Source organism: Puma concolor, chromosome A3 (assembly GCF_028749965.1).
Source record: "Puma concolor isolate L17-30 chromosome A3, mPumCon1.1.hap2, whole genome shotgun sequence".
Lineage (NCBI taxonomy): Eukaryota > Metazoa > Chordata > Mammalia > Carnivora > Felidae > Puma > Puma concolor.
Genome location: NC_141669.1, coordinates 68,974,052 through 69,046,140, shown reverse-complemented (window position 1 = coordinate 69,046,140; position 72,089 = coordinate 68,974,052).

Below are 72,089 nucleotides of genomic sequence, written 5' to 3'. Positions count from 1 at the left end.
AAGAGCTCACCAAACTCCACACCCGAAAAGCAAATAACCCAGTGAAGAAATGGGCAGAAAACATGAATAGACACTTCTCTAAAGAAGACATCCGGATGGCCAACAGGCACATGAAAAGATGTTCAGCGTCGCTCCTTATCAGGGAAATACAAATCAAAACCACACTCAGGTATCACCTCACGCCAGTCAGAGTGGCCAAAATGAACAAATCAGGAGACTATAGATGCTGGAGAGGATGTGGAGAAACGGGAACCCTCTTGCACTGTTGGTGGGAATGCAAATTGGTGCAGCCGCTCTGGAAAGCAGTGTGGAGGTTCCTCAGAAAATTAAAAATAGACCTACCCTATGACCCAGCAATAGCACTGCTAGGAATTTATCCAAGGGACACAGGAGTACTGATGCATAGGGGCACTTGTACCCCAATGTTCATAACAGCACTCTCAACAATAGCCAAATTATGGAAAGAGCCTAAATGTCCATCAACTGATGAATGGATAAAGAAACTGTGGTTTATATACACAATGGAGTACTACGTGGCAATGAGAAAAAATGAAATATGGCCTTTTGTAGCAACGTGGATGGAACTGGAGAGTGTGATGCTAAGTGAAATAAGCCATACAGAGAAAGACAGATACCATATGGTTTCACTCTTATGTGGATCCTGAGAAACTTAACAGGAACCCAAGGGGGAGGGGAAGGAAAAAAAAGAGGTTAGAGTGGGAGAGAGCCAAAGCATAAGAGACTGTTGAGAACTGAGAGCAAACTGAGGGTTGATGGGGGGTGGGAGGGAGGAGAGGGTGGGTGATGGGTATTGAGGAGGGCACCTTTTGGGATGAGCACTGGGTGTTGTATGGAAACCAATTTGACAATAAATTTCATATATAAATAAAAAAAAAAAAAAGAAAGTTTTAATAATGCAACTTATATACAAGGCTTGTCTTGATGGCCATGAGACAAGTAGAAGTCTGCACCTGCCCACAAAAGCCTTTGTTTAGAGGTTTTAACAGGGTTCACATATACCCATCCAGATCATCTCAACAACACATTACTCTCTCAAGTCTGTGTTTTTGAAAAAGACTCCAGCTGTGGGAATGATGGGTGGAAAGGAGAACCCAAGGACAGTGGAAAGGGTGAGAAGCCTCAATGACCCAGATCCAGCACATCAGTCAACCGTAAGTCATGTCTTCTCAATATCCTACAACACTTCACCCCTTGGGATTGACTCTTTCAATCTTACAACCCCTCTCCTACAATGCACCTTAAGCAGTCAGCAAAGGGTTTCACTAGCATGAAGGTGACTCATTTGGCATCTATTTGGCTGCATTGGAGATACCTATCACAGCAAGAATATTGGCACATGGAAGAGAAAACACAGAATAAGATAACAATTCCCAAAATAATTAAAAAAAAAAAAGTTTTCTACCACGATCCCTATGATCTTAACCACTGATTTACTAAGTCCCCTAGGGTGGGGGGCCAGATCACTCAGGGCATTCACTTAAGTCCTTAAGTGATTTAATAAAGATGATACATCAGCAGACTCATCAGGTATGAATACACGTATGAGTATCTACTCAATAGTTCTTTTAAAAAATAAACTATGACTGAAGATTTTTGAGATTGAGGAATTGTGAAAGAACATAGTACATACATGGTACTTCTTACAATTGGTCAGCACATCACCTTTCCATGGTAAGTGACCAAGAAGCACAAGTCAAGAAGCCTTGTATAAATTACAATACTGTGATTAAGACCCCCTGACTTGTGGGGTAGAGACAAGGTAGTTACCTTGTCTCTAGTTCCAAAGAACTAGATTAGTTGTTTTCAGTTCATAGTCAACAGATAATATCACATTTGATGAGTGTTCTACATTTACATCCTGAGGGGTTTGGGGAGTATTTTAGAATCTCTAACAAAGGTAATTTCACTGTCTCATCAATGCAAAACTGCAAAGACAGTATAAAGTGCTAAGAATCCTGGGAAATAAGTGGCTTAAGTAGAGTGACCAACAAGTTTCACCAAGTTTCTCTTTGTTTAACCTGGCAGTGAGTATTCATCAGATCTGTCTTGCTGAATTACAAATAGAGTGATAACACTAGATTAAGAAATTCCCAAAGTCTCAGTTCACATAGTATTATGTTTTCTCAAAGTCTAGTTCAATACCTAAGAGGCACTTAATAAATGCTTCTTGAATAAATATATAAACAATGAGAGAATGGGAGACTCCCTTTATTCATCATTTCCATGCAAACACCACAAAGAAATAAAATTTTTAAAAAACACCCACAAGTACTTTGCAATGCATACATACACACACACACACACACACACACACACACACTTAAAATCTTAAAAATTCATACAGAAATGAAAGAGGATCTATCTCTTTGCCAGTTCTTTGATATATGTTACTTTTTCTGCATAATATAGCATCTCTAAAGCACAAGAAGCTGTATGAAAAAGCATTACCAATCAAGATCCAGAGTGAAGAGAGGCTTGTAAGCTGAAAAGGATATTCCTTCCCCTCTGAATTTTTAAACCCTAATGGACAAATCTTCCAAAACTACACAGAAGTGATTTTCAACTACATTGCATGAAGATTCACCAAACACTCAAATCAAAGACAAAAAGTATTGTCGCCTGATTGCCACTGTTGAAATGGAACAACACTGTAGCACAAAAAATAGCCATATATTATTTTTAATGGATTTAATGATATAATTCATATGCTAAAAACTTTACGCACTTAGAAGTGTATGGTTTTTTAGTATATACACAGCTTTGTGCAACTATGACCACAATCTAAATTTTTATCATTTTCATCACTTCAGTAGATAGCCCGTACCCATGTGCAGTCATTCTCCATGTTCTATCCCAACCCATCCCTCACCCCCTATGGCCTCAAGCAACCACTAATCTACATCTCTATACATTTGCCTACCCTGGGAATTTCATACAGATTAATCATATAATATGTAGTCTTCTGTAATAAGCTTCTTTTACTTAACATGTTTTCAAGGTTTATCTATTCTGTAGTATGTGTTAAGGAAGAAACTTCCTTGTTATGGCTGAATAATATTCTGTTACATTGATATATTTGATTTTGTTTATCCTTTCACCAGTTCTTAGAAAATTGGGATAATTCCAGTTTTTAATAATTATAAATAATACTGCCAAGGACATGTTTGTACAAGTTTTTGGATAGACATAGGTTTTAATTTGTCCTGAGAATGTACCCAGGAGTAGAATTTCTGGAACATAAGGTAACCCTATGTTTAAAATTTCAAGGAAAGAATGATTTCCAACACAGCTGTTCCACTTCAAATTTTCAACAGCAACAGAGAGAGTCCTGATTTCTCTACATGTTTGCCAACACTTAACTATTTTTTGTCTTTTTGATTACAGCCATGTTAATAGATGTGAACTGGTATCTCATTGTGGTTTTGATTTGCATATCCCTCATGACTAATGATGTTGGTCACCTTTCACATGCTTGTTAGCTATTTGTAGATCTTTTTAGGGAAGTGCCTATTTGTATCCTTTGCCCAGTTTTTAACTGGATTTTCTTATTATTGAGTTTTAAGTATTCATTATTATTCTTCATATAAACCTCTTATCAGAGACATGATGAGAAAATCTTCTCTCATTCTATGGGTCATCTTTGCACTTTCTTTTTTGTTGTTGTTTATTTATTTATTTTGAGAGAAAGACAAAGAGTGAGTGTTGGAGGGGCAGAAAAAGAAAATGAGAATCCTAGGCAGGCTCCACACAATCAGCCTGGAGCCCAACGTAGAGCTCAAACCCACAAACCATGAGATCATGACCTGAGCTGAAGTCAGACACTTAACCAACTGAGCCACCCAGGCACCCCTGTCTTTGCACTTTCTTGACGATATTTTTTATAGCACAGAAGTTTAATGTAAGGTAGGCAATTTAAATATTTTCCTTTGTTTCATGTGCTTTTGTGTTATAATTTAGAAATCATGTGTAACCAGAGGTTCTAAAGATTTATTACTATGTTTTCATCAAAGAATTTTCTAGTTTTAGCTCATGTGTTTAAGATGTTGATCTACTGAAAAAAACCTCTTTTTAAAGTTTATTTATTTTTGAGAGAGAAAAACAGACAGAGTGTGCGGTGGGGAGGAGCAGATAAAGAGAGGGAGACACAGACTCTGAAGCAGGCTCCAGGTTCTGAGCTGTCAGCACAGAGCCCAATGCGGTGCTCAAACCCACAAATTGCAAGATCATGACCTAAGCCAAAGTTGGATGCTTAACCAACTGAGCCACCCAGGTACCACTGGAAATAACTTTTATATGTGATATGAGGTAGGGATCCAACTTCATTCTTTTGCATATGGATATCCACTTGTCCAGCACCATTTGTTGAAGTCTGTTTTTTCTCCTATTTAAATGTCTTGGCACTCTTGCTGAAAATTAATTCACCATAAATATAAAAGGTTTACTTCTGGACTCTCAAGTCTACACCATTAATCCTTATATCCACCCCTATTCTAGCATCACAATCTCTTAACTTTGTGGTAGGTTTTGAATTCACAGAGGGTGAGTTTTGAAGCATAGTTTTTCCTTCTCAAGTTGCTTTGTTCTTTTCCATTCTGGACCCCTTCTATACTATATGAATTTTATGATCAGCTTGCCAGTATTTGCAAAAAAAAAAAAAAAAAAAAAAAAAAAGGTGGGGTGGGGTAACTGATATTTTTAGAAATTTTATTAAATGTGTAGAGCAATTTTGGGAGCATTCCCATTTAACAATACTAAGCCTATCAACCTACAAACCAGGAATATCTTTCCATTTATTTAGATATTTTTTAAAATTTCTTTCAACGTGTTGTGGCTTTCACTGTACAACTTTTGCCATTATTTTGTTAGATTTTTTTATGTTATTGTAAACCAATTTTACTTAATTTTTTCAGATTGTGTATCAATAGCATATAGAAATAAAAATGATTTGGCACATTGATTTTGTATTCTGCAATGTCATTGGACTTGCCAATCAGTTCAATTTTTAGTGTGTTCTCTAGGATTTTCTATATATGATATTATGTCACTTGCAAAAAGAAATAATTTTGCTTCTTCCTTTCCAATATGGATGCCTTTTATTTCCTTTGCTGCCAACTTTCCCTGGCTAGAATCTATGACACAATGTTGATTAGAAATGATGGGAGCAAACATCCTTATCTTGTTTCTGATCCTAGTGGGAAGGAATTCATGCTTTCACATGAAGTATGATGTTAATTTGGGGTTTATTGCAGATATCCTTTATCAGATTAAGAAAATTCTTTCTGTATCTACTTTACTCATTGGTTTTACTATGAAAGAATGTTATGTTTTATCAAATGCTTTTTTTCTCTATCTATTGAGATAACCATGTAGTTTCTGTCCTTTTTTCTATTTATTTGTTGATTTTATGTTAAACCAGCCTTGCATTATTGGAATAAATCTCACTTGGTCATAGTTCATAATCTTTTTAAATTCCCACTCACGATCTCATTTATCCCTACTAAAACCACAGCCTTAAGCAGCTGTGATGTTGCTAGCTATTACTATTTTCAGTAAAATTCTGGGGGCAGAGCCTTCCCACCAAACTGAACGCTAAGTTAAATCAAAAAACCATAATACCCTGAAAAAAGAGGTTTTCCAGGAAGCCACAAATTTAGAACATATATATTTACCGGGATAAAGCATTTAATAGAGCTCTAAAAGATGTCAGTCCTCAGTGGTTACAAGGTTACCAGCCACTACTATGCCACTAAGCTAAGAAAGTAGAGAGGATGCGAATAGCTTGAAGTTAAAACATCAAGGACCTGCCTATCTTACCTAAAGCCAATAGTTTCTCTTAAATATATGCTTGATGGTTTCTTCTATGTCTTTGGTTAATTTCCAGAGCTCTGAAATTGTTGTTTTTGTTGTTTTGCCACATGTTCCTTTGTTTTTGTGGGAGACTAAGTTTACTAGTTGGTTCACTCTCCACCAGTCCAGAAGTTAATCCCACCCACATACACTACTGCCTGACTTAAGGGAATGGTGTGTGCACAACTGAACACATGATCGATGTTTTGACTCATCACAATTATTTTGTATATTTGTTACAGGAATCCAAAGTTGATCCATACAAGACCATTTTTCTTAACTTATTCAACAAATACTTGTAAAGTATCTATTAAATATCAATGAATAAAATGAGGGTGGAGGGAATGGTAGAATCTCCATCTAAAAGATAATACCCGAAGTTGAGTCATGAAGGATAAATAAGACATTTCCAATTGGACCCAGTTCAAGAGAACATTCCTTGGTAAAAACAACAGGGAGTTTAAAAAATAAAAGATCACATTCAGTAAAGGATAATTATTTAAGGTCTGATAGTTTAGTGTAACTCAACACAATGTGGAATCAACATTTTTTTAAAGGCTGCATATCTACATCTCTACTTGACCAACATTTTAATCCCTAATAACAAAATCTTCAGATAATTAAAAAATAAATAAATAACTTTGTTAACATTACATAAGCTTAAAAGTTTCCTAATAATTAGGAGATGATGACTGACTGTGTTAATTATGCTATATAATCATAGTCACCTGTAGAGTTTGACAATGTATAAATCCCTGATTACCTCTGGTAAGTCAAAACTATTGCTAAAACATATCAAACTCCTTAAAATGATTAGATCCAATTTTGTTTGAAAAATAATGTGGGAGGAATAAAAATAAGAAAATCAGCTTGGTTTTGACCTTCCATCATATACAATCTGAGCTGCTCTAGTTAATGAGAACATTACCCAACTGGAAGAAGAGATTAAAGAAGCTCTTTGACCTCATAGAGCTGGAAAGACTTCATGTGGGAGTTGCAAGTAAAATTTCAAAATCCAAATGTATCTTTGTCATTATTTCCTATGGCATGGTGTGCACCTCATGGAAGGAAAGTGAATCCTGCAAACTGACATTTGCACCAAAGCTGCCTTTGGTAAAAACAAATTAGAACACATGTTTCACAAGACTGGAAATTCATGTGGTAATATTTTCAAGTGCTATCAGTGATATTATCCTCTCATCTCAAATGTATGAAACCAGTTCCAAATGAATTGAATTCCAAAGCATGCCAGTGGCTGGCAGTATAAACAACACTGAGTATAATCATGTTCAAGACAAAATTAGCATAGGTAGAGGGAAAAGATAAATTGCTCACTGTGCCAATTATAATGTCTTCAGTAACAAGCAACAATATTTATAGCCACATAAACAGATCTTAAAGAGTAATAGCAATTATCAAAACTCTATCGAAATACCAATACTATTTTTCATCGAACTAGAATAGTACTAAAATTTATATGGAAGCACAAAAGATCCTAAATAGCCAAAGCCATCTTGAGAAAGAAGAACAAAGCAGGAATTATGACAAGATATCAATTTCAAGATACAAAACTATAGTAATCAAAACAGTGTGGTACTGGCACAAAAGTTGGTCAATGGAACAGGATAGCAAGAACAGAAATAAATGCATACTTGTATGGTCAGTTAACCCACAACAAGAACCAAGAATATACAGTGAGGAAAATACAGCCTCTTCAAATAAATGGTGCTGGGAAAACTGGACAGCTACAAGCAAAAGAATGAAACTGGACCACTAACACCATTCACAAAAATAAACTCAGAACACATTAAAGACCTAAATGTGCAACCTGAAACAATAAAACTTTTAGAAAAGTAGGCAGTTATTTCTTACACATCAACCTTAGTAATATTTTTCTGGATATGTCTTCTGAGGTAAGGGAAACAAAAACAAAACAAACATTTTGGATTGCATCAAAATATAAAGCTTTTACTTAGCAAAGAAAACCATTAACAAAACAAAAAGGTAACCTACTCAATGGGAGAAGGTATTTGTAAATTACTTATTTGATAAAGGGTTGGTATCCAAAATATATAAGGAATTGAAATAACTCAACACCAAACAAACAAAAAATCTGATTAAAAAGTAGTCAGAGGATCAGGGCACCCCAGTAGGTTAAGTGTCTGACTTGAGTTAGACTCAGGTCATGATTTCATGGTCATGAGATCAAGCTCTGTATCAGGATGCAGTGTGCTTAAGATTCTGTCTCTCCCTCTCCCTCTGCTCCTCCCCCACCTCTATCTCAAAAAAAAAAAAAAAAAAAAAAAAAAGTGGTCAGAAGACCAGAATAGACATTTTTCCAAAGAAGACATACTTATGGCCAATAGACACCTGAATAGATGTTCAACATCACACATCATCAGGGAACAACAAATCAAAACCACAATGAGTTATCACCTTACACCTGTCAGAATGGTAGAATTAGAAAGACAAGAATTAACAAGGGTGAAGATGTGGAGAGAAAGGACCCTTTGCTCACTGTTGGCAGGAATGTAAATTGGTACACAGTATGGAGGTTCCTCAAAAAATTAAAAATAGAAATACAGTAAAACCTTGAATTATGAGTAACTTGTTCTGTGAGTCTTCCACAAGATGATCAAATATTTCTAATAAATTTTAACTTGATAAACAAGCGATGTCTTTAAATACAAGTATGTGACACCAAATGTCACATGATCACAACTGAACCAATGATTCTTCTCTCCCTCTCCCTCTATCTCTCTCTCTCTTTCTCAGTCTCTCCCTCCCTTCCTCCCTCCCTCCCTCTCTCACTGTTGGGATTGTGGGTGATTGTCTCCCATGCTTGGAAGCTTGGTCTCAGGCCACGGTGTTTGGCAGAAATCAGTGATTTTTCAGAATGTTGGAAGGTGCCCACAACTGGCACTAATTTTTTGTCACTTCAAAGCACCTATGGATAGTCCTTTTCCTGTAAGAGTAAGCTTAGGAATGCTCTGCTTCATTCTAGGTCAGGCTGCCTGCAAATATAGACCCTTTCCTCTGCTGCCTTATTGTCAGTTACATTAAATACAGTATATGACAAGAGTTTATTAATACTGTACTGTAGTCAACATCCATGCAAGAGTATACAATGGTCCTCATGAAGAAAAAGGTTGAAAAGAAAGGCAGTAAGAAGGAGGAAATGATCACGATGGAAGTTAAGAAGGAAATCATGGAGAAAATGAACTAGATATGCAAGTGGCCAAAATTGCAAGATTTTAAAAGAAGTCCACATCTGCATCTTGTCTGTGGAGGAAGAGGAGAAAAAGGTGGAGGAATCCCTCACTTCAAATGAGATTAGGGAGATGTGTAAAACATGGGAAACTGTACAAAATTTTGTTGAAAAGCACCACCAGATAAGGCTGTAGGGGTGCAAGCAACGAACCTGTTTAATAACTATGCAATGTCACATTTCCACGAAATCCTCAAAAGAAGGCAAAAACAAGCACCATTGGATAGGTTCCTTGTTACATGAAAAGAAAAAGATTCCATTGAGCCAATAGATAGCAGTGATTCTGTTACTGATAGTGAAAGTCATCCTTCACAATAACCCTCCTCTCTCTTGTCTCCCTCACAGCAGACATGAAGTATTTCAAAGGTAAATGCAGGTCAATTTATTTCTTTATATTTTTTATTTTATTCATTGTTTTGTATTGCACTATGGTATTGTAATCATTTTTGTATGAATATTTTTGGGTTGTGGAATGAATCATCTGAGTTTCCATTATTTCTTACGGGGAAATTTGCTTTGATATATAAGTGCTTTGGATTACAAGCATGTTTCCAGACTGAATTATGCTCACAAACCAAGGTTTTAGTATACCATAAGATCTAATAGTTCTACTCTTGGGTATTTACCCAAAGAAAAATGAAAATGCTAAATCAAAATGGTATGTATGCACCCCTATGTTTATTGTGCCAAGATATGGAAGCAAACATGTATCCATCAATAGATAAATGGATAAGAAACATACATATACACACATACATTCATACATACATACATAGAGTAGAATATTACACAGCCATAAGACAGATGTGATCTTGCTATTTGTGACAACATGAATGGACCTAGCAGATATTATGGTAAGTAAAATATATCAGACTAAGACAAATACCATATGATTTCATTCGTATGTGAAATTGAAAATGTGAAACAAATGAATAAATAAAAAAAAGCAGAATCAGACCTATAAATACATCAAGCAAATTGATGTTTGCCAGAGGAGATAGGAGTGAGTGATTGGCAAAATAGATGAGTAATATTATGAGATACAAGCTTCCGTTTATTAATAAGGCACAGAGATGAAAAATACAGCATAGGGAACATAGACAATTATAATAATGTCATATATAATGACAAATGGTAACTATACTTATCATGGTGAGGATTGTGTAATGTACAAAATTACCAAATCACCATTTTGTACTCCTACTAATATAACATTGAATGTCAATTAAAATTTTAAAAAGCTAAAACCACTTATTATGTCACAAACAAGAATCTGTAGAGCGATTGGTCCAGAGCTGGTTCATTTTGTAACACAATGAAACATCAAGGACCTGAGGGCTCTCTCTACTTTGCCTTTTCCAGAATGTTGCTTTCATCTGCAAGTGTGTCACATCAAGATCACAAGATGGCTGCCATCACCCCAGACATCAACCCAACCAACAGCCAGATCCAAAGCCTAAAAGGTGAGTGACTTCACACACATGTCTATCAGGAAAAGAAGACCAGAGCCTCCATATGTGACTGCACACGTTTCACCTCACAGTCTGAGGGCAGTCAAATTAACCATAATGAGTAGGTACCTTGTACAGACAACCATCTTTTGTAAACAGCTATAATAATGTTATAAACAGCTGCAATAATATTTGATTATCAGAGGCTAAATAAATTCTGCTTCTATGTTAAGCCTACAGGTAACTTTAAATGTCTTTCAAGGGATAAAAATAGTGTGTGCAAGTTTTAAGTAGAAATATATGGTAAGTCTATGGCCATCTCACCCTGAACGTGTCTGATCTTGTCTGATCTCAGAAGCTAAGCAGGGTCAAGCCTGGTTAGTCCCTGAAGGAGAGAAATATATGGTAATCAGTCATTTTAATTCTCACATATTAGTTCTCAGTTATTCAAACTCAACAATTCCAATACTTGCTTTTCTTTTGTCCCCAGAGAGCATCTGAAAATAAACATAATTGGTTCTATAATTTCAAGTCATTTTCTTTTCCATAACTGTAATCCTGCATAGCATAAGATTAGAGGTTCCATTTTTTCCTAAAATGGCATTAAACCACCTTTTAATTGTCATCTTTAAATCAAAACTACCCCTAAATATCAACTTATAAAAATTTGACAAGTCATTCCATTATTCAGGTTGTTCTTAAAGTGCTCAACAGTGGTCTCTGTGAGAGAATACACATTTTCTCTCATAAAAAACTAGTTTAATGGTCACAGCCACTCATTTTTTACAGAAAATATTTTCATTCCTGCTGCTATGTAATTTCAATCACAGCCAACCCCAAGTATTTAAACTCCGAGGACATGCTGAAATGAACTATTTATTAACTAAAGTGTATTATCAACCCGATCTATGCCTCCCCTAGATTACTAATTTGGTATTACTTCAGAAGGCAGAGGCACACAGTTATTGGTATCTTATTCAGGACTTAATAAGTATATAAACAGAGACAACTATGACAATTACTCTAGCTTTATAAAGTCTAATTTTTATGATTGCTATTCAAGTGCACCCAGGCCTCAGCATGGCTTGCAGATTTACTTAACAGTGGATGATAACAATCATGCAGAGTTAAAATATACCAAAATTAAGCTTAGGATCCATGCTTTATTTTTGGTAGACATTAATATCAAGGCTGGACATGTGAGTTTCTGTAATGGATACGTGACATAGGATTCCCAACCCATCCAAAAGAGAATGAGTTTGAATTCAGGTTTTGTGGCTTGCTAGTTTTAAGCAAAAAAAAAAAAAAAAAGGATATAAATGAGGGGGAGGGCTGACCCCTGTGTTCAAGTATTGGCAAAGATTTCTAACCCACAGGCAGGAAAGAGGGTTAGTACACCATTCAGTAGCAGGAAACCAGAGGAGAAAATTGGAGCAAATGACCCAACCAGCATGTTAGTTCATTTCATCTTTTAGGGCAGACCTTTTAAGAAATAATTTCTACTCAATATATGCTCCATTTCTCTCCTCACCTGCCCCTATTCTAAACATGTAATCTATCATTTTAAAAATAATGCTGCATTGAGAAACCTAAGAAAGTCTCCAGTATCTTAAAATAACTCTGTGCCAATTGCCTGATTTTGAAACGCCTTACTATATGTTATTCTGTGCCACATAATAGTCACATTGCTATATTGATAACAAGTATTTTTCAGAGATTAATGGCTTTTTCGAAAATGTCCTCCTCGTTTTTCTGAGCCATCTGGGGAGAATGTACCTTTCCCAGTACCTTCTCCTCATGCACCAAGAAGAAGCAAATAGTTTCTGTGAGGTCCCACCCAATTGAGAGCTCACCTTTCACTGGGAATGCCAGACTTAGTTCCCACCCAAACCCTAGGTTTCAGAAAGAATTACTGACAATGTGCTCACATGTAAAGATAAGGAAGTTTAAAAAGTCCTTGAAATGAGACCAAGAAGAACTGATGATCTTGGCCTTTTAACCATGCCAGCTCCATGTGTACCTCCAGATCTAAATTCCTTAACATCTTCACAAATAAAATACTCTGTATACATCTACCAATTGAATCCTAATGCTAGGCATATAGAGATTAAAGTCAGGTGTCTCAAAGTTAGGTCTCATTAACATTGATGACTCATCTTTTTTTCTTTCTTACTGATAACCAGAGTAATGTTTTCTTATGAGAGACAATTAAAAACACCAAGAAAAACCAATTACACAAAAATTAATGGTTACAAAGCAAACTAAAATCTAGTACCATTCTTGAGCAAGTGTTGTAGTATTGTAAAGAGGGAGAGAGAGGGGGAGACAGAATCCTTTGTACTTAATATCATGTTCCTTTGAGACATGAGGTTAGTATCAACAGATTGCATTTCTTTTCCTAAGAGCCCAAATATACTGGTTCTACAGTAAACCACATTCACATACTCATAATATTGTAAAACCTGCTTATTGGATTCTAGTTTTTAGACTCAACCTGTGAACAAAACATAGCATACTTAATAATAATCACATCTGAAAATAATATCTATACCTAGACCTCTAATGCCATACCCAAAACAAACTCCAAAGAAGACTTGATTTTTTAAGGTTTAAAAGACACCATTTGTGGGATACCTGGGTAGCTCAGTTGATCAAGTGTCTGACTCCTGATTTCAGCTCAGGTCATGATCTCAAGGTCATGGAATTGAGGCCCATATTGGGCTCCACGCTGAGCATGGAGGCTGCTTAAGATTCTCTCTCCCCCTCAGGGCACCTGGGCTGCTCAGTGTGTTAAGTGTCTGACTTCAGCTCAGATCATGATCTCATGATTTATGAGTTCAAGCCCCACATTGGGCTCTATGCTGACAGCTCAGAGCCTGGAATCTGCTTCAGACTTTGTGTCTCCCTCTTGCTCTCTGTCCCTTCCCCAACTCATGCTCTGTCTCTCTGTCTCTCTCTCTCTCTCTCTCTCAAAAATAATAAAATAAAAATTAAAAAAAGTTTAAAAATAGATTCTCTCTCTTCTTCTCATCTGCCCCTCCCTTGCTCACTCATTCTTTCTCTGTCTCCCAAAAAGAAAAGTTAAAAAAAATAATAAATGGAGCACCTGTGTGGCTCAGTCGGTTAAGCCTCTGACTCAGCTCAGGTCACAATCTCATGGTTCATGCGTTCAAGACCTGCATCAGGCTCTGTGCTGACAGCTCAGAGCCTGGAGCCTGCTTCAGATTCTGTGTCTTCCTTTTTCACTCTCTCTGCCCCTCCCCTGCTCATGCTCGCTCTCTCTCTCTCTTTCTCAAAAATAAATAAACATTAAAAAATAAATTTAAATAAAAGAATTTAAAAAAATTTTACAGACACCATTTGTAAAACTAAAAACAAGTAGCAAACTGATGTGAATTACATTAAGAATTTCTCTAAATCAAGAAGATTGATAATTGAATAGAAAAGATGAACAAATGTTATGAAATGACAATAAAAAAGAGATTCTCAAATTTGCTGGTAATTATGGAAAAGCAAGTTAAAACAATAATAAGGCATCATTTTTGCTGTAGCAGGTAGACAAAAATTAAGAAGACTATGATATCAAGTATAAAACGAGGATGTGGGGATCTGGCATTCTGACATGGGTATGTAAATTAGTAAAGTCCTTCTCAGAATAACACAGTGCTATCTAAACAATTTAAAATGTTCATTTCATACCCTTTGCCTTTTATTTTTACATGTGGTAATCTATACTAAGTATTATTCCATCTGATAACAAATAAGCATGTAAAAAAAAAGATTTTAAAACAATAATAATTGGAAAAACCTTAACTATCCCTTAAACAGATGAATGACTGCATCAATGATGAGGCATTCATTTTATATGCATTGACCTGAAGAGATATTCCTGAAATAGTACCTGAACAAAAACAAGTAACAGTGCAATGTAAAATGGGATTGTGTTTTTTAAGAACTGAACATGTATATGTATATTCTAAAATGGACATATTTCCAAGCCCTATTCATCATGTAAAAATGCAAGTCAGGGGGCACCTGGGTAGCTCGGGTGGTTAAGTATGCAACTCTTGATTTCAATTCAGGTCATGATCTCACAGTTACAAGATCGAGCCTCATGTCGAGTTCTGTGCTGACCGTGAGAAGCCTGTTCCGGATCCTCTCAGCCGTTCTCTCTGCCCCTCCCCCACTCACATACAGGCACATACCATCTCTCTCAAAGTAACAAAACTTTTAAAACATGCAAGTCATAATGCATGTTTTTAAAGATGTACAATTTTGTACACTCACGCATGCGCGCACACACACACGTGCACGTATGTGTATCAACTAGAGTGATATGCCCCAATTTGGGGTTATTCTAGGTCAGTAAGGAAAGCACAATGGAGGATCACAGTTTTTAACAAGAATGTTTTCGTTACTTTTTTGCATAATAAGTAAAAGCAAAGTGAATATATTCTATGCAAATATAGATTAGCTATAAAGTTATCCCAAAATAAATAAAACAAACCAAGGGCATGGGTGAAGTGGAAAATAAACCAACCTGAATCCCAGAGCCTGGGCCTGACCTCCCCATCTCCATGCCCACAGTACTTATCTGACCTACAAATTGCCACCTTACTTTTCCCATATTCTCAATGGAAAGTTTTCAATGTCTCCCATCCAAGTACTAACCAGGCCCCACCCTGCTTAGCTTCCGAGATCAGACGAGATCAGGCGCGTTCAGGGTGGTATGGCCGTAGACAAAAGTTTTCAATGTCAAGCATTATGTCTTTCAAAAATGACTTCCCCCTATTTAAATTCATCAAAATAAATGGTCATCTTTTTAATTTGTTATTCTTTTAAAAACTTTCATTCCCTGGCAATAAAAACCTGCACCAAAGGAAGCCGAAAATGAAGCAGAATGTATCATTTAAGAAAAAAGTTTATTGGAGTGTACTTGACATACAATGTTACATTAGTTTCAGGTGTACAATAGTGACACATCTGTTATGCTATGATCAAGTGTAGCTACCATACAACACTGTTACAATATAAATTACTAGATTCTTAAACTGTGCCTTTTATTTCTGCAATTTATTCATTCCACAACTGCAAGTCTGTACCTCCCAGTTCCCTTCATCCATTTTGCCCACCCCTATCTCCCTTCCCACTGGCAACCATCAGTTCTCTATACTTACAGGTCTGATTCTGCTTTTTGTTTGTTTATTCATTTGTTTTGTTTTTTAGATTCAATCTATGAGTGAAATCATATGTCATTTGTCTGTCTCTATTTGACTTATTTCACTTAGCATAATTTCCTCTAGGTCCACCCATCCTGTCACAAATGACAAGACCTCATCTTTTATAGATGCATAATATTCCATTGTATGTATGTGTCTTTGTGTGTATATATGTGTATGTATATATATATACCACATCTTCTTTTTCCATCCATCTATCACTGGATGCTTAGATTGCTTTCATATTTTAGCAATTGTAAATAATGCTGCAATAAACATAAGGGTGCAAATATCTTTTTGAATTCATGCTTTCATGTTTGGAGAGATAAATACCTATTAGAATTATTAAGTTATATAGTATTTCTATTTTTAACCTTTTTGAGGAATCTCCCTTAACTAAGAAGGTGAAAGATCTGTACTCTGAAAATGGAAAACCCTGATGAAACAAATTGAAGATGACACAAACAGATTGGAAGATGTTCTATGTTCATGGATTGGAACAATTAATACTGTTAAAATCTCCATACTATTCCAAAAAATCTACAGATTCAATGCAATCTTTATCAGAATCCCAATACTATTTTTGACAGAAATAGAACAAATACCAAGAGTGGCATGGAACCAGAAAAAAACTTAAATAGCCATCTTGACAAAGAACAAAGCTGGAGTTATCACAACTCCAGATTTCAAGATATACTACAAGCCTATACTAATAAAAACTGTATGGTATTGGCACAAAAGTAGACACATAGATGAATGGAACATGAAAGAAAGCCCAGAAATAAATGTATACTTACATGGTCAATTAATCTATAACAGAGGAAGCAAGAGTATGAAATGGAGAAATGAGTCTCTTCAATAAATTGTGCTAGGCAAACTAGACAGATACATGCAAAAGAATGAAACTAGACCACTTTATTACACCATGTACAAAAATAAACTCAAAATAGATTAAGAGCCTAAATGTGAAACTTGAACCATAAAAATCCTACAAAAGAACATCTTTGACATTGACCATAGAACATTTTTCTAAATGTGTTTCCCAAGGCAAGGAAAACAGAAGCAAAAATAAATTACTGAGACTACTTTACAAAATAAAAAGGTTTGCACAGCAAAGGAAACCATCAACAGAAAAAAAGGCAACCTACTGAATGGGAGAAGATATTTGCAAGTAATATATTTGATAAGGGATTAAATCTAAAATATATAAAGAACTTATACAACTCAACACCAAAAAAATACATATATATGATTAAAAATGGGCAAAGGAGCTAAATAGACATTTTTCCAAAGAAGACATACAGATAGCCAACAGACACATGCAAAGATGTTCAACATCACTAATCATCAGGGAAATGCAAATCAAGCCTGAGATCACTTTACACCTGTGAGAATGGCTAGAATCAAAAAGATAAGAAATAACAAGTGTTGGTGAGGATGTGAAGGAAAAAAGTCCCCTCATGGTGGGAGCATAAACTGGTCCAGCAGAATGTATCACTTAATGAGAAAAAGAAGACAAGGCTTCTGCCTCAGCTCAAAAATATCAATTGTTGGGGCGCCTGGGAGGCTCAGTCAGTTAAGCGTCCAGCTCTTGGTTTCTGCTCAGGTCATGATCTCACAGGTTTGTGAGTTCGAGCTCCACATCGGGCTCCATGCTGACAGTGTGAAGAGTGCTTAGGATTCTCTCTCTCCCTCTCTCTCTGCGTGTCTCTCTCTCTCTCTTTCTCAAATAAACTTAAAAAAACTTTTTTTGAACATCAATTGTTACCAGTAACAGAAATGATATGGCAACACTAGATCTGCAAAGGAAAATATTACAGTAAAAAGTCTAGTAACAAGGAAAAAGCTTTTACCAAATGGTTAAAATAAAACAATACGCAATTTTATTAATTTTGAGCTTGATCAAGACTTTTGAGTATTTTGTGCACAGTCCATTTAATAATGAACCAGCTAATCATGTGTTGCTCGAGTGCAGTGGGCACACTTCTAACCAAAATAGTCACCTTCTTTGTGGTTTTCTAAAGTTTCAAATAGTTTAAGGTATAACAACAAGTTATAAACAGGTGGACAAATCTATAACTGGCAGTTTTTCAAACAATGTCCAACTATATTATGTCTTAACCATATTATATGACTGGAAATTGACGTAATCTGATTCTACCCAGTATATAACGAAAGACATGTTCTGCATCTGTCAGAGAGGCTTGACGGACAAATTTAGGGCAGATGACCGTAAACTCTCAAAAGATCTACAGTCTCCTTCTAACTGAGACTAAGGACATTACTCATTTTATTCCACCTCACAGATACTGCGTTTTCCACAAGTTGCACATTTATGGGAATCACGCATCAGGCAAGTCTGTTGGCGCCATTTCTCCAACAGCAGTTAGTCCCTTCATGTCTCTGGGTCACATTTTAGTCATTCTCACAATATTTCAAACTTTTTCATGATTACTGTATTTATTATGGTCATTTGTGATCAGTCATCTTTGACTTTACCATAGTAATTGTTTCAGAGTGCCACAAACCATCTCATATAAGGCAGTGAACATTTTTGATGAATGCTTGTGTTCTGACTGCTCCACTGAAAGGCCATTCTGTCTCTCCCTCTGTCGGGCCTCCCTATTCCTTGAGACACAACAATATTGAAATTCAGCCAATTAATAACCCTACAACAGCCTGTAAGTGTTCAAGTGAAAGGAAGAGTCCATCAGTACAGCAAACTTCACAGTTGTCTGATTTGAAGAAATCGCCAACACCTTCCCAGCCTTCAGCAACCACCACCCTGATCACTCGACAGCCACCAACAATGAGCCAAGACCCTCCACCAGAAAAAAGATTGTAACTCTCTCAAAGTTCAGATGATGACTAGCATTTTTTAGCAATAAAGTATTTTTTAATTAACATATGCACCTTTTTTTAGACATAATGCTATTATGTACTTAAGAGATTACAGTACAGTGTAAATATAACTTTTATGTTCACTGGGAAACCAGAAAAATAATCTGACTCACTTTATTACAATGTTCACTTCGAAGTAGATATCTGGAACCAAACCCACAGTATCTGTGAGGTATGTCTGTATTAACTTGAGTTCTACTCCAACTGTGGTCTGGGGAAAATGTTTTAATAGATCTTATTTAATTGTAGCATAATGAAAATGGCCTTTTACTCAGATTCAAACATGAACTAGATGATACAGATGAAAGTTATAATCTTGAACACTTCTGAGGCAGGCTTCTGCATTCAGAAAAAATGTTTTCAATCCCATTTTAAAGATGAAGGAACTTGAGTTGAAAGAAGAAATTACATAGAAAAATTAGTCTGAAAACCTCACTTTCAATAAGAGCACAAATTTGTCCAGTCTACTGTATTATGTATTGTTTCCTAATTCATTCCATGGTAATACTTTGCTGTACTACTTTAGCTTAGAAAAGCATTAATAAAATTAGTCAATAATGAGGTAGCACATAAGGACAGGCATTCAGTATCATTCATTTGAATTATGACAATCAGAATTCTCCTTGACCAGTCTTCTCAAATCCTTGAACATAGGGTTCATGTAATTCATCCTGAGCCTGTATCTCCTGTGTTTATTTCTCTTAAGAGAAACCTGTAAAATGGTTAAGACTATTACAAGAACTAAAGTCAACTTTCCTTTCATCTAAAAGTGGGAGCCATTTCCTCCCCTCTCTCATGACTTGGGCTTCCATTCTTGAAAATGACCCGCTTGCCCTGCTAGATTACTTGACTTATGTTGCCCTATCAGAAGGGACAGATTGGTTGATAAAAGGATATATACAAAAATCTTTCAAACATGTTTTGAGTTTTTTGCCATTTGTCCTTTTTCAAGTTCTTGTATGTTAAAAAAAAATCTTTGCTGGGTAATTCTGCATTGTTTCAATGTGTGAAATTCTAAAGAGATTCAAAGGAAGAAAACATTGTATTTCATATCAGATCAATAAGGAACCACCTAGCTTTGGGCTATAAAAAAGCACTTTGGGTTACCTGTTCTACCCTTTCCTTGTAATGGCCAAGAATCTCTGAAGAATAATGGTCCCAACTTTTACTTCCTCATCCACCTATCTTACAGAAGTGACTTTCATCTGCAGTTTTGATTACATAACAAGGGCACCTAGAAACAATGACATAAGGGTAAGAGACTAAAGCTGCTGAAATCTTGAACACACTTACCCATGTGTCCTGAAATAGATCAGTATAGTACAGAGAGAGCTTAGCAGACACGACCACTTCCACTTTAGAATTGAACTAAGCAAAACTCGCCTGCTCTTGAGTGCTATTTACCTTTGCTTTTACAACTCACATCCTGCCAGAATAAGGTTTTTCTGGAATTAGGTTGTGGTGATCATTATCTAGGTATTGGAAATCTTTGGTTACACAGAAGATTTTGAAATGGGATCTGACCTTTATGTTCTTCAAACCACTCAAAGGTAACAGAAAGAGTATAGCTAACAAATAATAATTAAGAGTACTATACTCTATTATCTATCATTAATTTTTGGGTGCTAAAAAAATCAAGTGAGTACATTTAAAGATCAAACTGGATTTAGTCAAGGATTCTTGAATCAGGCAGCATCTCATCTAGCAAATAGAAAGGAGCTTCAAGGGGCTGTACAAAATCCAACTCCTTTATAGGCAGTAGAGGGGCAGTGACAAAGAAAAAGTAGAATTACCTCACCTCCAGAAGATGGAAAGGGTCTATCACATGGATTACCTCACTAGTGTTGACCAGAAAATCACGGACTGACTGGTCAAGATTACATTCCTAGGAGGCACTAAAACTACCATCAGGTTAGGTATTAAGTCCTGGTTTGTTGATTTGGGACTTAGTACAAATTACTCCATTTAAGGACTGTTGTTCCTTTTTCAACACATGTATCTGTATATATTATCCTTACTATAATCCCATGACATGAGTATACTAAATATGACTATCTACACTACATAGGCAGGTCTAAAGTTACATGCATGGTGTGAAGAAGTGGCAAGCCCCAGTCTTCGTATTTCTTTTCCTCTTCACTATTTCTTTTTGATTCTTGTATTACAATTTCTTGTTTTGGTTCCTATATTTCCATGGCTCAGTGCAGGCCATGTAGGGTTAAAATGCTGAATTCATTGTTTCAATAGAAAGCACTCTACCCAGTACAGATGAGTTTTGACTGAATTATTTATACAACCAACAAGATTCATTCACTTCTGTTTATTGTCTTTGTGTCCCTACAAGAATATCTGTTAGTACTTTTCTGCCTGTTATAACAGTTTCTATCTCTAACAGTGAGAATCTGTGCCTTTTTATAAAATCCCAATCCTTCCTTCAAACCAGTATCTTTCAAAACCTTTTTTGAAAATGTTATTTCTTGTCCATAGGCAATGAGATTGCACTGAAAATACATTGTTGACTTTCCAAAGCTGACTCTCCACTGAAATATAGATCAGATTTGTCCCTAAAGGGACTCCATTTCTATCTTGGGAAATAGAAATTAAAGAGAAAGTGAGAAACAAGCTTTTAAAAATCCACAGGATTAAATAATTCAAGTGAAAAAGAGATCTTATCTACTACAAATCCCAATTAAACACATCGATTTCCACTTGGAATGATTGTGTCTTCAAACAAAGCTCTTATCTGAATGAACACAAAAGGAAAATGTTTTACCTCCTCTTATACTCAGTAGCAGAAAACATTTAGCTGAGAGGATTGGGTGGAAGTGTTGGGTCTCCGAAACTAAAATACATTAAATGCATATGCACATAAAAATTGGGAATTTACATTGCAATTAATTTTATTCTCTTCTTTTTTCATAAAGAACCTAAACATTCTTCAGATTTCTTAGGCTTTATAGAGAATCAGTGCTCTTACTACATCAAAACCTACCATGGGGCACCTGGGTGGTTCAGTGTGTTAAGCATCCAGCTCTTGGTTTCAGCTCAGGTCATGAGAGAGAGTCCCATGGTGGGCTCTGTGCTGGGCATGGAACCTGCTTGAGAATCTCTCCCACTCTCTCTGCCCCTCCCCCAACTCTTTAAACAAGAAAAAAAAAAACCTATCAGATTTTTAAGATGAATTTAAATCTTTGGATCATGGAAAGTAATAGCAGGAGGAGTTGAGCCATGAGCAAACACTCAAATTTTAATGGCACTTTAATATTTTCTTTCTTAAAATCATGTATTTGCCCATTCTAACCAAGTTACCCCATAGCCATTGCATTGACCGTGGCCTTCACAGATGGCAAGACAGCAGTAGCTTTTCAAATAATGTCTTCTAATCTATGCCTTTATTAAATGTACAATTGTTCCAATACTTTTCCTTTTAGCATTGACAGTAAGCCTTTTCAGGCTTCTCTCTCTTACCTCCCCCCACCTTCATTTTCCTTCTACTCTTTACAGATTCTTATTGAAATATTTTAGTTGCCTGAAGTATCCCTATTAGGGAAGACTTTAATGCAATTAATTATAAATGGTAACTTGAAAAAAAAAAAGGCTTTTTAAAAAAATAAATAACAGGCAGCATTTTCTGTTTTACCCCGAATTTAAAGAAATCCCCTTTCTGTAACAGCATTTCAGGATTTTGGCAGTTCATCTTCCAGTTACATTTAAAATTTAAAGGGAGAAATATTCATCTTTAATAAGATAGCATGGAAGCACTTCTGTGTAATCAAAAAGGAATTCATTTGTAAATGTGGAACTTGTTTGACAGAATGGAAAATTTTAACAAAGCAGGTTTGACCTGTAAAAAAAAAAAAAACACCCAATCCTTCTGAAATATCTTCTAAAAATGCACACACTGCATTAACCATAGAGCTCAAACATGCCCTGAGCACAGAGACTGAGAATACTAACTTACAGCTATAGAGTTTATGGAAGAAGTTCCACATTTTCTGCTGGAAAATTCACTCTGGGGGTCAGGAAGACCTATTCCAATCCCTACCTTGTTAAAAATCTGACACTGGGCAACTCTCTTTAATAAAGAGCTGGCTCAGTTTCTTTACACACACACACACACACACACACACACACACACACACACACAAAGTGGCAGACATTCTGCTTTCGATGGTTGCTTCTGATTCTATCATTCTGATATTCATAAATTTGATGGATGTACAATTGCCTTCAGGTCTAATAAATCTACCAGATCTGAAAACTGAAGTTCTGGTTTAAAAAAAAAAAATGCAGTCAGTCTGTAAGAAGAGTTTGGAGCTCTAGGGACAAATTTAAAAGTAGGAAATATATGTTTAATATTGTTCCTTTCTTCCAAGTGGCCATTTTGTTTATTCAACAAGTACTCCTCCAGGTCATCTACTGAAGATACCAAGTTGAATAAAACACAATTCCTACTCTTCATGATGTCACTGTCTAGTGTAAGGGAAATAGAAATGAAAACAAATTATGGCAACAATATGATAAAGTGCTGTACCCAAAGTATGAACCAGCAACGGAGATAAAACCATTTCCCTTCCCAGAGACAACATGGAAGACTTTCTAGAAAAGTTGACAGTATTATATAATGATTAAAAGTGTGGACTCTGGAGTCAGACAACGTGGGTTCAAATCATAGCTTCACTATTTACGAGGTGGGTAACCTTGGACTAGTCATAAAACCTCTCTGTGCCTCAGTCTCCTCTTCTATAAAATGGGGGCAATAATAGTACTCACCTCATAGAGTAGTTATGACAATTAAATGAATAAAAATATGTATGAGGTCTTAGAACAATACCTTGTTCATACTAAGCACACATAAGCATTAGGCCATATTAGTATTATTTTGATAAATTATAAGCTGTTGGCTAGGAAGAAAAGTATGAGGGGCACTTTGGGCAAGGGGAGAAATATGTATAAAGTCGACTTTTATATAAAGAAAATGAAAGGAGCAGTCAGGAAATTTCAAAGAGTTCAACATAGCTGGAGTGGGGAAAGATGGGGCCAGAGGAAAGGACAGGGCCATTTCATGAAGCCTTTATCCAAGAGTTTTGAGCATTTATCATTGAAAAATTTTAAAGGTAGAAAATATTTATCTGAGGTCCTGTGACAATTCTTATAGGTGTGAAAAATGTAGGTTTTAGATTTAAGAATTCTTTTAATCTATGTTTAAAATTTAGAGGTAGATAGTAATTTCAATAGCTTGTGCTGCTAAGTGCATGATTAGATTAGCAGTTTCCATTTTCTCAAACAGTAAAACCTAAATGGTTAACTTTCTATTTTAGTATTGCTTCAAGGCTTCTGTTTTAAATCTCAGAAAATAAGGTTGCAAACAATAAATACAGCCTGTGTTTATGTGCCCCAATATTTCATTCATGTACCAACTTTATTTCCCATTCATTTCTTCAAGTTTCTTTCTGTGAGAGCATCTATGTTAGTTACAGAAACACATAGCTTGGGGGGGCACCTTGGGGGCTCAGTTGGTTAAGCGCCTGACTCCAGCTCAGGTCATGATCTCATGGTTGTTTGAGTCCCATGACAGGCTCTGTGATGACAGCTCAGAGCCTCGAGCTTGCTTCAGATTCTGTGTCTCTGTCTCTCTCTGCCCCTCTCCAACTTGTGTTCTCTCTCTCTCCCTCTCTCTCTCAAAAATAAATAAACATTATTTCTTTCTCAAAAAAATTTTTTACATAGCTTGGTATCAGGAAATCACTCAAAAATGATCATAGGAAAAATTTTAACAACACAGTTCTTAAATAATAACCCAGATACAGGCCCTAAGGAACTGTGGGTTCTGGGGTGTAATTGTGAGATTTATTCTCTAATGTGTTATCTTATCAATACTTCACATTTAGGATAGAATTAGATCACATTGAATGTTATCAGATTTTTACTTAGTCAAGAAATAAAAACACCTGGATAATACTCATGAAATAATCCAGGAATTCTTTTGACACATCTAAAAATATCTTCAAGTCATAAATAAGAATAAACCTTATTTGGAAGGTGGTTAAACACAAATCAGTATTCTAGGGAAAAGAATAAAAGGTCAGATCTGTTTCCAAGTGCTTTGGAATCTAAAAGCCAAGAACAAAGACTAAGCAAGAAGATGTTCCTGAATATTTGAGATGATGCTATCTAGTTGATTAAAGTTTAGACTCATGTTGCCAAGCAGCAAAGAAGCCCCCCCATCAAAAAATAATACTAATACTTGAAAACAGATGCTGTGTGTTTGTATAAATGTATAAAATCCTTGTTGATCTATCACTTGGAAAATGCAATGGAGTCTATTGCTCCTTCACCACATATTCTGTAAGAGAGCAAGTTCTCATTTATAAATAGGCTCCAAAAAATCCACAGTTGATAAAAGCTCTACAGTGGCCCCAATACCTGTTTCACACTGTTTTACATGTTTACTGTAGTCACACACACACACACACACACACACACACACACACACACACACACACAATTTGCTTGCTATTTATCATTCTAAATGCCCAGATTATATGTTCACACCACCTTTGTGCCGGGCTAGATATGGTTCTCAGAACTTGATATTACAGGGAGATCTCTAGAAGGAAATAAGGAACAGATATGTACTGTTTGCCCCAGACCAGAAGTTCTCAAATACGTTGGCCTCAGGACCAGTTCAGATTCTTAATAATCATTAAAGACCATAAAAAGCTGTGGTTTTGTGGGATATGTCTAGGATATGTACCATATAAGAAGTTTTAGTTGCACTTTTTAAATAACTTTTTCAGAAATAGTAGTAGACCTTAACATGCTATCAGAAATATTTTTTATGAAAAATAGCTTTATTTTCAAAACACAGAAACAGTGAGAAGAGAAGCACTCTTTTACTTTTTTGCAAATGTATTTTAATAAATAAACAACAGTAGTCTTCGGTCAAGCCTTTCAATCTATTACACCATGTTCTCTCGGTTAAAGGATATGAAGAAAACCTTATACAGATATTTAGTTGGAAAAAGGAGGAGTATTTTTAAGTGTATTCATTTATTTTGAGAAAGAGAGAGCATGAGCAGGGGAGGGGCAGAGAGAAGGAGAGAGAGAGAGAATCCAAAGCAGGCTCTGCACTGTCAGTGCGGAGCCCGATGCCAAGCTCAAACCCACATATGCAAGAGCACGACCTGAGCTGAAATCAAGAGTCAGACGCTTAACCAACTGAGCCACCCAGGCTCCCCAAAAGAAGACAGGAGTATTTTAATAGCCTTTTCAGATATCTTTGAATATTACATTTTTATACTATATCCCAACTTATCTGTAATTTCTTAAAGTTTAATTGCAATTTCAAATTTAGAATCTTATCAATGACCTTTTCAGACGCTGTTACATTAAAATTGCTAAATGGGTCTTTTACCTACACATGATTTTTGTTTACCATGTCTTGGTCATTTGAAAAATACTGTTTCACTGAGTTATACCAATCTTTCAAAAGTTGACACCTTTCATTACACACAAAAAAAATCATTTCTATTAATATTACCACAGGCTAGTAGCAATATTAATCTATATACACAATCGAATATTCAGTCATAAAAAAGAATGAAACCTTGCCATTTGCAACAACATGGATGGAGCTAGAGAGTACTATGCTAAGCAAAATAAATCAGTCAGACAAAGACAAATACCACCACATGCTTTCACTCATATGTGGAACTTAATAAGCAAAAAAAACACAAAAAAACAAAAAACCAAGCAAAGTAGGGGGATGGGTGAAATAGGTGATGGGCTAGTGGAGTGCACTAGTTGTGAGGAGCACTGGGTGATGTATGGAATTGTTGATCACTATACTGTACATCTGAAACTAACATAACACTATATGTTAACTAACTGGTATTAAAATAAAAACTTTAGAATTATATATTACCAGCGATCTCATCAGAAAAGCTTTTCAAGTATTGGGAAACTTTGAAGCTCACACTGGCAAATACAAGCTTTCCAAAATTCTATTTTTCACTTGAAAGTTCGAATTTTATCATTGGCATGAGTTGTTTACTGAGGAAACATACTTCATTCATTTTCGTGAAAATGGCTGTCCACCAAAAGCATGCGTATGAATAACCATACTTTGTCCTTCTTTCAAGTAAGATGGTGATCCTTAATAAGTGGGCAGTTCAGCATGCAGCTTAAATAATCACAAGTGTGTTTTTTTTTTCTCAGACAACCATCATACTTCGGTATGCAACAGGAGTGCTTCACATATTCATTCCATTTTTACCACAAAATATTAAAAGAAAAAACATGTACTCATGGATCAAAATTTAATAAAGTAATTAATTTTTACTGCTTTATTTTTCCTTTTAATAACCCATGTGTGGTAGCATAAAAATATAGTTTAATACCAGCAGTTTTATTGTTCCTTTTGCGACACAGGTGCACAGTGAAAATGGCAAATAATTAGTATCATTCATAGTAAGTAAGCTTAACCTCACGAACCTTTGACAAGGGTCTCAGTGACCCCAAAGGGTGTGCAGACTGCATTTTAAGAATAGCTGTCCTAGCCCTCCTATTCTTTGCATGATTCCTGTGACCTCAAATCTCCCCTAGTCTTTCCTTGTATGTCTCCTGTCTATTTACAAACTCTACCAAGCTTGAAAATGATAGCAGCCAATCCTAGCTATCTCTTCTACCTGAAATCCAGCTAATAAGCTGGCTATGTCCTACTCTAATTGCTAGCAAGTAGATCATCAAATTGATCAATAGATTAATGGTCAGGGCTATTTTGACATCTAACACACTTAGTTTTGCAGAAAGTATAAAACTAACCCATGCCAAGAAAAAGATTAAAGTTTCCATTTCTGGTATATATCTGAAAGAAGAGAAGGCAGAATCTCAAAGAAGTATTTGCACGCCCATGTTCATAGCAGCACTATTCAGAATGGCCAGAAGGTGAAAGTAATCCACATGTCCATGTGCTGAAGAATGGATAAACATAATGTGCTATATACATACAATGAAATAATTAAAAAGCCTTTATGAGGAAAGAAATTCTGTCATATGCTACAACATGGATTAACCTTGAGGACACTATGCTAAGTAAAATGAAAAAGAGAATACTGATGCATACACATAAAAAACAAATACTGTATGATTCCATTTATATGAGGCATCTAAAAGTAGTCCAATTCACTAAAATAGAAAGTGGAATGGTGGTTACCGGGAGCCAGGGGAAAGAGAAGTGGGAAGTTGTTTGGTGCATCTAAAATTTCAGATTTGCAAGATGAAAAAGTTCTAGTGATCTGTTTCATCACTACATTGTAAGAATACTTAACGGCATTAAATTTTACACTAAAAAATGGTTTAGATGATAACTTTTATGTATTTTTACCACTATAAAAAAATCATGTCTATTTCTGTATACCAGCCTATGTATATAATGTGCAGCCTATGTTTCCATTTGTATAAAGTACTGAAGGAGGCAAAACTGATCTAAAGTCTTTTAAAATGTATACTTAGACAATAGAAGTATAAAGAAAAGTACAGAAGTGATTATCTATAAGGTCAGAATCAAGGTTACTTTTAGTGTGAGGAGAGGGGCTTACTGGTTCACAAACTCAGGAGTTTCTCTGGTAAAATTTGAAAGTGACCCCATACACAGAGGGCAAGGAGAGACCAAAGAAACATACTCAATAAGCAAGAGAACTTATACAGAACATACTCAATAAGCAAGAAAACTTATAAGAGGCTTGTCATGTGTAGCTGTTGAGTTTATATAGAGCTCTTACTGGGGTTCAGTCATGTAATCCACTGTTCTCTCAAGGTCATGTCCTTCAAAATGGCTCCCACTGTGGGAATGGTGAGCATAGCATGCATTCCAAGGACAGAAGAAAGGAGTAAGGAGCCTCTGACTGCCCAGGTTTAGCTCGAAGGACAACCAGTGGTCATGTCCTCCTGATGATGTCTTCATAAGGACCGTGATCAGGACAGGACAGAAGAGTACCTTCTGGTGATGTTCTATTTCCCAATGTTTGTAGTAGAGACAGAAGTATTTATATTACGCCAATTTGATAAGGGTAAATCTATGTGTCAATACATTTTTCTGTATGTATGTTATTTTTTTACCATAACAAAAATAATTTAAGAAAGAAGAAAATTGATATACTAAGATGATTTATGTTTTCTGTATTCACATAATTTCAAGTAGCCAAGCTGGAGAACTCAGGTCTCTAGACTAGAAGTCCCATTTTAGTAGCTACTTGTAGAAATAAAACTTGAGTCATGGGCAATAGGGTCTGAAAGTATTAGACTTGGGAAAGATCATAACAACATGTAAGTAAAGATAATCCAAAATACAATTCACACAAGTCAAACAATAGCTCAGACCAACAAGCACTGGCTAGATATATAAAAATGTGCAGACCCTACACTAGGTACTGAAAATAGAGAAATAAATGAGACATAATCCCAGTACTCAAGAGTTTTATAGTATAAGGAGACAGACAGACATGTCGACGTATCATTGTTATACAGTGTGGTCAGAATTATGACACAAGCATGATGTGAAAGCACAGCTGGCAGATCTTGGCATATGTTGGGGTGGGAGGTGGGAACTGGATTGTGGGGGGCCTCAAGGTCTCCTACTCTGTGATCCACAATTATAAATGATAAGCCAAAAAGGAAAAGAGTCGGAAGGGTCTTTAAGGCAAAGAAGATAACCTCACTAGAGCTGAAATAAAGAAAACCTGCAGGTTATTCATACTGAAGAATTCATGAAATGTGAGATGGCAATTGGAGAAGACGAATCCAGAGGTAAGTAGAGGCCATAATGTGCAGGACCTCACAGGACATTTGAGATGATCTATTTCTCCCTACCAGGTCACAGGTTACCATCTCATAAGCAACAGGCAACATCATGCCAAGAACTAGTTATGAAGTCTTGGATATGTCATTTCCACTGTCAGGGCCTTGGATTCTTTATTTGTCCAAAGGGAAATTTGAACTGGATGGACTCTGACATTAGTTACTCCCAGATCTGCTTCTGAAGTTTTACCAAGCAGTGTCAAAGTTAGGATTAAGCTCATCATTAAAACACTTCTGTTGAAAAAAGAAAATAAAGAAATTAAGAGATCCATTCTGTACATCTCACAGAAAAATGAAAATGTCTTATCAACTTTAGAATTACTAAAAGCAAATCAAAATATGTAACGTTCAAAATGCCTCAGATGTAGTGACAGTATTTCTTGAGCTCTTACTTTTTGCCAAATACTTGACATATATTACCTCACTAATCGTCAACAATTTCTACAATTGGCCTTACGGTCTTCATTTTAAATATGAGTAATCAAAGGTTTGATACATTTTAAAAATATGCAAACTCCACGGCAAGCAGGTGGCAGAACTGATGTTCAGCAGATCTGTCTGCCCTAAAGCTAATTTTTTCCTTGAGTTTCTAATACATTAACATTCCCATCTAAGTAAATGAAAAGAACATGCTATTTCTCAAGAATTCATATATAAGATTTATGTAAAATCCAGTATTTCACTTCTCAAGTCTGTATAATGTTTATGGTTCACTTTGCGTGCTTAGAAAAACAGGAAACATGACAAGGGTAGCTTTCGGCAACTGAATTACTGTTTATCCAGCAATTATCTGTTCAGAATAAATGAAATTGTATTTACAACTGCCCAGGCTGTATCCAAAATGCTTTCAAGCAGTCACTCTAAGTTTATTCATATGTTGAAATAAGCACTGAAATACTAACAAAGAAAGAGAGGAAGATAATACTAAGATTAAATTAAGAGGCTCCTTAAAATGACAATCCACAAGGAAGTCACAGACATTAACAGATCCTGATTTCTCAAGGAGTATTTCAGAGAAAGTAAAACACACATCTTCATGCCTTGGTTGTTTCTATTGAACAGAAAAACAGATAATAAAATAATCAAGATCATTCCAATGATTATTCGCAGGAAATGTGACTGTTTGGTCCATTCATTCATTTACCCCACCTTTAAATCTTTCTTCCTATAAGGAAAACCTACAAATTTTTTTTCCACCCAAATCTAACAAATACTTAATTCTATGGTGAGCTTTTTCGTTTCCTAACCAGCTAAAGGCATAGGATGAGCATGACAGCAGGAAGAACAGTAAATGATGGAACAAGACCCAGGAGACAGGAAATGCATGAAACAGTTAAACCTTAATGTAACAGCACTTCTCGAACTTGAGTGTCATCAGAGTCCCCTGCAAGGCTTGTTGAAGCACAGGTTACTCGACCTTACTCCACAGTATTTGATTCAGTAGGTCCAGACAGAGCCCAAGAACTTGCATTTCTATTACTTTCCCTGGTAATAAACTCTAAGCACATCTTCTCAGCATGCTTGTATTTGGAAGTGCAATTCCATGTGCAACTGTAACCAATAAGCGGCTCCACTGCTGACAGAGAATTATCCTGCAGGTGTGTGGTAGACAGTTAATAAACTTTTTTAGTTATTTGCTAAATGTAAAACTAATCTTTTTTAAATGTTTATTTATTTTTAGAGAGGGAGTGTGTGATGGAGCAAGAGATGGGCAGAGAGAGAGAGAAACAGACAGAAAATCTGAAGTAGGCTCCATGCTGACAGCAGAAACCCTTTTGCATAAGTCAAACTGACAAACCATGAGATCATGACTTGAGTCGAAGTTGGACACTTAACTAACTTAGCCACCCAGACACCCCCAAATTATTCAAACTTTAATGGCTGGTATGATTAACTGATAGTGTAAGCTTAGCCAAAATTCTAAGTTTGATTTTTTGCTATAAATATATAACAAAAAACCATAGCATCTATTGAGAAATTGTTATATGCTCAGAACTCTGCTACATATTTTCCTTTATATACAGTATTTCATTTAATCTTCATTAAAAATCTAATACATGAAAGCCATTACTATTGTTATCCCCAGTTTATAGTAACTGTGCTTGGAGAGATTCTATCACTTGCCCAGGTTCATACTGTTTGGAAGTGATGAAAGCAAGCTTTGACCCAGGTATTCTGCCTCCAGAGTTGGAACTCTATTCATACTCTATGACCTCCTGAGTAAATGACACTGTGTCTTTCAGCAATGAAATTATAACCCCAAACTCTAAACCAAAATGTGAAACTCTTAACTCTAAAACCAAAATGTGAAATAATTTATGAGACAAACATAAGCCCAAGTTGGCACAGGATACCAAAAATGCTGAGCCACAAGAATGTGTCATGGTTAGGCCCCTGTAAATTTTAAAAAACAATGCATGGAACTGGTATCGTCATCTTTGAAAGATTTTCTCCATTTTGACTGAAATTTAAAATTCTACTTTATTTTTTTTTCAACGTTTTTTTTTTATTTTTTTTATTTTTTTTTATTTTTGGGACAGAGAGAGACAGAGCATGAACGGGGGAGGGGCAGAGAGAGAGGGAGACACAGAATCGGAAACAGGCTCCAGGCTCCGAGCCATCAGCCCAGAGCCTGACGCGGGGCTCGAACTCCCGGACCCGCGAGATCGTGACCTGGCTGAAGTCGGACGCTCAACCGACTGCGCCACCCAGGCGCCCCTAAAATTCTACTTTAGATAGAACTCAAGTATGAGAACAAAATGGTCCCTGAGCAATGGATTCAGGAAATGCTCCTAAGGGCATAGAAAGCTCAGCCATGTTCAAGATACTTAAAAGCCTGTGTGTAGTGTTTCAAGGGAAAAGCTAGAGTATCAGCAAGTGGATGTAGCACAAAGACATGGCATCCAGGGCTAGACATAATCAGGAATCCAGGCAAAAGACAGGTATCATCAAGAAGGTATATACACATCTATTTCATCTGCATTGTCAGGGGAGTAAAACAGGAGAGCAGGACTTAAAAAAAAAAGGAAAGGAAGAACGAAATCTTGACCTAGGAACTAGAACCCAGAGATAAACTATGACTCAGGAGGAAGTGATAGGAAATACCACTGATCATAATTAGAGGGACTGAATTCCAGGCAAAGTGAAAGAATAAGATTTATAAATATCTACCTAGGAATTTATTGGCCAGCACTACAGATGCTAATTTGGGTTAGGGAAAACAACAAAGTATTAGAGTTGAATCTTTCCAGATTAGAGACACAAAACAAAGTCAAAAACATAATTTTCATACAATCAGCTGTCAAGTAATCTACTGTGGGACTGAACTTTTACAGCCATCTGTGGAAATTTATAAGATGGCAGAACCTAGAAACATGATAGAGATATTGACACTCTAAATTTGCAAGTAAAAGGATATTGTAAATGATCCAGATCCTTCTATGGAGTTGGAGTACAAAATGATTGCTATGGCAGAAAGTGTATGTGAAGGTCATTAAGAATTAAATTGAACCCAACTTTTCAAGCTCCCAAGTTTGAAATGAAGTATTTTCTGAATCCAATGCAGGGAGAACAATATAACAAAGACAGCAATTACAAAAATCAGGTTTGCAAAGATTTTGAATCTTTTTTTTTAATGTCTATTTTGAGAGAGAGAGAGAGTGCATGAGTACGGAAGGGACAGAGAGACAGAGAGAGAATCCCAAACAGGTTCCACACTCAGCATGGAGACTGGTGCAGGGCTTGATCTAAAGACAATGAAATCATGACTTGAGCCAAAATCAAGAGCTGAACCCTTAACCTACTGAGCTGTCTGGCACCCCAAGATTTTGAATTTTTAGAAATAAGCTCCTCATGTTGGCTTTGGAGTTACAAAAAAAAGTAAGTTTCTTTTCTCTCTTCTTAGAGAGAAAGCTAGGGAAAGGCATTATAAAAATATTTCAATGATTTCTATCACACATGTAGAAGCTCAATAAAAAACCCTATGTGAAAATTATTGGGATTAATAAATGCATATTTCTAGCCACAGCAGACTTTGTTAATTATGATAAAAAATAATTCTCTAGAGTATTTAAAAAATACTCCCACTTACAGTGTTATATACCAGTACTTAGCTTTTTAAAAAATACAAGAGATTTAGTCTTCAAAAAGTGGAATTTCACAGCTTCTTACTAGACATGTCTCCTTAGGCAAAGGAAACAAAAGCAAAAATTAACTATTGGGACCTCATCAAGATAAAAAGCTTCTGAAATCATTGTTGCACTATACGCTAACTATTTTGGATATAAATTTTTAAAAGTAAAAAATAAAATTTAAAAAAAAAGCTTCTGCGCAACGAAGGAAGCAATCAACAAAACTAAAAGGCAAATGATGAAATGAGGTAAGATATTTGCAAATGACATATCAGATAAAGGGTAAGTATCTAAAATCTAAAAAGAACTTATCAAACCCAACATTTAAAGAACGAGTGAAGTGGGGCGCCTGGGTGGCGCAGTCGGTTAAGCGTCCGACTTCGGCCAGGTCACGATCTCGCGGTCCGTGAGTTCGAGCCCCGCGTCAGGCTCTGGGCTGATGGCTCGGAGCCTGGAGCCTGTTTCCGATTCTGTGTCTCCCTCTCTCTCTGCCCCTCCCCCGTTCATGCTCTGTCTCTCTCTGTCCCAAAAATAAATACAAAAACGTTGAAAAAAAAGTCCCCTAAGATGGGTACCAATGGGAACCCAACTTCTACCTTGCCTGGCAATAATGAGACAATGCACGTACTTTTCCTGTTGGAACAAGAAAGTGTGAGAAACAGGCAAACAAGACAGGTGTATATAAAATCTAGATCCTCAAAATAAAATACCTAAAAAATACAGGTTTTAATTGAAAATCACTATCACACCAAGAAGGTATCAAACTGAATGAAACAAAGAAACAAACAAGAAAGACAATGAACAGATGCTAACATCAAGGTAAAAGAGAAGTTAAATTATCTGAAACATAGTTTAAAGCAGCCATTATAAAAATGAATAATTGTGAAATATATTTAAAGTCTCAGCATAGAAATAGAATATTACAACAAAGAAACAGAAGATATAAAGTGGATAGGCTCAACAGCAGAAGGGAGAGGCCAGAGGAAAGAATAAACTAGAAGGTAGATTAATAAAATTACTCATTCTGAATGGAGAAAAAAAATCAACTGAGAGAAGCCTTGGGGACCTATGAGATTATGCCAAAATATCTCTGCATTCATTCAACCAAGTAGCAGATAAAGAGAGAAAAATGCAGGATTGAAAAACTGATTGAAGAAGTAACAACAGAAAACTCGAATTTGCCAAAAGACATCAGCCTACAGACGCAGAAGACCAATCCAGGAAAGTAAACACCAAACGTGATAAAGTTTGAGCATTTCATACCAAGACATATCATAGCAAAACTTCTGAAAACTAAAGACAAAGAAAAAAACCTTGAAAGGTGTGAGAAACCTAATTCCACCCATAAGGGAAATCATTAGATCAGAGAAAGGGAAAGGGAAAGATTATATTTTCAGCAGATTTCCTATCAAACTATGGAGGCTGGAAGGAAGTGGCACAGCATTTTTCAAGTACTGAAAGAAAGTAACTGTCAATTTAAAATTTCATATCCAGCAAAAACACTTCCTTTAGAAATGAAGGGGAAATCAAGACATTCTCCAATAAATGAAAACCAAGAAAATTTATTGGCAGTAGACATACCCTAATAGAATGGCTAAAAGAATTTCTCAAACAGAAAGCAAACAAGAGGGAATCTTGGATTATCTGTATATAGAGAGAACAACGGCCCAGAGGGCAGAGGTGGGAGCCATATAGCATAATTGTCAGGCCTTGAAACCTAACGGAGTTTGCCCTTCTGAATTTTAAAATTACTTTGGCTGGTGACTCCTTTTTTCCTTCCATTTTCTCCCTTTTTATTGGGCGTTTTTATAATTGGTATTATGTACTTGTGCCTCCATTGTATTTTGTATACAGATAACTTGCTTTCTAGTTTCACAGAATGTATAGTTATGCCAATGCATAACACTTAGAGTCTCACCTATACCTAATTGAGATAAATGATAAAGTCTGGGGACTTTGAGCTAATGAAATTTATATGACACTGTGGAATTTGAATGGATGATGTCATGGGTTGAGACTTTTGAGTATATTTGCATTGGATGAATGTATTTTGGATATGGGAAGACATTAATCATTTGGATATGGAGGCTGGAAAACAAATAATTCCCATAAAGAAATGGGTCATAAACCAGGAAAAGCAAGCCATCTCTCAAAGCTAGAAAACTCAAGGAAACATTTTCCCTAAGAGATTCCAGAAAAAATGCAGCCTTATTAATACCTTATTTTTTAGCTCAGTGAAATTGATCTCAAACTTATGGCCTCCAGAACTATAAGTTAATAAATTTGTGTTGTTTTCTTTTGGTACATCCGTGATGATTTATTGTAACAGCAATAGGAAACTAAAACAGTCAAGAAGAAATAAAGAATGTGACAAGTAAAATTATGGCTATGTATAATAGACATTTCTTCTCTTCTAAAGTTCTAAGTTATGTTTGACAGATGAAACATGAACTTTAACACTGTCTGATGTGGTTCTTAATGTATGTTACTGTTTTTTCAGATTGTTATAAACAATGAGGCTAAAGGATGTAAAGGAATGTAAGGTTTTGATACTGCACTAGAACTTGTAAAATAATAACACTAGTAGACTCTGACAACCTACGTTTACATAACCTTAAACCTAAAGCAACCACTCCAAGACCTCTATAAAGAGATATACTCAAAAATACTACAGATAAATAAAAATGTAATTCTAAAAAAGGTTCGTATAACTACATGAAGGCATGGAAAATGAGAAAGGAAGAAATAAGAATAAAGAGAAAACAAAAATTAAAATAGCAGATATAAAACCTAACACATGAATAATTATATTAAATGTAAATGATCTAAATATACAAATTAAAATACAGAAATTGACAGAGTGGATTTAAAACATGACTCTATGTTGTGCATCTCTGTGAATTGCTGTATATTTCTGTAGAAATTCACTTTAAATATATGTAGATAGGAAAATTTTGAGTAGAAAAACAAATGTAAAAAGAGGTACAATGAAACCATTAATCAAAATAAAGCACAAGTGTCTACATTAGTATCAAATAAAGTAGACAAGAGCAAAGAAAATTACCAAAGATAGAGTGACATTATATAATGACCAAAGTACCAATTCACCAAGAAGACATGTATACACAAAGAATAAAGCTATGAAATATGTGAAGCAAAAACTAGTAGAACCGAAAGGAAAAAAAAATAAATTCACAATTATAGTGGGAGATGTCAACACCATAACTCAACAGTGAAAAAGTAACTAGACATAACATTTGCAAGGATACAGAAAACCTCAGTAACACCATCAACCAATAGTAACTAATGAACATTTACAGAACATTCCGCCCAACAAAAACAAGATACACACTATTTTTTCAGTGACCATGGCCCAAGACCGGCCGTATACTCTGCCACTAGGCAACCTTCAGCAAATATAAAAGGGTTGAAACCATATAAAGTATACTCTCTGACCACAATGAAATCAAGTTAGAAACTACTACCAGAAAGACAAGAAACTAATAAATTCATCTATAAAAAATCCATGACTTTTTTATTATTTTTCTCAAAGTAATTAAAAATATACATTGAATTTAATGAAAATATAAAATACCAAAGTTTGTGGGACACCATTAATTTTTTATTTTTTTATTTTTTTATTTTATTTTTTATTTTTTAAAATTTATATCCAAATTAGTTATATAATGCAACAATGATTTCAGGAGTAGATACCTTAGTGCCCCTTACCCATTTAGCCCATCACCCCTCCCACAACCCCTCCAGTAACCCTCAGTTTGTTCTCCATATTTATGAGTCTCTTCTGTTTTGTCTCCCTCCCTGTTTTTATATTATTTTTGTTTCCCTTCCCTTATGATCATCTGTTTTGTCTCTTAAAGTCCTCATATGAGTGAAGTCATATGATTTTTGTCTTTCTCTGACTCATTTCACTTAGCATAATATCCTCTAGTTCCATGCACGTAGTTGCAAATAGCAAGATTTCATTCTTTTTGATTGCCTAGTAATACTCCACACACACACACACACACACACACACACACACACACACACACACATACATACAACATCTTCTTTATCCATTCATCCATCACTGGACATTTGGGCTCTTTCCATACTTTGGCTATTGTTGATAGTGCTGCTGTACACAGTGGGTGCATGTGTGTGGGGAACATTAAAGCAGTAGTGAAAGTCAAATTTATAAACTAAATGCCTCAATTATTAAGTGAAACAAGTCTCATATCAATAATCAAAACTCCTTCTTTAAGGATGTAGAAAAAAAGGAAATAAATGCAGAGCAAGCAGGAAGAAGGTAATGATAAAGAGTAGAAAGCAATGAAATTTTAAAAAGAAAAATAGAGAAAATTAATGAAACAAAGAGTTGGCTCCTTGAAATTTTTCAATAAAGTTTATAAACCTCTGTAGAAAGACTGACTGACAAATAAAAATGAAGATACACATTACAAATGTGAGGAATGAAACAGGGAATATCACTTTAGACCTTTAAGACATCAAAAAGAATGTCTAAGGAAATACTACAAACAAATCTATACATATACATTTGGCAACTTAAATAAAATGGACCAATTTCTTTAAAAATACAAAGTACCAAAACATACCTAATATGAAAGAGATCATTTGACTAGCCCTGTAATTTCTAAGGAAATTGCATTCATTATTCAAATACTCACAAAAAAGAAATCTCCAGGACTAGATGTTTTCACTGGAGAATTCTACCAAATGTTCACAGAAAAATTAACAATTCTACATAACCTCTTCCAAGTAACAGAAGAGAAGGTAACACTTCCCAATTCACCCTAGGAAGTGAGTATTACCCTTATACCAATACAAGATAAAGAGATTATCAAAGAAAGAAAGGGTAGAGAGGGGAATAAAAGGTGAAATGGATGGAAGGGGAGGGAAGAAAGAAAGAAAAATAAAAAGAGAGAGAAAGAGAGAGAGGAAGGAAGGAAGGAAGGAAGGCAGGAAGGCAGGAAGAAGGAGGGAGGGAGGAAGGAGGAAGGAAGGAAGGAAGGAAGGAAGGAAGGAAGGAAGGAAGGAAGGAAGGAAAGAACTACAGACCAGTATCTCTTATAGATATAAATGAAAAAAACCTTAACATAATATTAGCAAATAGAAGGCAACAAAATATAATAAGAATTAAACACCTAGACCAAGTGGGGGATGCAAGGCTGATTCATTATTTGAAAACAAATCAATATAATCTAACACTTATGGGTGCCTGGGTGACTCAGTTGAGCATTTGAGCTCAGGTCATGATCTTGTGATTCATGGGATCGAGCCCTACATGGGACTCTCTCTCTCTCTGCCCACCTCCGCTCGTGCTCTCTCTCTCTCTCTCTCTCTCAAAATAAATGAACTTAAAAAAAAATTTTAAGGTAATATTTAAACAGGCTAAAGAAGGAAAATCACAGTGATCCTATCCATCAATGAAGAATAAGCATTTGAATACAATGTTATATGTCAATTATATCTCAATTTTTAAAATGAATAAAGCATTTGGAAAAACTCAACACCCATTAGTAATAAAAGCTCTCTTCGGGGCTAACATGGTGGAGAAGTAGGGGGATCTGTACTTCCCACGTCTCACAAATAAGGAATGGCTGAAGCCAAAGGACTTTGAACCCCAAGAGTCTGGGAGGAAAAGAGACTGAGTCTACCAGGAAGAAACCGCAGAACCTGATGGCCATACATGGGTGATTGTGAACTGGGGGAGATAAAACAGGCTGTGTAGGCATGGAGGGGAGGGATCCCCTTCTGCCAAGAGACAAAGGGAAGAGAAAGAATGGCTGGGGAAGTGTAAGATTGTATCTGGACAAGAGAAAAAACCTCGGACCTGGACACAGAAGGATCCCATCTCTAACTGCAGGTTAGAGGATCTCTAACCGCAGATCCCATCTTCAGACTGGGGCCAGCTGCCCTCTTCCAGCACCTGGGGAGGAGGGGAGCCACTCTGGGTTCAGTGGTAGGTCAGGGGTGCCGTCTGCAGCAGGAGAAACCGGTCACCTACCCGAAGCGCTGCAGCACAGGACAAAACCAGCTGGGATGACATATCGGGTGGCGTGGAGAGGCACTTCCCCAGTACCCTGGCACATGGAGTGGGAGTTTAAATCCCAGCCAAACGCTGGAGCACAAGAGTCTCATCTGTGCCCACTGCATAGTGAGGACAGCTCCAAAGGAGTGATTTGGGACACCAGGATGTAGAGAACAGACTGGGGGGTTGCCATTTTTCTCCCCACCATGACCAAGGTGGGGCTTCAGGGATTGGTTCTCAGGGCGGAGCCACAGTGGAGGCGGGAACAGCCTACACCAAACCACATTCCTCCCTGCCAGGTAACTGTATCTACTGGAGCAGGATAGACCCTGTAGAACCAGACGGACCCCTCCTCAAGACCAGCACTACTACATTGCCTGGATTAATTGTAGGACAATTCTTGTTATATAGATATATTTTCCCCTGCATTTCTCCTTCTTATCTCTTCCCTCCTCTAGGCTGGTTACTCTGGTTATTAGCTTGTTTAAACAGACATATTTAATCCAGTCTCTTGATACATGGTCTACACCTCTTTTACTTTCCTTTCTCTCTCTCTGGAATAATCAAGCCATATAGTTTCTTTGGGTAAATTTATCTTCATTTCTTTTTCTCACCTCCTTCCTTATTTTCCTTTCTCTCTTTCTCTGGGTTAAGCCTTTTAGTCTCTCTGCCTGGTCAATGTTTATTTTTTCTTTTTTCCCCACCCATCTCTCACTTTGTATGTGCTCTTCCATCAGCATCATCTCCACCCTGTTCTTGATTTGTAACTGGTGTTTCGGGTTGTTTTTGGATTGATTTTAGTTTTTTTAATTTTTGTTTGTTTGGTTTTTGTTTGTGTGTTTGCGTGTTCTTGTTTCCTGTTGGTCTGTTTTCCTTTCCAGGTCTACTTCAAGGAAAAATCAAAGCACACCTGGTGGAAGGTCCAAAACATCACTATGGGTAGAGAAATAAAATAACCAAAGTCATAACAGAGAACAAGTAACACTCTCCAATAAACACCTCCTGAAGGGCCAGGCCCTGGACAGTGTATGACCCCCTTTGATAAAGCAGTGTCGCAGGTGCAGAGCATGTAACAAGCTTTAAAAACTCATAAGGGACAGAAAACTAACCAAAATGATGAAACAGAAGAATTCTCCTCAAAATACATTCCAGGAAGAAGTGACAGCTAAAGAATTGAGGAAAACAGATACGAGCAATATAACTGAACAATAATTTAGAATAATAGTCATAAAATTAATCTCCAGGCTTGAAAAAAGCATAGAAGACAGCAGAGAAACTATTGCTGCAGAGATCAAGGGACTAAAATATAGCCATGATGAATTAAAAAATGCTATAAATGAGGTGCAAATAAAATGGAGGCGGCCACAGCAAGGATTGAAGAGGGAGAGGGGGAAAATAGGTGAATTAGAAGATAAAATTATGGAAAAGAGGAAGCTAAGACAAAGAGAGATAATAAAAATTCTGGGCCACGAGGGGAGAATTAGAGAACTAAGTGATGCCATCAAGCAAAACAATATCCGTATCATAGGAATTCCAGAAGAAGATGTAGAGAAAGGGGCTGAAGGTATACTTGAACAAATTGTAGCTGAGAACTTCCCCAATCTGAGGAAGCAAACAGGCATTGAAATCCAAAAGGCACAGAGAAGTCCTTTCAGACGTAACATGAATTGATCTTCTGCACAACATATCATAGTGAAACTGGCAAAAAAACAATAGAGAATTCTGAAAGCAGCTAGGGATAAACGGGCCTTAAGAGACAAATGTAGACACTTAAGGGTAGTAGCAAACTATCTACTGAAACTTGGCAGGCCAGAAAGGAATGGCAGGAAATCTTCCATGTGATGAACAGGAAAAATATGCAGCCAAGAATCCTTTATCCAGAAAGCCTGTCATTCAGAATAGAAGGAGAGATAAAGGTTTTCCCAAACAAAAACTGAAGGAATTCATCACCACTGAACAAGCCATACAAGACATCCTAAGGGGGACTGTGTGCGTGAAATTTTGCAAGGACCACAAAGGACCAGAGACATCAGTACAAGCATGAAACCTACAGATAACACAATGACTCTGAACCCATATCTTTCAATAATAACACTGAATGTACATGGACTAAATGCTCCAGTCAAAAGACATAGGGTATCAGAATGGATTTAAAAAAAAAAAAAAAAAAAGACCCACCTATTTGCTGTCTACAAGAGACTCATTTTAGACCTGAGGACACCTTCAGATTGAAAGTGAGGGGATGGACAACTATCTATCATGCTACTGGAAGTCAAAAGAAAGCTGGAGTAGCCATACTTATAGCAAACAAACTAGACTTTATGGGGCGCCTGGGTGGCGCAGTCAGTTAAGCGTCCGACTTCAGCCAGGTCACGATCACGTGGTCCGTGAGTTCGAGCCCCGCGTCAGGCTCTGGGCTGATGGCTCTGATGGTTTCTGATTCTGTGTCTCCCTCTCTCTCTGCCCCTCCCCTGTTCATGCTCTGTCTTTCTCTGTCCCAAAAATAAATAAACGTTGAAAAAAAAAAATTTAAATCAAAGGATGTAACAAGAGATGAAGAAGAGCATTATATAATAATCACAGGGTCTATCCATCAGGAAGAGCTAACAATTATAAAGGTCTATGCACCAAATTCAGCAGCACCCAAATATATACAACAATTAATCACAAACATAAGCAACCTTATCAATAAGAATGTGGTAACTGCAGGGGACTTTAATACCACACTTACAACAATGGACACATCATCCAGACAAAAAAAAAAAAAAAAAAAAAAAATCAATAAAGAAACAATGGCCCTGAATGATACATTGGAGCAGATGGACTTGAGAGATATATTCACAACTCTGCATCCCAAAGCAGCTGAATATACTTTCTTCTCGGGTGCACATGGAACATTCTCCAAGATAGATCACATACTGGGTCACAAAACAGCTCTCAATAAACATAAAAGAATTGAGATCATACCATGCATACTTTCAGATCACAATGCTATGAAAGTTGATATCAACTACAGGAAAAAGTCTGGAAAACCTCCAAGAGCATGGAGAGTAAAAAAACATCCTACTAAAGAATGAATGGGTCTACCAGGCAATTACAGAAGAAATTTAAAAATATATGAAAAGAAATAAAAATGAAAATACAATAATCCAAACCCTTCGGGATGCAGCAAAGGCAGTCCTAACAGGAAAATACATTGCAATCCAGGCCTGTCTCAAGATAAAAAAAATCCCAAATACAAAATCTAACAGCACAGCTAAAGGAACAAGAAGCAAAACAACAAAGACACCACAAACCCACCCAGCAGAAGGAAAGATATAATAAAGATCAGAGCAGAAATCAACATAGAATCAAAAAAAAAAAAAAAAAAAAACAGTAGAAAAGCTCAATGAAACCAAGAATTGGTTTTTTGAAAAAAATAAACAAAATTGATAAACCTCTAGCCAGGCTTCTCAAAAAGAAAAGAGAGAGGACCCAAACAGATAAAATCACGAATGAAATTGGATTTACTACAACCTACCCCTCACAAATATAAGCAATTATCAGGGCATACTATGAAAAGTTATATGCCAACAAACTGGACAACCTGGAAGAAATGGGAGAGTTCCTCAACACCCACACACTACCAAAACTCAAATGGGAAGAAATAGAAAATTTGAACAGACCCGTAACTAGTGAAAAAATTCAATCAGTTATCAAAAATCTCCCAACAAATAAGAGTCCTGGAACAGATGGCTTCCCTGGGGAATTCTACCAGACATTTAAAGCATAGTTAATACCTATCCTTTTCAAGCTGTTCCAAAAATTAGAAATGGAAGGAAAACTTTCAGGCTCTTTCTATGAAGCCAGAATTACATTGATTCCCAAACCAGACACAGACCCAGCAAAAAAAGAGAACTACAGGCCAATATCCCTGGTGAATATGGATGCAAAAATTCTCAACAAGATACTAGCAAATTGAATTCAACAGCTTATAAATATAATCATTCACCATGATCAAGTGGGATTCATACCTGGGCTACAGGGCTGGTTCAACATTCACAAATCAGTCAGTGTGATACATCACATTAATAAAAGGAAAAATAGGAATTACATGATCCTGTAAATCGATGCAAAAAAAGCATTTCAAAATTCAGCATGCTTTCTTAATAATCCTTTCTTAATAATAACCCTCAAGTAGGTCGTGATAGAAGGAACATACTTAAGCATCATAAAAGTTATTTATGAAAAGCCCACAGCTAATATCATCCTCAGTGGGGAAAAACTGAGAGCCTTCCCCCGAGGTCAGGAACACAACAGGGATGTTCATTTTCACCGCTGTTGTTTAACAGTTTTGGAAATCCTAGCATCAACAATCAGACATCAAAATGAAATCAAAGGCATCAAAATTGGCAAAGATCAAGTCAAACTTTCACTTTTCACAGAGGGCATGATACTCTACATGGAAAACCCGACAGACTCCACCAGAAACCTGTTAGAACTGATACATGAATTCAGCAAAGTCACAAGGTACAATACCAATGTACAGAAATTGGTTTCATTTTTATACACCAATAATGAAGCAACAGAGAGAGAAGTAAAGAAACTGATCCCGGGGTACCTGGGTAGCTCAGTAAGTTAGGCATCCTACTTTAGCTCAGGTCATGATCTCATGGTCTGAGTTCGAGCCCCACGTCAGGCTCTGTGCTGACAGGTCAGAGCCTGGAGCCTGTTTTAGATTCTGTGTCTCCCTCACTCTCTGACCCTCCCCCATTTATGCTCTGTCTCTGTCTCAAAAATAAATAAACATTAAAAAAAATTTTTTTAAAAACAAAGTGATCCCATTCACAATTGCACCAAGAACCATAAAATACCTAGGAATAAACCTAGCCAAAGATGTTAAAGTTCTGTATGCTGAAAACTATAGAAAGCTTATGAAGGAAATTGAAGAAAACCCAAAGAAATGGAAAAACATTCCATGCTCATGGAAGAATAAATATTGTTAAAATGTCAACACTACCCAAAGCAATCTACACATTCAATGCAATCCCAATCAAAATTGCACCAGCATTCTTATCAAAGCAAGAACAAATCAATCCTAAAGTTTGTATGTAACCACCAAAGACCCCAAATCACCAAAGTAATGTTGAAAAAGAAAACCAAAGCAGGAGGCATCACAATAGTAGACTTTAGCCTCTACTACAAAGCTGTGATAATCAAAAGAGTATGGTCTTGGCACAAATACAGACACATAGACCAATGGAATAGAATAGAGAACCCAGAATTGGACCCACAAATGTAGGATCAACTAATATTTGACAAAGCAGGAAAGAGTATCCAATGGAAAAAAGACAGTCTGTTTAGTAAATGGTGCTGGGAGAACTGGATAGCAACATGCAGAAGAATGAAACTAGACCACTTTTTTACAGCATACACAAAAATAAACTCAAAATGGATAAAGGACCTGAATGTGTGACAGGAAACCATCAAAATCCTAGAGGAGAAAGCAGGAAAAAACCTCTTTGGCCTCAGCTGCAGCAATTCCTTATTTGACACATCTACAAAGGCAAGGGAATGAAAAGCAAAAATGAACTATTGGGACCTCATCAAGATAAAAAGCTTCTGCACTGAAAAGGAAACAATCAACAAAATTAAAAGGCAACCAACAGGATGGGAAAAGATATTTGCAAACGACATATTGGATAAAGGGCTAGTATCCAAAACCTATAAAGAACTCACCAAATTCCACACCCGAAACAGAAATAATCCAGTGAAAAAAATTGGGCAGAAGACATGAATAGACACTATTCCAAAGAAGACATCCACATGGCCAACAGACACGTGAAATGATGCTCAATGTCGCTCCTCATCAGGGAAATACAAATCAAAACCACACTGAGATACTACCTCATGCCAGTCAGAGTGGCTAAAATGAACAAATCAGGAGACTATAGATGCTGGAGAGGATGTGGAGAAATGGGAACCCTCTTGCACTGTTGGTGGGAATGCAAACTGGTGCAGCTTCTCTGGAAAACACTGTGGAGGCTCCTCAAAAAGTTAAAAATAGAACTACCTATGACCCAGCAATAGCACTTCTAGGAATTTACCCAAGGGATACAGGAGTGCTGATACATAGGGGCACTTGTACCCCAATGTTTATAGCAATGCTATCAACAATAACCAAATTATGGAAAGAGCCTAATTGTCCATCAACTGACAAGTGGGTCAAGAAGATGTGGTTTATATATACAATGGAATACTACCTGGCAATGATAAAGAATGAAATCTGGCCATTTGCAGCAACGTGGCTGGAACTGGAGAGTATTATGCTACGTGAAATAAGTCAGTCAGAAAAAGAGAGATACCATATGTCCACTCATATGTGGATCTTGAAAAACTTAACACAAGACCATGGTAGAGGGGAAGGGGGGAAAAAGTTACAGAGGGAGGAGGCAAACCATAAGAGACTCTTAAATATAAGAACAAACTGAGGGTTGATGGGGGGTGGGGGAGAGGGGAAAGTGGGTGATGGGCACTGAAAGTGCCCACTGAAAGTGGGTGATGAGCACTTGTTAGGATGAACACTGGGTGTTGTATGGAAACCGATTTGAAAATAAATTATGTTTTAAAAAAAAGAAAGAAGTCAAATAAAAAATAGTAACAAAAGCCATCAAAGAAATAAGAATAAAAGGGAACTTCAATTTGATAAAGAGCATGTACAAAAAATTCTTTAATAAACCTTATACTTAATTTTAGTACTAAATGCTTTCTCCCAAATGGGGAACAAGGTAAGGATGTCCACTGTCATGACTCTTCCTCACCATAATACTGGAAGTTCTAGACACTGAATTAAGGAAATAAAAGATGAAGGCAAACCGATTAGAAGGGAAGAAATAAAACTGTGCCTATTTGAAGATGACATGATTGTCTATATAGAAAATATTAAGAAATCTACAAAATCTTAGAACACATAAGTTCAGTAAGATCACAGGATACAAGATCAACATACAAAATTCAATACCATGTCTATATACCAGCAATGAACATCTAGACAATAAAATTAACAATTCACTACCACTCACAATCACTGAAAAAAATAACTTTATAGATCTAACTAAACACAGTCCTGCACACTGAAAACTATTAAATGCTAATGAAGGAACTCAATAAATATGTAAACAAATAGAAAGACATTATGTGTTCATGTATTGAAAGACTTGGAACAGTAAAGATGACAATTTTATTTGAATTAATATATAAATTTAGAGTAATTCCTATCAAAATCCCAGCAAGTTATTTTTGTAGATATGGACTAAATTTAGAAAACAAGGCCAACAAATTTGGAGTACTAAAACAATTTTGAAAGAGACTAAAATGGAAGAAATTATAGACATAAATTATAGACAGAGGGATAGACATAAATTATTAAAATAAAATAGAAAACCCAGAAACAAACCCATGCAAATATATTCAACTGATTGATAAAAGTTTAAAAGCAGTTCAATTGAGCAATAGTCTTTTCCACAAATGATGCATACGCAGGTCTCACTTCCCCCAAAATATCTTAACCTACGTCTTTCCCTTCATACCAAATAGTAATTCAAAAATTAGGGGAAAACATAGAAGAAAATGTTAACGATGTAGTGCCAAGCAAAGTTATTAAATTTAATGCCAAAAGCAAGATCAATATAAGAACAAGTTGAAAATTTTTAACTTCATCAAAATTAAAGACATTTGCTCTGTGAAAGACCCTAGAAAGAGAATGAAAAAGCAAGGTACAGCCTGGGAGAAAATATGTGCAAATCATAACCAAAAGACTACTATAGAAAATATATAAAGAACTTTCAAAATTCAACAGGAAAAGAATAATCCAAATATGTCTAAGGAAGATATATACATTCAAATAAGCATACGAAAACATGCTCTACATCATATATCATTAGGGAAATACAAATTAAAGACAACAACGAGATACAATTACACATCTATTAGAAAAGCCAAAATCTGGAATGCTGCCAACAGCAAATGCTGGTGAGGATATGAAGCAACAGAAACTCTCTTACCTTGCTTGTGGGAATGCAAAAAGGTACAGCCACTATGGAAGATAATTGGGTGGTTTCTTATAAAACTAAACATATTCTTATCATATGATCCAGCAATTGTGCTCCTTGGTATTTACTCAAGGAGATAAAAACTTATTTCCACACAAAAACTTGCACACAGATATTTATAGGAACTTATTCATAATTGTCCTAAGTTGGAAACAAACAAGATATTCTTCAGTAAGTGAATGGATAAATAAACTAAGATACATCTGGACAATGGAACACTGTTCAGTGCTAATAAAATAAAATAAAATGAGCTATTACCTTAAATTCTTATTACTAATTGAAAAAAGCCAATCTGGAAAGGCTATATACTATATGATTCCAACTATATAACACTGTGAAAAAGGCAAAACTGTAGACAGTAACAAGATCAGTGGTAGCTGGTTGTAGGGGGATAAGGGGCCAGATGAATAGGTAGAAAGCACAGAGGATTTTTACGACAGTAAAAATATTCTGTAATATTATAATAGATACATGTCATTGTATATTTGTCCAAATCCATAGAATATACAATACTAAGAGTGAATAATAAAGTAAACTATAGACGTTGGATGACTATGACGTGTCAGTGTAGATTCATCATTTTTAACAAACATAACACCCTGATGAGGGATGTTGATAATGGGGGAGGCTATGGTGTGTTGTAGGAGAGAATTTAGAGGAAATCTCTGTGTCTTTCCTTCAATTTTTCTGCAAACCTTAAACTGCTCTAAAAAGTAATAATGAAGTCATAAAAAATCTAGTTAGAAAATGGGCAAAAGACATGAAGAAATATTTCACCAAAGATGAATAAATTGACACAAGAAAAGCAATCCAACGTCTAGCTATTAGAAAAATGCAAATGAAAATCACAGTGACATGTCACTACACACTTTTCCAAATGGTTAAGGTAAAAAAAATGACAATGCCCTATGTTGGCAAGGATGCAGAGAAATTGTATCATTTATACATTGCTGGTGGGAATGTAAAATGGTATGACCATTCTGGCAAAGTTGGGTAGTTTCATTAAAAAAACAAAAAACCATCCTTGCAAATACCATACTACACAGCGATTGTACTCCTAGGCAGTCATTCCAGAGAAATGAAGATTTATGTTCACACAAATATCTTACACTAATATTTATAGCAGCTTTATTCATAATAGTTAACACCTGGAAACAATCCAGACACCCTTCAATGGATGAATGATTAAACAAATTGTGGTACATCCATACCATGGAACAGTTCCCAGTAATAAAAAGAAACAAACTCTTGTTATAGCAGGGCATGCATGAATCTTCAAATAATTACACTGAATATTTTTTTAAAAAATCCAAACTCAAAAGCATACATAGTATGTGGCTTGTGGTTTCTTTACACAAAATTCTTGAAATGATAAAGTTGTAAAAAGGGAAAACAGGTTAGTGGATCCTAGAGGTTAAGGATGGTTTGGGAGCCAAGTGCATGTAGCTATAAAAGGCAATTTGAGGCATCCTTGTGGTGATGGCAAAGTGCTGTGTCTCAACTGTATCAGTGTCAATATTCCAGTGGCCATATTGTTTTGCAAGATGTTACCACTAGGGGAAATTGGGAAAAAATACAGAGGGTGTCTCTTTATTATTTCTTACAAATGCATGTCAATCTAAAATTATCTCAAAATGAAAAATGATGATTTTTTAAAAGAATCCTCTTGAAGTTCTTTTAAAAGGGCATATTCTCCAGTCCCACCCTCAAAGGGTATCATTCACTCAATCTGGAATGGGATTTGGAAATCTGTGTGTTTAACATGCTTCCTGGTGATTGGGATAGTATGGTCCATAGACCCCAGTGAGAGAACAGTTGAGAGAAAGTAACCCTCAGATTTGATATAATGTGCCTCCAGTCTAATTGCTTTCTGTAAGTCAACTCTACTCCTACCAGTTGGAAGAAAGCCAAACCATTAGGAGTCAGATCTTTTGTGGTTCATGAGTTCAAGCTACACATTGGGCTCTGTACTGACAGCTCAGAGCCTGGAGCCTGCTTCAGATTCTGTCTCCCCCTCTCTCTACTCCTCCCCTGCTTGCATTCTCTCTTTCTCTCTCTCTCAAAAAATAAATAAAAACATTTTTTAAAAATAACAGGGCACTGGCTAAAGGGATTGGGTCTTGTACTCACTCTCTTAGCAATGCATTAGGGAACACTGGTTTATTAGGTTGTGAAAATGTGAAAAGCAACCTATGGTCTCCTTTGTGAGTAAAATTTATCCAAAAAATTGTTTAGCTACGAATGCTATCTAGATAACATAACAGAAAATTATGTTGCCACTCCCACATTTCAGTGAATTTTCATCTGCTCCTCAAAAAAAAATAAAAAATAAAATTACCTATTTCACAAAGTGACTTTCCCTTTTAGACATGGGTAATGAGAAGAGAGAACATATTCTAATCTTGCCCAACATTTACGTGTAATTAGAGACAGGCTACTTTATGAAACTGAACATCAGTCTGATGTAGAAGAACAAGGTCTATGTAGATTTAAAAAAACAAACAAAAAACAAACAAAAACAATACTCACATAAGAATAATTGAGATTATCTTTGAATTTGAAAAAACATTTAGGGGACTCCTGGGTGGCTTAGTCAGTTAAATGTCTGACTTCCACTCAGGTCATGATCTCACGGTTTGTGGGTTCAAGCTCCATGTCGGGCTCTGTGCTGACAGCTCAGAGCCTGGAGTCTGCTTTGGACTGTCTGTCTGTCTGTCTCTCTCTCTCTCTCTCTCTCTCTCTCTGTCCCTTCGCTGCTCACATTCTTTTTCTTTCTTCCTTCCTTCCTTTCTGTCTCTCAAAAATAAACATTTTTTTTAAAAGAAAAAACATTTAGGGGCGCCTGGGTGGCGCAGTCGGTTAAGCGTCCGACTTCAGCCAGGTCACGATCTCGCGGTCCATGGGTTCGAGCCCCGCGTCAGGCTCTGGGCTGATGGCTCAGAGCCTGGAGCCTGTTTCCGATTCTGTGTCTCCCTCTCTCTCTGCCCCTCCCCCGTTCATGCTCTGTCTCTCTCTGTCCCAAAAATAAATAAACGTTTGAAAAAGAAAAAAAAAAAATTTAGTAGCTATACACTAAGTTGTTTGCCTATCTCTTGCTTTGGATTCTCTTTATATTGTAATTACCAAGTTCAGAACACAACTTTAAAAAAAAGTGATAGATATTATGGATGTAATTCCATAGAGGATTAGGCAGGATAAAAAGGAATCAAGCATTCAGCTTTGATAGCATTATAATCACAAGTGAAAAAAAAAAAAAGGAAAGGGGTAAGTTAATATAGAGGACAATGACCAAGATCATATAAGGAAAGGTTTGCAATTTAGGTTAGAATTTTTTTGAAGGGATGGTTTATACGAGTTTTGAGAATCTGAGGGGCATGGTGTCTGCTTTTCTTTTTTTTTTTTTTTTTTTTAACGTTTATTGATTTTTGAGACAGAGACAGAGCATGAACAGGGGAGGGCCAGAGAGAGAGGGAGACACAGAATCTGAAACAGGCTCCGGGCTCTGAGCTGTCAGCACAGAGCCTGATGCGGGGCTCGAACCCACAAACCGCGAGATCATGACCTGAGCTGAAGTCGGACGCTTAACTGACTGAGCCACCCAGGCGCCCCAGGTGTCTGCTTTTCAATAGCCAGGCTGTAAATGGTATCAATAAGCAAAGACTTAATGAGTCAAAATGACTTCGTCTGTCCTGCCTGGCAGCATCTCCTAACTAGAGATGGCAGAGCCAACTGCCCTGTCAGTTTTCACAGGTTGAGTTGAGTTGCTCCTTGCTGACATCAGAGAGATATATCTGGTCAAGTAAAGAAGGAACAGAGAGCATGGTGTAGTGATGCCCAACTGTTTTCATGCTAAAGGACACTGAGAGAATGCTAATTCTTGTATAGCACACTGAGATAATGTGAAGGAGACTAACGAATCTCTACATGCGGCCTGGTTAAAAAGTGATTAACTCTTGGGGCACCTGGGCAGCTCAGTTGGTTAAGTGTCTGACTTTCGCTCAGGTTATGATCTCACAGTTCGTCAGTTCTAGCCCTGTATAGGGCTCTCTACTGTCAGCACAGAGCCTGCTTGCGATTCTCCCTCTATCCCTCTCTCTCTACCCCTCCCTCATGCTCCCTCGCTTGCTCTCTCTCTCTCTAATAAATAAACCTTTAAAAAAAAGTCATTACCTCTTTGTTATATAACTAAGGTCAGAAAAATAAAATGCAGAGTTAATAAAATAAAGTTAAAAAATAAAACAGAATTTTTTTAAAATTTCAGTTATAATCTTTAAACGTTTTTAATGAAGCCATTTTAACCATTTTTTAAAAAAAGGAATTGATCCTGGGAAGATGGCAGCGTAGGAGGACGCTGGGCTCACCACGCGTCCTGCTGATCACTTAGATTCCACCTATACCTGCCTAAATAACCCAGAAAACCACCGGAAGACTAGCAGAACGGAGTCTCCAGAGCCAAGCGCAGACGAGAGGACCATGGAAGAGGGTAGGAAGGGCGGAGAGGCGGTGCATGCTACAAGGACTGGCGGGAGGGAGCCGGGGCAGAGGGGCAGCCGACCGGCCAAGCAGAGCCCCCGAGTCTGGCTGGCAAAAGCAGAGGAGCCAGATGGAGTGTGTTCCCACAGCAAGCGGGACTTGACATCTGGAAGGTAATAATCTAACAGCTCTGCTCGGAGAACGGGAGGGCTGTAGGATAACGGGAGGGAGAGTTGTTGAGCCCCGGACCATGGAGCTCAGCTTGGCAGGGAACAAAGGCCTCGCCAGCGCCATCTCCCTCGCCCATCCCCCAGCCAAAATCCCAAGGGGAACCAGTTCCTGCCAGGGAACTTGCTTGCACCGGGCAAACACCCACCCTGTGCTTCTGCGGATCCATCCCTCCAGCAGGTCTGACTCCCTCCTGGTGCCGCAGGGCCCCTCCCTAAGCGGATCTCAGAAGGAAAAGCGAGCTGAGGCTGCCCCTCCCGCCCCTGTGCACCTCGCGGATCCACCCCAGCTAATATGCCAGATCCCAGCACCACAAGCCTGGCAGTGTGCAAGTAGCCCAGATGGACCACACTACCCCACAGTGAAGCCTGCCCCTAGGAGAGGGGAAGAGAAGGCACAGGCCAGTCTGACTGTGGCCCCAGCGTTGGGCTGGGGCAGACATCAGGTCTGACTATGGCCCCGCCCACCAACTCCAGTTATTCAAGACAGCACAGGGGAAGTGCCCCACAGTCCCGCACCACTCCAGGGACTATCCAAAATGACGAAACAGAAGAATTCCCCTCAGAAAAACGTCCAGGAAATAACAACAGCTAACGAACTGATCAAAATGATTTAAACAATATAAGAGAAAGTGAATTTAGAATAATAGTCATAAAATTAATCTCTGGGCTTGAAAACAGTATAAAGGACAGCAGAGAATCTCTTGCTACAGAGATCAAGGGACTAAGGAACAGCCAGGAGGAGCTAAAAAACGCTATCAAATGAGCTGCAAAATAAAATGGAGAAAACTACGGTTCGGATTGAAAAGGCAGAGGAGAGAATAGATAAACTAAAAGATAAAATTATGGAAAAAGAAGAAGCTGAGAAAAAGAGATAAAAAAAAATCCAGGAGTATGAGGGGAAAATCAGAGAACTAAGTGATGCACTAAAGAGAAATAATATACGCATAATTGGTATTCCAGAGGAGGAAGAGAGAGGGAAAGGTGCTGAAGGTGTACTTGAAGAAATAATAGCTGAAAACTTCCCGGATCTGGGGAAGGAAAAAGGCATTTCAATCCAAGAAGCACAGAGAACTCCCTTCAGACGGAACTTGAATTGATCTTCTGCATGCCATATCATAGTGAAACTGGCAAAATACAAGAATAAAGAGAAAATTCTGAAAGCAGCTAGAGATAAACGTGCTCTAACATATAAAGGGAGACCTATAAGACTCGTGACCGATCTCTCTACTGAAACTTGGCAGGCCAGAAAGGAATGGCAGGAGATCTTCAATGTGATGAACAGGAAAAATATGCAGCCAAGAATCCTTTATCCAGCAAGTCTGTCATTTAGAATAGAAGGAGAGATAAAGGTCTTCCCAAACAAACAAAAACTGAAGGAATTCGTCACCACTAAACCAGCCCTACAAGAGATCCTAAGGGGGATCCTGTGAAACAAAGTACCAGAGACATCACTACAAGCATGAAACCTACGGACATCACAATGACTCTAAACCTATATCTTTCTATAATAACACTGAATGTGAACGCACTAAATGCGCCAACCAAAAGACATAGGGTATCAGAATGGATAAAAAAAACAAGACCCATCTATTTGCTGTCTACAAGAGACTCATTTTAGACCTGAGGACACCTTTAGATTGAGAGTGAGGGGATGGAGAACTATTTATCATGCCACTGGAAGTCAAAAGAAAGCTGGAGTAGCCATACTTATGTCAGACAAACTAGACTTTAAAGGCTGTAACAAGAGATGAAGAAGGGCATTATATAATAATCACAGGGTCTATCCATCAGGAAGAGGTAACAATTATAAATATCTATGCACCGAATACAGGAACCCCCAAATATATAAAACAATTACTCAAAAACAATTGTTTGGGAGCCCCCAAATATATAAAACAATTACTCACAAACATAAGCAACCTTATTGATAAGAATGTGGTAATTGCAGGGGACTTTAACACTCCACTTACAGAAATGGATAGATCATCTAGACACACGGTCAATAAAAACAAGGGCCCTGAATGACACATTGGATCAGATGGACTTGACAGATATATTTAGAACTCTGCATCCCAAAGCAACAGAATATACGTTCTTCTCAAGTGCACTTGGAACATTCTCCAAGTTAGATCACATACTGGCTCACAAAACAGCCCTTCAAAAGTATACAAGAATTGAAATCATACCATGCATACTTTCAGACCACAATGCTATAAAGCTTGAAATCAATCACAGGGAAAAGTCTGGAAAACCTCCAAGAGCATGGAGGTTAAAGAACACCGTACTAAAGAATGAATGGGTCAACCAGGCAATTAAAGAAATTAAAAAATATATGGAAACAAATGAAGATGAAAATACAAGAAGCTTTGGGATTCAGCGAAGGCAGTCCTGAGAGGAAAATACATTGCAATCCAGGACTGTCTCAAGAAACAAGAAAAATCCCAAATACAAAATCTAACAGCACACCTAAAGGAAATAGAAGCAGAACAGCAAAGACAGCCTAAACCCAGCAGAAGAAGAGAAATAATAAAGATCAGAGCAGAAATAAACAATATAGAATCTTAAAAACCTGTAGAGCAGACCAACGAAACCAAGAGTTGGTTTTTTGAAAAAATAAACAAAATCGATAAACCTCTAGCCAGGCTTCTCAAAAAGAAAAGGGAGATGACCCAAATAGATAAAATCATGAATGAAAATGGAATTATTACAACCAATCCCTCAGAGATACAAGCAATATCAGGGAATACTATGAAAAATTATATGCCAACAAACTGGACAACCTGGAAGAAATGGACAAATTCCTAAACACCCACACGCTTTCAAAACTCAATCAGGAGGAAATAGAAAGCTTGAACAGACCCATAACCAGCGAAGAAATTGAATCAGTCATCCAAAATCTCCCAACAAATAAGAATCCAGGACCAGATGGCTTCCCAGGGGAGTTCTACCAGACGTTTAAAGCAGAGATAATACCTATCCTTCTCAAGCTATTCCAAGAAATAGAAAGGGAAGGAAAACTTCCAGACTCATTCTATGAAGCCAGTATTACTTTGATTCCTAAACCAGACAGAGACCCAGGAAAAAAAGAGAACTACAGGTCAATATGCCTGATGAATATGGATGCAAAAATTCTCAATAAGATACTAGCAAATCGAATGCAACAGCATATAAAAAGAATTATTCACCATGATCAAGTGGGATTCATTCCTGGGATGCAGGGCTGGTTCAACATTCACAAATCAATCAATGTGATACATCACATTAATAAAAGAAAAGATAAGAACCATATGATCCTGTCAATTGATGCAGAAAAGGCCTTTGACAAAATTCAGCAACTTTCTTAATAAAAACCCTCGAGAAAGTCGGGATAGAAGGAACATACTTAAATAACATCATAAAAGCCATTTATGAAAAGCCCACAGCTAACATCATCCTCAATGGGGAAAAACCGAGAGCTTTTTCCCTGAGATCAGGGACACGACAGGGATGTCCACTCTCACCACTGCTGTTTAACATAGTGTTGGAAGTTCTAGCATCAGCAATCAGACAACAAAAGGAAATCAAAGGCATCAAAATTGGCAAAGATGAAGTCAAGCTTTCACTTTTTGCAGATGACATGATATTATACATGGAAAATCTGATAGACTCCACCAGAAGTCTGCTAGAACTGATACATGAATTTACCAAAGTTGCAGGATACAAAATCAATGTACATAAATCAGTTGCATTCTTATACACTAATAATGAAGCAACAGAAAGACAAAGAAACTGATGCCATTCACAATTGCACCAAAAGCATAAAATACCTAGGAATAAATCTAACCAAAGATGTAAAAGATATGTATGTTGAAAACTATAGAAAGCATATGAAGGTAATTGAAGAAGATATAAAGAAATGGAAAGACATTCCCTGCTCATGGATTGGAAGAATAAATGTTGTCAAAATGTCAATACTACCCAAAGCTATCTACACATTCAATCCAATCCAATCAAAATTGCACCAGCATTCTTCTCGAAGCTAGAACAAGCAATCCTAAAATTCATATGGAACCACAAAAGGCCCCAAATAGCTAAAGTAATTTTGAAGAAGACCAAAGCAGTAGGCATCACAATCCCAGACTTTAGCCTCTACTACAAAGCTGTCATCATCAAGACAGCATGGTATTGGCACAAAAACAGACACATAGACCAATGGAATAGAATAGAAACCCCAGAACTAGACCCACAAACGTATGGCCAACTCATCTTTGACAAAGCAGGAAAGAATATGCAATGGAAGAAAGACAGTCTCTTTAACAAATGGTGCTGGGAGAACTGGACAGCAACATGCAGAAGGTTGAAACTAGACCACTTTCTCACACCATTCACAAAAATAAACTCAAAATGGATAAAGGACCTGAATGTGAGACAGGAAACCATCAAAACCCTAGAGGAGAAAGCAGGAAAAGACCTCTCTGACCTCAGCCGTAGCAATTTCTTACTTGACACATCCCCAAAGGCAAGGGAATTAAAAGCAAAAATGAACTACTGGGACCTTATGAAGATAAAAAGCTTCTGCACAGCAAAGGAAACAACCAACAAAACTAAAAGGCAACCAACGGAATGGGAAAAGATATTTACAAATGGCATATCGGACAAAGAGCTAGTATCCAAAATCTATAAAGAGCTCACCAAACTCCACACCTGAAAAACAAATAACCCAGTGAAGAAATGGGCAGAAATCATGAATAGACACTTCTCTAAAGAAGACATCCGGATGGCCAACAGGCACATGAAAAGATGCTCAACGTCGCTCCTCATCAGGGAAATACAAATCAAAACCACACTCAGATATCACCTCACGCCAGTCAGAGTGGCCAAAATGAACAAATCAGGAGACTATAGATGCTGGAGAGGATGTGGAGAAATGGGAACCCTCTTGTACTGTTGGTGGGAATGCAAACTGGTGCAGCCACTCTGGAAAACAGTGTGGAGGTTCCTGAAAAAATTAAAAATAGACCTACCCTATGACCCAGCAATAGCACTGCTGGGAATTTACCCAAGGGATACAGGAGTACTGATGCATAGGGGCACTTGTACCCCAATGTTTATAGCAGCACTCTCAACGATAGCCAAATTATGGAAAGAGCCTATGGGGCACCTGGGTGGCTCAGTTGGTTAAGCGACCGGCTGCAGTGCAGGTCATAATCTCACAGTTTGTGGGTTCGAGCCCCACATTGGGCTCTGTGCTGACAGCTCAGAGCCTGGAGCCTGCTTCTGATTCTGTGTCTCCCCCTCTCTCTGCCCCTTCCCGCTCATGCTCTGTGTCTCTCCATCTCTCAATAATAAGTAAATGTTAAAAAAAATTTTTTAAAAAAAAAAGGAAGAGCCTAAATGTCCATCAACTGACGAATGGATAAAGAAATTGTGGTTTATATACACAATGGAGTACTACGTGGCAATGAGAAAGAATGAAATATGGCCCTTTGTAGCAACATGGATGGAACTGGAGAGTGTTAAGCTAAGTGAAATAAGCCATACAGAGAAAGACAGATACCATATGTTTCACTCTTATGTGGATCCTGAGAAACTTAACAGAAACCCATGGGGGAGGGGAAGAAAAAAAAAAAAGTTAGAGTGGAAGAGAGCCAAAGCATAAGAGACTCTTAAAAACTGAGAACAAACTGAGGGTTGATGGGGGGTGGGAGGGAGGGGAGGGTGGGTGATGGGTATTGAGGAGGGCACCTTTTGGGATGAGCACTGGGTGTTGTATGGAAACCAATTTGACAATAAACTTCATATATTGAAAAAAATAAAATAAAATAAATAAAAATGGAATTAACAAGTTATATGCACACTATATAGTTTGAATGGTTTTATTCAATTCCTGGTGAAGACATTTTAACAATGATCTCTGTAAATTTCTGACGGGTACCATCAGTGAGAAACTTTATTAGTAGATGATTTTTTTAATGTAGATGATTTTACTAGATGATTTTTAAAAATGTGAATCCTTGTATGCAACTATTCAAAACTTTACAACAATTGAAATTATATTTAAAGAACTTAAGAGCTTTTCCATTGACAAATGTAACTGCACACTTTCTTATATTAACATGAGATTTAAAATCCAATTGAACTTTTCTTTTCAACTCTTTCAAAACAATGGCGAAGCCCTGATTTGTAGAACACATGCATTAGTAAAACAGAACCCTGCAGGACACAACCAAGACCCATCCATGGAGAATAGACAGAAGTATGTGGTATTTGCCAAGACAGTTCCTAGATTCCTGTCTAGAGCTGCAGTCACAAGGCACCCCCACTCAGCTCACAGTCTCATCCCCATCCCTAACTGGCATGATGTTTACCTGTATTCTTGGCCTGTGCATCTATAGCATGAGATCATCCATCTGTGCATGGACTTCTCATGTATAATGGACAGAATGCTCTGCAGCAGCCTGCTGGAGGAGACACTGAAAAGGTAGTGGTGCCCTAGTCTAGCAGCCAGGCCAGATGAGTACCTCAACTCCTTCACCATCCTCAGCATACATGGGGAATGTGCTACCAGACTTTTTGCTCCTGGCTACCCTCTGAAAAGCCCTAAACAAGACTGCTTCCTCCAGAGACACCTGGCTGAGTGTTTCCATTCACCCCAGCTCCCTAAGGGATGAGGGGATAAGTATCTCATCATGCACAGTAAACCTGGCAGGAAGCTCTAGTATACAGGGTAAACACAATTTTAAATAGGTGTAAGCTTATTCCTTCGGTATATGTTTAGATGTACTGATGTTCATTGCCTATCCACTAGCCTTTCAGTGTCCCACCTGTCTTCTGTCTAAAAAGGAACAGGGCAGCAGACCTGAATGGTTCGTAGTTCCAAGTTGTGAATGTCAAATGAGATTCCAAAACCACTGAAGATATAGTACCAAGAGTGAACTCCGAAACTATAGAGTTAGAGGATTTTGATATGTCAATATAGATTTATTCTTGATTTAAAAAAATGTATGATTCTGGTAAGTGATGTTGCTAATAGGGGAGACTATGCATGTAATGGGGTAGGGAGTATATGGGAATCTCTGCACCTTCCTCTAAATTTTATTGTAAACTCAAAGCTGCTCTAAAAAAATAAGATCTTATATTTTTAAAAAGGAGTTGTCATTTATTGAGATTCAGAATGGACTATGGAGCTGATCTGGAGATAAGTTTTGGAATGCTAAATTTGAGAAACCTATTACTATCCAAGTAGAAATATTGAGTAGACATATGTGTTTGGAGTTCAGGAGGAAAGGAAGGAAATCTGTACAAGCAGAGATGTGTGAAACCAAGAGAACCTTGCAAATGAAAGATGAAATGAAATAATACAAAATGTCTAATATATGTGAATCCATGAGGTCTAAGAAAGGGTCGTGAAAAGAGTAATGAGTAGTTAGGAACCTCCCATAACCTACCCCACACCCTGAGAAATTTTTCTAAAATGCAGACCTAATTATGCCACCGCTCTACTCAAAACTCTTAAATGGCTCCCCAGACTGTAAGAATGAAGCACAAACTCCTTAGCATGACCTGTGCCTTCATCACCTAGCACTTGCTCAGTGGTTCATTCAGCCTCACTTCTTGCCACCACATTCCCCCCACTCCTTTGCCTCCATAAAAGCATCTTAACTAGACATAATGACTATTTAAAACCTGGTGTTTTCAGCTGATTTTGCCCTTTCCCACTGTCTTACCCAGATTACCCTGTATTGCTCTTTCAAGTTTCTGATTATATATCATTTTATATGTCATTCTAATTGCCTTTTAACCCGCTAGATTATAAACTTTGTGGGAGGCAGCGTATTTGTTTCCTGTGGCTGTAATAAATTACCACAAACTTGGTGGTTTACAACAGAAATTTATTTTCCCACAGGTCTGGAGATCAGATGTGAGCCATTAGTTTCCCTGGGCTGCTACCAAGGTGTTGATAGGGACATGCTCCCTCTAGAGGCTCTAGGAATAACAGTTTGCATTGCGTTTTCCCTTCTGGAGGCTGTCCTCCCTCTTTCGATCATGGCTCTGCATCACATCATTTTTCTACACTTGTTTCCATGATCCCATTGCCTCCTACCTCTTCTCTCAAACCCCCCTCTTCCTTCCCCTTATATGGACCCTTGTGATTGCATTTAGAGCCCACCCAGACAGGCTAGCATAATCTCCACAGTTCAAGCCTGTTAACTTCATCACATCTGCCAGTTTCCGTGGCTTAGGACTTAGCTACTTTTGCAGGTCATTATTCAGCCTTACCACAGTAAAGACCATAACTACTTTTGTTTACCACCATATCCCCCAACAGCTGGTGCTGTGTCTATTATGTAGGTTCTCAGTTACCATTTGTGAATGAATGAGTTTGGTGACTTTTTATCACCTGAATACCTCATTAATCTTCCTGTTAGATATAATGAGAGGAAAATCATTATCTCCTATAAATTTACTGTTGATAAAAAGTTTTCATTTGAGCAAAGAAAGATTATTCTAGCATCCAATTTGACAAAGTTTGTTAAATGGGGTGGGGGGGGGTATTGGTCAAGTTATTGAGCTGAAATACAGAACAGGCCACTAGGGTTCTAATCAAATTTAAATCTTACTATAAACTCTTAATTGCCTCCCCAAAACTCAAATAATAAATCCTTGTGGGAGGACCAGTACTTTCTGTGAGAATGGTTAATGAAGGTCAGTATGGGGGATTTAGTTACCAGGGGTGAATGAAATCCTAGGAGTCCAGGTCCCAGGGACACATGCAAGGCTTTATTTTCTTAGCTATATCATCCCTAAATGCCTCCTTTCTGATTAAGTCCCAATCATATCTTCTTCACATAGCACAGTTCATGTAAAAGCTTAAATTTATGAGAAAACTATATAAAGAAAATATAAAAGAGAGCTAAATGATTTTAAAGATAATATAAAAAAAGGGCTACAATGGACATATGACCACCCACAGTAAAGACATTTACCACCTTCCAGTGAAGTGTAGCCAGGTGACTCATTGCTAGAAAATGGAACATAATTGGAAGCTTTGTGCACAGCTTCTAAGCCATGCTTTTCTTTGCCCCCTTTCTCCTTACTACTGGCTACAAAATGGGCACAATGACTAGAGCTCAAGCAGCTCTCTTGGATCATGAGGGAGCAAGTTAAAAATATTGAAGCAACAAGATCAAGAGATCTCGATCTAGATTACCAGGCAACTACCATACCAATACTGGGTTGCCTACCTCTGGAATATTCCATGTGAGATGAAAATATACTTCTATCTCATGGAAGCCAGTGTTACTTTGATTTATCTATTAGTCATAGTAGAACTTAATCCGAAGTGATTCAGAATGTACATACGTGGAAGTGGGTGCTGCAAATGACACAAGTTAAAAACAAACAAAAACAAAAAAAAAACAAAACAAAAAAACCAGGTAATGACTTAGTGTCTGTGACAGGCATCCAGTGACAAGGATCTAGTTCTTGCAGAGTAAACCTAGTGACCCTTGTTTCATGACAGCACAGCTTTTGGGCCAAATTCTTGATCCAACTAAAGCAAATCACATGCCTAATAAATCTATAACTCTAGGGAAGATGATGTAAAAAATTCAAAATGTTGGTTGGTGATTGTTGACTTCTTCCCACTTTCATCAATAATCTGTAAGAAATAGTTAAACTCAGGCCAGACCTACCCAATCTGTAAGCAAAGACAGAAGGAAATTCAGCTATGCTAAGGGAGGTAGGTACCCACTGCCTATTGCCTGAAATCCAGGTGTATTGAGAATCTGATGATTTAGAATACTGCTGGGTCAAAAAAGTTTACAACATCACTAACTCATTCTGAATGAGGTTGGGCGTGGGGTGGCAACTAGTAAAAACTCCAGCAGGAAATTATGTTTATGCCTACCATACAAAGACTGAAAATACTGGCAAAGACAGTATTAAGAGCATTTCCTTCACCCCAAATGCATCATGTCAGACAGTCACAAAATAGTTACCATTAACATGAGAGATGGGGGTATGGGAAGATCAAAGAAACCAATAAATGAAATATTACAGTCTTAAATACTGTGTTTTTTTTTCAATCTTAAAAACCAGTTTTTTTCACAAATTTTGATTGCTGTTACTTACACATGGAACTGACTAATAGTGAAGTGAAAGCCCATTTTTGTTTTGTTTTTAGGAGAAATGTATTGCCAAAACCATCCTCCCAAGCCTACAAAAAGCCTTAGTGGTGTTAAAGTACAATAATAATCTATCATTATCATCATCATCCTCATTCTTATCCTCCTTCTCATCACCATCCTTCACAATTCTGGGAGGTGTATGCTCAGTTTAGCAGTTCATGCAGTGACTAGCATTGCAATCAATGACTAGTGTTAGAGTCACCTTAATAGTTCCCTCATTTTCATGTCTGGTGGTTGATGCTGGCTCAGCTAAGTCTGTGAACCAGAACACTAGGAATGACTTCTCCTTGTGGTGTGGACTTCCTCATAATACAGTTTCCAATGAACAAACACCCTAGAGAGTCAGGTAGAAGCTCTATCACCTTTTATGACCTAGCTTTGGAAGTAATATGGTGCCATTCTTCCATATCTATTGAGGCAGTTAAAAAGGTCCAAGTTCGGGGTGCCTGGGTGGCGCAGTCGGTTAAGCGTCCGACTTCAGCCAGGTCATGATCTCGCGGTCCGTGAGTTCGAGCCCCACGTCAGGCTCTGGGCTGATGGCTCAGAGCCTGGAGCCTGTTTCCGATTCTGTGTCTCCCTCTCTCTCTGCCCCTCCCCCGTTCATGTTCTGTCTCTCTCTATCCCAAAAATAAATAAACGTTGAAAAAAAAAAATTTAAAAAAAAAAACCAAAAAAAAACAAAAAAAAAGGTCCAAGTTCACATAGAGGGTACATAGACTCTACTTCTTAATGGGGATATAGCCAGGTCACATTGTAAGAACTGGTAAGATAGGAGATTTGTTATAGCTATCTTTGGAAAATACAAATCTGTAACTGTCTAGCCTTCAAAGTACAATTCTTGGGTCCCTCAAATCATCAGAAACATTAAGTGATTTGCAACAGTTCCAAAACTCTCAAGAAGGGTTTATTACCCATTGCCGTCAGAAGTATCCTTGGAAGATAATGGAAATGAAAAAATTTCCCAGATGCAAACCCAGAACCATAGAAGATAATGGATAAGCTAATTCCTCCCAAAGAGCTAGGTATCCAGATGGCTCATCAAATAACTTATCTCATACTGTTTCTGCCAGGGAACTTAGAATTTCCCTTCTAGTGAATTTAGAATTTCTAGGGTCCAGTGCCTGATAGATGTTTCCCCTTCTCCTCATTTCTGAATCAGGGATTTTATTGAAAATATACTGTTCCTTCTCTACTATTTTATGTTGGATATGTTTATGGCAGACAACTTGTCTTTTAATTTATTGATCACCAGAACATAAGGAGCCATATCTAGCCCTAGTAGAGAGGTTTGCCTATCTCCCCAAGATCCTAGAACTTTGAAATGGAATTAGTCATTTGATGGGACTCAGGACTTCCTTTCTAAGAAGGAAGAGTTTGACCAAAAAATCTGGGGTCCAGTTTCCTTTATGTGAGAGAAAAACAAACCTCTATTTGCTCAAGCTGTTATTTCAGACACTTCCATTCCTCATAGCAAATCAAATCCTAATTAATGTAGCATATAGTTGAATGGGGGATAATACTACCGTGTGAGGTAGATCAAAACAAAAATTATATAACAACATCCTGTTCTCACAAAATGAAGTGACAAAAATGTCATTGAGACAAGTCCTCCGCCTCCTCATAATGGCGAAAAATATACTTCAAACTGAAAATCTGATTTGGTAACTCTCCTGCTTAAAACTACCCTGTGGTTTTCCATTGAATAAACTTCTTAATCTGGTATGTAATCTCCAGTATGATCTGGTCCCTTGTACCTCTCCAAGCTCATTTACTGGCAATGTTCCACCAGCTTTCTCAGGTCCAGCTACACTGATCTTTAGTTCTATTGCTCCTAACTTTAGTCGGAGGCAGTCAATTGTGTGGTTGTTCATTTCCCAAAATAGGCGCCTTCTCAACTATTTTCAATTAAAATTTTAGCATACCAGTTATTAAGGTTTTAATAAAAGAAAGCAAAATGAAAGCAACATGAGGATACGTGTAAAGCAGGTGGTCAAAAAGTGGCTGTCACTTGTCACTTCCTGTCCTGGCTGACCCCTAGGTTCATTTACCTAACTTTAGAACCCAGCTCTGCCCTTGGTTTTAGTCATCATATTCCCTCCCACACCATGCCCCTCCGTCATTTTTTCAACGAGATGACTTTTATTCATTCTTCAGGTATCAAATATCACATTCAAATTTCCGTGCTATAGTCACTTATTATGGCATGTAACTTTGTAGGATTTGATAATATGTCAGTTTTCTCATGAAACCATGTGATTTTGTTTATGTTAAGTATGTAATAAATGTCCATTTTTCCCCACTAGACTGTATATTCCGTGAGTCAGAGAATTTATTTATTTATTTATTTATTTATTTATTTATTTATTTATTATTTATTTATTTGTTAGTTAGTTAGTTAGTTAACATACAGTGTAGTCTTGGCTTCAAAAGTAGAATCCAGTGATTCATCTCTTACATATGACACCCAGTGCTAATCCCAAAAAGTGTCCTCCCTAATGCCCATCACTTATGTAACCCATCCCCTCACCCACTCCTCGCCTCCAGCAACTCTCAATTTATTTTCTGTATTTAAAAGCCTCTTACAGTTTTCCTCCCTCTCTGTTTTTATCTTATCTCTCTTCCCCTTCCCCTGTGGTCATCTGTGGTTTCTCAAATTCCACGTATTAGGGAAATCATAGGATATCTGCCTTTCTCTGAATGACTTATTTCGCTTAACATAGTTGCATCCATATTGTTGCAAATAGCAAGATTTCATTCTTTTTCATTGTCAAGTAGTATTCCATCTGATGTGTTTGTGTGTGTGTGTATACACATATATATATAATACACACACATATATACATATATACATGTATACATATATACATGCATATATATATATATATATATATATATATATATATATATACACACACCACATCTTTATGCATTCATCAGTCAATGGACATTTGGGTTCTTTCCATAGTTTGGTTGTTGTTGACAATGTTGCTACAAATATTGGGGTGCATATGTCCCTTTGAATCAGCATTTTTGTATACTTTGGATAAATTTCTAGTAGTGCAACTGCTGGGTTGTAGGGTAGCTCTCTTTTTAATTTTTTGAGGAACCTCCATACTATGTTCCCCAGTGACTACACCAGTTTGCATTCCTACCAACAATGCACAAGGGTTCCCCTTTCTCCACATCCTCACCAACATCTGTTCTTTCCTGACTTGTCAATTTTAGCCATTCTGACAAACATGTACATTAAAAGAATTATTCACCATGATCAAGTGGAATTTATATCTGGGCTGCAGGGCTAGTTCAATATTCACACATCAATCAACATGATACACCACATTAATGGAAGAATTGGTAAGAACCATATGATCCTGTCAATAGATGTAGAAAAAGCATTTGACAAAATACAGCATCCTTCCTTTTCTTATAATTTTTTTTTATTTTTTAAAATTTACATGCATATTAGTTAGCATATAGTGCTACAATGATTTCAGGACTAGCTATCTTACTGCCCCTTACCCATTTAGCCCATTGCACCTCCCACAACCCCTACAGTAACCCTCTGTTGTTCTCCATATTTAAGAGTCTCTTATGTTTTGTCCCCCTCCCCGTTTTTGTATTATTTTTGTTTCCCTTCCCTTATGTTCATCTTTTTTGTCTCTTAAAGTCCTCATATGAATGAGGTCATATGATTTTTGTCTTTTCTGACTAATTTCACTTAGCATAATACCCTCCAGTTCCATCCACGTAGTTGCAAATGGCAAGATTTCATTCTTTTTGATTGCCTAGTAATACTCCATTGTATATATACACCACATCTTCTTTATCCATTCATCCATCGATGGACATTTGGGCTCTTTCCATACTTTGGCTATTGTTTATAGTGCTGCTATAAACATGGGGGTGCATGTGTCCCTTCAAAACAGCACACCCGTATCCTGTGGATAAATGCCTAGTAGTCCAATTGCTGGGTCATAGGGTAGTTCTATTTTTAGTTTATTGGGTAACCTCCATACTGTTTTCCAGAGTGGCTGCACCAGCTTGTATTCCCACAGCATCCTTTCTTGATAAGAACCCTCAAGAAAGTAATGGTAGAAGGAACATAACATCATAAAAGCCATATATGAAAGGCCCACAGCTAATGATCATCTTCAATGGGGAAAAACTTAGAGCTTTCCCCCTAAGATCAGGAATACCACACTCACCACTGTTGTTTAACATAATACTTCAAGTACTAGCCTTAGCAATAAGAATTAAAAGGCATCCCAATTGGCAAGGAAGGAGTCAAACTTTCACTCTTCACAGATGACATGATATTCTACACAGAAAACCTCAAAGACTTCACCAAAAAAATATTGCTAGAGCTGATATATGAATTCAGCAAAGTCACAGGATATAAGATCAATGCAGAGAAATTAGTTGCATTGCTATACACTAATAATGAAGCCACACAAAGAGTTATCAAGGAATCGATCCCATTTACAATTGCACCAAAAACCCTACGATACCTAGGAATAAACCTAACCAAAGAGGTAAAAAAATCTGTATGCTGAAAACTATAGAAAGCTTGCGAAAGAAACTGATGAAGACACAAATAAATGGAGGAACATTCCATGCTCATGGATTAGAAGAACAAATATAGTTAAAATGTTGATACTACCCAAAGCAATCTACACACGCAATGCAATACCTATCAAAGTAACACCAACATCTTCACAGAGCTAGAACCAACAATCCTAAAATTTGTATGGAACCACTTAATACCTCAAATAGCCAAAGTAATGTTGAAAAAGGAAACCAAAGCTGGAAGCATTACAGTTCTGGACATTAAGCCATGTTACAAAGCTATAATCATCAAGTATGGAATTGACACACAAAACAACAGACACATAGATCAATCGAATAGAATAGAGAACCCAGAAATGTACCCACAAATATATGGCCAACTAATCTTCAACAAAGCAGGAAAGAATATCCAATGGGAAAAAAGACAGTCTCTTCAGCAAATGGTGTTAGGAAAACTGGACAGCGACATGCTAAATAATAAACCTGGACTAATCTCTTACACCATACACAAAAATAAATTCTCAGTATATGAAATACCTAAATTTCAGACAGGAAACCATCAAAATCCTACAGAAGAAAATAGGTAGCAACCTCTTTGACCTCAGCTGCAGCAACTTCTTACCTGACATGTCTCTGGAGGCAAGGGAAATAAAAACAAAAATGAACTATTGGGACCTCATCAAGATAAAAATCTTCTGCAGAGTGGAGGAAACAATCAACAAAACTAAAAGGCAACTGATAGAATGGTAGAAGATATTTGCAAGTGACATATCAGATAAAAGGTTAGTATCCAAAATCTATAAAGAACTTCCCAAACTCAACACCCAAAAAACAAATATTCCAGTGAAGAAATGGGCAAAAGACATCAATAGGCACTTTTCCAAAGCAGAAATCCAGGTGGCTAACAGACTCATGAAAAGATGCCCAACATCACTCATCATTGAGTCTTCATGGATATATTGATTTTAGCTCATCGGTGTATCCTCAGAGCACAGCACTGTGCCTAGCATATTGTAGGCTCTCAATGCGTATCTGTTGAATGAGTAATTGAGATGCTCAGAGCTGAGCAAAAAAGAATTTAAAAAATAGGTTCAGAATGAAATGAACAGCTGAGGGAAAAGTATATAATCACAGCATCATGGATGACAAATTTAGGGAAAGGAAAGGAAGGAAATCAATGTGATACAAAGCACTGTTCTAGATGATGAGAGAAACATGTAGTATAAAGCAGGGTTACTGCCGTTGAAAAAAATATAATCAAGGGCATAAAAAAATTTATGCAGAGGAAAACCTAGCTAACCATGAAAGACAGGAAAAAAAAGTGCTAAGTGGGACCAGTGAAAACATGCTATAGTAGAGTATGGTAATGTCAAGAAATATTAACACACATTAGGAAAAGTCAGGTCAATAGCTTTTTGTGTCCCTTGTTACATAACTAGAGACTTAGTAAGCATTTGACACACATTATCTTAAGTAAGCCTCACAATAACCATGAGCAAGATATGAGTATCTTTATTTTAAAGATGAGACCCAAAGAGTTTAAACACCAAAGCTTCTATGTAGAATGCCACAATTTGAACCTTAGTCTTTCTGAACCCAAAACCAATGACCAATGTACTAATATCTTATATTAGTTATATGTAAGTTTTATATATATATATATATATATATATATATATATACACATACATATATGTGTGTGTGTGTATACATATATATATGGTTATAGTTATAAAGATAACCATTCAGCTGGGCTCTGAGGAACAGGTAGAAATTACAGAGCAGAGGGAAAGTATGGAAAACAATCAGGCAAAGAATAAAATGTAAACAAAACAGAGGAAAAAAACAAGGTAGGATGAATCAAGAGCTTAGTCTAGCCATAGCTAGAGTCCTTATAGTAGTAGAATCCAAGATGAAGTTGAGGATAGAGTTTGGGTCAGACTGGGGAGAGTCTTTAATACCAGACCAAGGTCTTTTTTCATTTTATCTTGAAAGCAACTGGAAGTTACTATAAAACCCTGAGTTGGCAAATGGCAAAATGAAAATGGTAGTCTGGTTTGGAGTAGAAAAAAAAAAAAAAAAGAAACAGACTCACATAGGAAAACTTAGCATACTTGAGATGTGTGTGTGTATATACACACACACACACACACACACATACATACACACACACATACATGCATATATAGTAATATAGTTATATATATATATAGTTATATAAAATTTGGATGGAACCACTAAAGTGTGTGTAAAGTGTATATGTATACATACACACACACACACACACATACTAAAAGAGAATTGCAAGGATCACTTAGTACTCAGACCTCATTTTATGTATGAGGAAACTGTATCCCAGACCATTTAAATGACTTCCAAAGATTGGTAGAATTGCTAGGACTGTAATTTGGCTTTCTATTATTTCCATTATGACACAAGTACAGAAACAGATGAAAAATGGAGGACAGACAGAGAAACCAGAATCAAAATTAAATCTCAGCTTTCAGGACAGAACAACTTTGAAAATGATGGTATCACTCTCAGATAAAAGATATTCAAGAAATGATCCTTATGGCAGATCTTTATAGCCTCTAGTGATCTTTACCTCCTGGCATTCGTACCTTTATGTAATCTCCTTCCCTTGAGTGTGGGCTGACCTAACAAATGACTTTGAATCAATATAGCAAAGATGATGGAGTAGCACTTCCAAGATTAGATTACCAGAGATTCTATTACAAAAAATTGTAAATTCTAATTTGCTAGCCAAAGCTCTCCCTTGCTGCTCTGATGAAGTAAGCTGCCATGCTGCATACTGCCCTGTAGAGAAGTCCACATAGTAAGGAATTCAAAGTAGCCTTTGGTCAATAGCCAGGCAAAGGACTAAGGTCCTTAGCCCAATAGCCTCAAGAAGCTGAATCCTGCCAACAACTATATAATCTCAAATCCTTCGTACATTGAGCCTTTAAATGAGAGCCCAACTCTGACCAATTATGTCATTGCAGCCTGTGAGAGACCCTGAAACAACCCAGCTAAGCAGTGCCCAAATTCCTGGCCCATAGTAATGGTGAGATAATAAATGTGTATTGTCTTAGGCCACTAAGTTTGTGATAACTTGCTATGCAGTGATAGGTAACTAAAACAACACTACTAAGAGAAAGACTAAGTTTGATTTGAGGCAATGGGGGATACAACTGTATTTTCTGTAGAACTCCAGGGAATGAATCCCTGTTTTTGAAGACTATAAATTAGTAAACAGTGAAAAACTGATAGAATGAGTATAAAAATTTCAACTAAGACATTTGGCAGTGAAAAAAGAAAAAGGATATTACACATATTGGAAATGGAGAGAAAAAGCTTTAAAAGAAGTTCAGAGATATAAAAATAGGATACTGTTTGGAAATAGTTTCTCTAGAGAAACAAAAATTTGTACAAACACAAAGTAGACATTGGCAATAAGGTGGAAAGAAAAAAGAATGAGTGATTAAAACCATCACACTATGCACCAGCTTGGAAACCTCAGGGAAAATTTAGCAACTCTTGGGATTTTCGTTCTCAGTGCCTTTTACTTCCAGCACTAGCTCATCAATTAACTGTATAACTCAAATGGTCAGAGTATCCCTGGAGAATAATAAACCATGAGAGTATTATTGTTTTTAAATACTTACATCACCAATTGGGAAAATATAGCTAGAACCTAACAGAACCCTTCTGAAGGCACCCCTCAATTTTATCTTCAATTTATATAATTTTGTTTTTTAAAAAGGTTACTTTTAATTCAATTATTCCTTTTGTAAGAGCAAATTTTAATATTCTAGTGGTTGCATATGGAATTTTATTTTCCCTTATAAGATAGAATTCCAATTAACTACTCTATTCTTCCTCTGCCTGATAATTTGGATTTCAGCACAGAGGAAAATGCCAAAATATAATTGACAACTTAGGACATACCATTTTAAACAGCCATCCTCCTTTTAATACAAGTTTTATAATGTTTCTAAAGAGTCCTCTTTTTATATTTTTTTTCAACATTTTATTTATTTTTGGGACAGAGAGACAGAGCATGAACAGGGGAGGGGCAGAAAGAGGGAGACATAGAATCGGAAACAGGCTCCAGGCTCTGAGCCATCAGCCCAGAGCCTGACGCGGGGCTCGAACTCACGGACCGCGAGACCGTGACCTGGCTGAAGCCGGACGCTTAACCGACTGCGCCACCCAGGCGCCCCAAGAGTCCTCTTTTTAAAAAGAAGAGACGAGGGGCGCCTGGGTGGCGCAGTCGGTTGAGCGTCCGACTTCAGCCAGGTCACGATCTCGCGCTCTGTGAGTTCGAGCCCCGCGTCGGGCTCTGGGCTGATGGCTCAGAGCCTGGAGCCTGTTTCCGATTCTGTGTCTCCCTCTCTCTCTGCCCCTCCCCCGTTCATGCTCTGTCTCTCTCTGTCCCAAAAATAAATAAAAAAACGTTGAAAAAAAAAAATTAAAAAAAAAAAAAAAAAAAAAATAAAAAAAAAAATAAAAAGAAGAGACGAATTCTACACAGGCAGGCATGAAATATTTAAACTATAAGCTACCACCTATTCCAAAACAACAAAAGGAATTTTGTTAATGTCCCACAGAAAACATCTTAGGAGGGGAAGACTATGTCTGTCCCTGTCCCAACCTCCTTACAAAGAAGAGGCACAATGTATAGAGAGACCCCTTCTCAAGTGATTTGCAGGCATTTATAAGTCAACATGTTAAAGAAGGCCAACATGACTTCCATTCCAGCAGGCCCTTTATTTATGCAGGAATTGTCAATGTGACAAGGACCACATCTAT